At 58.1% G+C, this 50531-nt stretch overlaps 2 protein-coding genes across 11 annotated transcripts; one reads left to right on the top strand and one right to left on the bottom strand.

Annotated features, from left to right (window-relative positions):
- The first annotated feature begins 890 nt into the window (after window positions 1-890).
- Window positions 891-3033, top strand: SELENOM (selenoprotein M). The gene is made up of 6 exons (XM_080559626.1): window positions 891-1047; window positions 1157-1192; window positions 1269-1303; window positions 1963-2041; window positions 2268-2495; window positions 2576-3033. Exons 1-5 carry the CDS (start codon window positions 934-936, stop codon window positions 2478-2480), a joined length of 477 nt encoding a protein of 158 aa, XP_080415752.1. The 5' UTR covers window positions 891-933; the 3' UTR covers window positions 2481-2495; window positions 2576-3033.
- A 704-nt stretch (window positions 3034-3737) lies between these two features.
- SMTN (smoothelin) lies at window positions 3738-30858 on the bottom strand. 10 transcript variants are annotated; one of them, XM_080559612.1, is made up of 22 exons: window positions 30682-30858; window positions 23644-23804; window positions 23236-23395; window positions 22990-23068; window positions 22545-22882; window positions 20259-20361; window positions 19677-19990; window positions 19384-19447; window positions 17839-17931; window positions 17122-17508; window positions 15935-16026; window positions 13527-13643; window positions 12028-12186; window positions 11816-11891; window positions 11343-11507; window positions 10400-10462; window positions 10171-10234; window positions 9594-9764; window positions 9393-9516; window positions 9164-9315; window positions 7588-7757; window positions 3738-4780 (listed from the first exon to the last, which is right to left on the bottom strand). In XM_080559612.1, exons 1-21 carry the CDS (start codon window positions 30730-30732, stop codon window positions 7613-7615), a joined length of 3078 nt encoding a protein of 1025 aa, XP_080415738.1. In that variant the 5' UTR covers window positions 30733-30858; the 3' UTR covers window positions 3738-4780; window positions 7588-7612. The 10 variants fall into 10 exon arrangements, with proteins under 10 accessions (XP_080415738.1, XP_080415736.1, XP_080415739.1 ...); XM_080559610.1 differs by lacking the exon at window positions 7588-7757; XM_080559613.1 differs by lacking the exon at window positions 7588-7757 and having other exon boundaries at window positions 23236-23329; window positions 30682-30857.
- Window positions 30859-50531: the final 19673 nt, after the last annotated feature.

A 50531-nucleotide genomic window follows, 5' to 3' on the forward strand; every position in this document is an offset into this window, starting at 1 on the left:
CTCAAGCGGTTCCCTGTCCTTGAACTGAGGGGCCCGCAACTGGATGCACTATTCCAGATGTTCTGTCACCAGGGCAGTGTAGAGGAGGAGGAGAACCTCTCTCGACCTACTAACCACACCCCTTCTGATACACCCCAGGATGCCATCGGCCTTCTTGGTCACAAGGGCACAGTGCTGGCTCATGGTCATCCCGCTGTCCACCAGGACTCTAGGTCCCTCTCCCCTTCACTGCTCTCCAGCAGGGCAGTCCCCAACTTATGCTGGTGTCTGGGGTTGTTCTTGCCCTGATGCAGGACTCTACACTTGCCCTCGTTATATTTCAGTAGGTTTCTCCCCGCCCACCTCTCCAGCCTGCTGAGGTCCTGCTGGATGGCAGCACGGCCTTCCGGTGTGTCAGCCACTCCTCCCAGTTTTGTGTCATCAGCAAACTTGCTGACGGCGCGCTCCATTCCCTCATCCGAGTCACTGATGACTATATTAAACAACACTGGTCCCAGTCCCGACCCTTGAGGGACTCCACGAGATACAGGACTCCCACTCGACTCCATCCCATTGACCACAACTCTCTGGCTTCTTCCCTTCCGCACAGTACGTGAAGCCTGCACGCGGTGCACGTGTGCATGCAGAGCGCGTACCAACAGGGTGTTCACGGTGCGTGTTCGCAGGAGGTGTGCGCGAGCTGTGCGTGTGCGTGTGCCACGTGCACACGCGCCGTGTGTGTGCGCGCATCGGAGGTGCGTGCGAGCTGCGCGTGCAGCCTGCGCACGGGGTGCGCGCGGACGCAGGGCGCGTGCGTACCGCACGCGCGCACGTGCTCGCCGCCGTGAGCCACGAACGAACGCGCGTGCGCGCGGCACTTGCGGCCGGCGCGCGTCCCCGCCCGCGCGGCTCTGCGCACGCGCAGCGGGGCCGCGCGCGACCCGCGACGTGGCGATGCGGCGGGCGGCGGCGCTGCTGGCGCTGCTGGCGGTGGCGGCGGGGGGCGGCCCGCGGCCCCTCCGGCCTCCGGGGGCCGAGCTGCGGGGCCTGGCCCGGGGCAAGGTGGAGGTGGGTGCGCGTGGGGCGCGGCGGGGCCGGGCCGGGCCGGCGGCGGTGGCGGCGACGGGCTGAGCTGTGCTCTCTCTCTCTCTCTCTCTCTCTCTCTCTCTCCCCGCAGACCTGCGGCGGGTGACGGCTGAACCGCCTGCGGGAGGTAGGTGGCGCCGGGCGGGCGGCGCGGCCCGCGGCAGGCCCGGGCCCGCTCTGAGCCGGGCCCGCTCTGCCCCCAGGTGAAGGCCTTCGTCACCCAGGACATCCCCCTCTAGTACCCGCCCGGGGCTGCCGGGCGCTGCGGGGCACGGGGCTGGCCGGGGGGCTGTGTCGGGCCGGGGGCGGGACGGCATGGGGACGGACTGGGGGGGGATGGGGTGCGCTGGGGTGGGACAGGATGGAAGTGGGGTGGGGACGGGATGGAGATGGGATGGGGTTGGGGTGGGGACGGGATGGGGTACGCTGGGGTGGGACAGGATGGAAAGGGGATGGGGACGGGGTGGGGACGGGATGGGACAGGATGGAAATGGGATGGGGTGGGGACGGGATGGGGTACGCTGGGTGGGACAGGATGGAAAGGGGATGGGGATGGGGTGGGGATGGGATGGGGACGGGATGGGGATGGGATGGGATGGGGACAGGGCGGGACAGGACGGGAGGGGATGGGGATGAGATGGGGACGGGATGGGATGGGGAAGGGATGGGATGGGACAGGACAGGATGTGGACGGGGTGTGGACAAGATGTGACAGGGCAGGGGACAGAATGGGATGGGACAGGACGGGATGTGGGGCTGCAGCAGGACAGGATACGGGTCAAAACAGGACATGGGATGGGATGGGAATAGGACAGAGCACGGGATGGGGCGATGGGACAGGACAGGGGGGCCGCATAGTCCTGCTTGGTGCTGCCCACTCCTTAACACGCTTGCTAGCCATAACCTGGAGATGAAGCACCTGCCTGGCGCCGACCCCGAGCTTGTACTGCTCAGCTACAGATACGAGGAGCTGGAGGTGAGTGGGTCATGAGACACTCATCACTGCTGCGGAGTCTGGGGTGGACGGTGCTCTACTCATGCTGGTGCAGGTAGAGCCAACAGCAGCACCCTGTGGTACCGGCTGCTCAGTGGGGTGTTGTGGGAGAGTGGTGGCAGGGGCCTGCAACCACCAGAGCCCATGCCTCCCAGTGCAGGGCACCTGGGATGGGTCTGAAGAGGCTGCAATCCCTGTCTCTGTGCAGAGAATCCCCCTGAGTGACATGACCCGGGAGGAGATCAACCAGCTGGTGCAGGAGCTGGGCTTCTACCGCAAGGAGACGCCTGATGCCCCTGTTCCCGAGGAGTTCCAGTTTGCCCCTGCTAAGCCTCTGCCCACCCTGCAGCTCCCCAAAGCTCCTGCAACTGACAGCAAGACCCCATCTGAACATGACAACAAAGAACATCCAGACCTCTAGTGAGCGGTGCAAAGGGTGGGTAGAAGGGGTGGAAGGTCCTGCAGCCTTAGTGGGTGAGGATGAGGATGTTAGAACAGCTGCCTCTTCGTATGCAGCTGGGAACAGATCCATGGGGTGACAAGGGTTTGACCGCGATGCAGAGAAATCTTTCCAGCTCCCCCCACTGTTGCTCAGTGTTCCATAGCCTCTTCCCCGAGGATGCCCTGAGCAGCTCTAGACTTCAGCAGAGGCTGCCTGTGCACTTAGGACATCCAAGTGAGCCGTATCTGCCCGTTACTGCCTTCCCCCACCCCAGCCATTGTGACATGGCCAATCTGAAGGAGCAGTAATCTCATTGTTCCTTTACCGTGCCCCAAGGTTTAGTCAACTCCTGGTGCTGGACAGCGATATCCTACCTGCACAGGACAGGATGAAACCCTCAGCAGAAAGCCCCAGGTGCTGAGAGTAGATGTGCTGAGTCCTGGAGGTGGGAAAGCTGCCTCCTAGGAGGGTATGGCTTTACACCACCAGCAGGGTTGCCTCATATTGAGCACACAGTAAAACTTTTGCTTACAATCCGCTGCATATTGTCATCTTTCCAGGGTGGGCTCAGTGGGGCATGCATCAATGCCTGGAGGAGCTGGGTGCCACAGAGCAGCTGGCAGAGGTGGAGGGGGCCACAGGGTCACCCTGGGTGCCCGGTCACCACCGGCAGGCTGACATACCAACCCCCAGACCAGCTCTGCGGTTCCTGTGCTGCTGCGGGCAGACAGATCAGTCAATGCAGCTTCGGGCACAGCTGCTCACATGGGGGTCAGGCAGATGGTGTGTAAGCCCAGGTCTGGGTCCTGTGGTGTAGATCTGAAGCCCACCAGCTGTGTCGGCCCTGCTGAGATACCTGGATTTGACAGAGCAGGGAGCAGCTGTGCTGCCTGCAGACCTGGCTCTGTTTCGTTCTGTTGGGAGCATGGGCACTTCTCTGTGCCAGACCTGGCTGTGGGGGGCAGTAAGCCCTCAGCTGGGGTGGGACATGAATGGTTCCTCTCAGCTCTGGGTATTGTCCCTGTGCAGGAGCTGTGCTTGCCACGTGTCACCTCGGGGACAGGTGAGCAGGCCTGCATACAGATGCAGGCAGAGGGGTCTCCATGCAGGTGGGGCTGCAAATGCCCCCGGGCAGAGGGAGGCAGCCTTGCACGCTGCAGGCAGGTTGCTCCGGGGGCTCCATGCAGCCGTGTGGCTTGGAGGGGGTGGGGAGAAAGACTGGATGCAGAGGCATTGCCCTATAGAATAAACCTTTATTGTCTGGCTGGTGTTGGTACACGTGTCAACGCAGGTGTAGACGGTGATGAAGGGGTGAGTGGCACTGAGCACAACGTGCCCAGAGCTGGGGAGGAGCACGGGGGCTGCCTAGACCCTGGCCCTGGCCCTGGCCCCTCACGCCCTCCCTGCTCCCCTCCAGCTCCCCAGCACGTGGGTGCTGCAGGTCCCTGCCGTGGAAGTGCCCTGGGCACGTGAGTGCAGTGGGAAGCAGGGTGTCAGCATGGGGCCATCCCAGAGAGGTGGCACCAAGCAGGGACTGTGGTGGGCAGAGAGGCTGGCTTCCCTGTAGGGGGGCCAGGAAAACCGCTCTCGGGCTGCCTGGAGACCAAGGTGCTCTGCCTTATGGATGTACCAAAACCAGCAGTGCCCACCAGGGCCCTGGTTCTTGGGGGTCCGTGGGCTGAGCTGCACTAACGCGGACCCATGCTGGCTCAGGGCCCGAGGGCATGACCATGCCCCAGCCTCCCTCGGAAACAGGGGCACTGCCCACATACAAACAATTCCTTGAAAACAAATAACTTAATATGCTAGAGCATGGCGGGGGGGAGGAGAGCCAAGCTGGCTGCAGGGAGGGTGGTATCCTGGGCAGCATCCACTTGGCACTGTCCTGCCCTGCCCATGCGTTCAGCTGGCTGGCAGCCAGCCGGGGCCGAGGCTGACTGAGGAGCTCCAGCAAGGCCAAAGCAGGGGGTGACCCAAGTGACAGAGTCCCCCCTTCCCCAGTGCCAGCCCCACAGCCTCTCCAGGCCCTCCCGCCAGCCTCTCCGCGGAGCAGCAGCTCCTCCGCACACCAGCGTCCCTGCGGGGAGGGGGCAGTGAGGTGTCGGGCAGCTGCAGGCCAGGGCAGGCTCTAGCACTCTTTCTGCCGCATGCGCAACTCGTGGCGACGCAGGTGGTTGTAGAGGGACTGCACATAGGTGAAGACGCACTTGGGGTCTGGCTTCTTCCCCATGATCATCATGTCTTCCACCTCCACCAGGGGCACGCAGTCTGCCAGCATCCTGTGGAGACGCAGGCCTCAGCATGGCTGGGCGGGCTGACCCTTCCTGCAGGAGACTGGGATGGGGTCCGCCAGTGCTGGGTGCCTCTGCCCTTGGACTCACCCTGCCCTCGGTGCCCCTAGCCTACCGCTCCTGCTGCCTCCAAGGCCAGGCAGCCTGCAGGCACTGCTCACCCTACTGTCTCCATGCTCCCCTGCCACCCAAGTGAGTGCACCCTGCCCCAGCTCCTGCCCTGCTCTCAGTGCTTGCAGTCACCTCACAGCCCCTTTGGGCGTGCCTACCCTCCTCCGCCAGCTAATTCTGGTGCCTTTTTGGCAGAGACCTGCATGTGCCTGCACCGTGTCCCGCTGCCTTCACAGTGGCTCCAGGCAAAGGCTGCCTGGCTGCAGTGGAGCCGCTGGAGTGTCCCTGTCCCACACTGCCCTTTGCTCCTGCCCCTGTTCCCCAGCTCCCATCAGCTGTGCCAGCCCCGTTCTCACCCAGGTGCTGGATCACAGCCCAGTGAGGCTGGGTCAGGCCTGCGTGCAGGCCACAGCGCTGCTGGAACTGTGCAGCTCGGCCCTCGCCCCTGGCTACCATGGCCACATCTGCTGCATCAAGGGCTGTGCTGGGCCCTTCCCCAGCTGCTGCCAGCCTCAAGGTCATCGCTGCGATTAAAGCTGGCCCCTGGGCGATGCTGCTAGTCCCAGCTGCAGTGCTCAGGCTGCCCCTCTGCCGTGAACAGCACTCCAGCCAGCCCCTGCCCTCCCACAACCCTCCCAGGGCTGAGTGCCACCCCAAGCCCAGAGCTGGGGCTCCCGTCCTGCCAGGCCCCAGGCAGACCCTCAGCCTCGGGCTGCTGGCACAGCTGGGTCAGTCGCTGCTGCAGCCAGGTATGGTGGGAAGAGTAGGGCCAGCTCCCACCTCACCCCACCCCCAGGGCTGTTGAGAGCTTAGGGGTGGGCAGGGGGTTGCCCAGGAGCAGATCAGAGCTACTGCTGCCTGCCCAGGTCACAGCACCCCTCCCACCAGTCCCAGGTGGGCAGCAGTGCAGGCACCAGCACCCCCAGGGAGTGGTGCACAGGGCTGGTGCAGCTGCTGCTGATAGTGGCTGACAGGGCACAGGCTGTGATGGGCCCCCAAATAACAGCCCCATGCTGAGGCCAGAGCTGGGGATGAGCAGGCTGAAGCTCAGCCTAGGGCCGGGTACTGCAGCATGGAACACAGCCTCACTTGGGACCACCATGCAGTGATCAGGGCTGGAGATGGTATGATGCTTCTAGGGTCCCGCAGTGCCTACACAGGCCTGGCTTCATATCTGACTGGTCATGTAGGGTGACCCAAGAAGGGGGCTCATTGGGGCTGCTCTAACCCTACTGGGAGGATCAGACACCCCTGGCTGACACCTTCTGCAGCAACACCCTTCCCCCAGTCCTTTCTCCCCCGTGCCAAGCTGCAGAGTCCCACCTGGATTTGCTGCATGCTTCAGTACCCCCAGCACAGTACCTGGAGTGAGGGACTCCGGTCTGGCCCAGGCACAGCCTAGAGCAGAACCACTGCTGGTGCCAGTCCTTGAGCAGGGAGGGATGGGTAAAAGGAGCAGTGGGCTCAAGGAGAGTTCCCCAGCTCCTGGGCTCCTCACAAGTGCTGCAGCCATGCTGGGGGGGGGAGGGGGCGGGTTTCAGGCCAGCCCAGCAGCTGTGTTTGGGGACCTGCTTCTCCGCCTTGCTCCTTTGGTTAGCACTGCAGGGCCACTGCAGAGCTGGAACACAAAAGGCCATGGAAGCAGTGGGCCCTGAGCCCAGGGCCTGGCTAGCACCAACCCCACCACGTGATTCAGCAGCCCAGGGGGCCATGCTCAGGGCCTTGGAAAAGCACCCGCCTGGTCACAGGAGGCCCCTGTTACCGCCAGCCCAACCGTGGGCCCAGTCCCAAGGGTGATGGAAAAGCTAAGGCAGCGCAGGGAGACAGTCTCTGTCCTTATAAAGGCATTGTTTGGGCCTTGGTGTGCTCATGCAGTGTGGAGCCAGGGGAGAGGAGGCTCCAGCGCCAGCTGGGATGCCCCTGAGAACAGGCACAAACAGTGCAAGAAGAGGCAGGACTGGAGCCTTGAGTCACACTTTCCAGGCTCCCCTCTCTTTCCCATATATGAGCAGGCAGCACCTTGGCAGGGGGAGGGTAGAGAACATCCTCTGCCACGCCTGACCCCACAACACGGCACTGGCTGCAGCCCTCCTGGCCGGAGCTGGCAGCCTCCCCCCACCCAGGGCAGGCAGCCCTGATTTTGGGGGAGGAGGCAGCAGCAAATGCATGCAGTGGGGCCGGGGGGGAGGCTAGGGGGCAATGGGTGCTCACCCATCACCTGGGCAGAACTGCTCAGACCTGTGCTGCAGAGTACTTCAGAGTGACCTAAGTGGTGTTCCCTATTAGCCAACAGCTCAGCACCTGGATGGGGACTGGTGAGCAGGAGGCCAGGTAAGAGCCACAGCAGCACTGCTCCCACTGAGACCATCCCTGTGGCTGGAGAAGCATCGCCCCCCACCCCAGCTGACACACTCCCCTCCACAGCCACCATCTCAGCCCACTCCCCCCCTAGAGCTATTCTGAAAGCAGAGAGGAGGGCTATTTGCCTCCACCCTGCTCCTGGCAAGAGGGTCACAGCTCTGCCCCACAGGCCAACACCACCAAAACTCAACCCTCGCCCACCAGCATCCCCCATCCTCTCCCCCAGCCACAGCTCCCCGGGCCCTCCTGCCGAGCACATGGCCAAGCTGCAGGACACGGGCAGGTGGGTGTGGGGGGTGGTAATTTGACAGGAAGATTCTCACCATCGCTCCCGGGGGTGAAAATGGGCTACGACTTTTTGGTTTTTACCAGCCCCTTCTGGACCAGGCAGCGATAGAATTCCTGAATGTATGTGTACACACACTTCCAATCCGGCTCGCGCATCCGGACCATGTCCTCCACGTCCAGCAACTGCGGACAGTCTGCGTGCTTCCTGGGGGCAGGGAGAGAGAGGGGCAAGCCAGTGACCGCAGCCCAGTCGGGGAGGGGAGAAAGAGAGAAAACAAGAGACATATCAATGCAGTTCCCGTTCCCCGGGCAGATGTTGCTCTGCTCTCGCATGCTCTGGGGGTGCACGATGCAGGGCGGGACAGGTCCAGGCACCACCACGCTCCAAGGCCATTCAGTGAGATTTGGGGGCCAGGTCTCACAAGCGGGGGATGGGAGGGCAGGGGCGGGTGAGCAGTGTGGACAGGCGTGAGGTCCAGAGGGAACGACAGAACAAGACAGAGGAGGGAGGTAGTGAGGTGTTCTGGCGCGCCTGGTGCTCGGGGAGCAGGTTCCAGAGCGGAGCAGTGTTCTATATAGCTCGTATATAGACTGGCCGGGAGGGCCAGGCAAGCCCAGCCCTCCTGCCCAGCTCCGCTTGGAACTGTACGGTACAGCCCTGGTGCAGGAAGCTCAGGAAAAGATGCTCACAAGAGCTGGAGGAGGAGGAAGGATGAGAGGCCACCTGGCTTCCAGGCCGGAGAGATCGATGGCTCTCTCAGTCCACATACCGGTCCCCAATTAAGGCAAAAAGTCTATTAATAGGAGCGCCGAGACCCAGATAGACGGCCCCCTATTCCTGTTTGCTCCACCAAACAGCACCACAGCACCATGGGAGCTCCCAGGAGCTCCCAGCTCATGCTGCCGCACTGAGCACCAGCCGGCTGCCACCCGCCAGGGCAGGCGGGGACAGGACCCCCTCTGAAACCTGCCTGATCCTGCCCTGAGGCAGCTGCCAGCAGAGTGCTGGAGGGGAAGAGGAGTGGATGGGAGGAGAGACAGAAGGAAGGAGAGAGGGCCTGGCTTCCAGCCCTCCAGCTGGATGCACTCCCGTCTCTCAGCACCCAGGAAAACCAGAAGCAAAAGGGGAGGGAAGAGACTTGAGAAGCTGCGATGGTGTTTGAGCCCCTACAACTGTGAAGGAGGCACCTGCACGTACAAACCCAACTCCCCAGTCCCAGCTCCCCAGGTGCTGTAGTCCCTCACCCAGCACCCTGGAATAGGATGTACTATGCACAGCAGGGCAAGCTCAGAGCTGCTGCCATGCCTCGCAGAGCCTGCCCTGGCTTTGGGTCCTCTGCCCCATACCCAGGAAGCCCAGACCGCGTGCCCCCCAGCTCCACGCCACACTGGGCTGTACCAGCCTCTCGTGGCTCTCTGTACACCCAGGCACTGCTGTTCCCAGTGTCCCAACCTCATTGCATGGCACAGGAGAGCAATGCTGACGGGTGCTGAGCCTGGGGCACAGCCAGCTCCTCTAGAGCCATTGCTCTTGCCCTGTCTGCATCCTCCTTGCCCAGTCAGCAAGGAGAGCTGTCCTGAGCATGGGACACAGCACCACGAGTTACGTACTCTGCAGAGGAGAAGGCCACCTCGAAGTTGTGACGGCGATTCTGGGGTGTGAGCTGGCTGTAGTCAAAAGCCTCTGGAAAGAAGTTGTGGACCAAAGCACAGAAGGCCATGCCATCGCTCCAGCTGGATGAGAAGTTCTGGATGTCCACATGCTGTGGGGAGGAAGAGTTACCAAGGGGCACAGAGACTGGCCCAGCCTGGCCCTGGATGGGGACAAGACAGCACTGACCTCATAGCCCCGGGTCTTGGCTCTGCACCAGTCCAGCAACATCTGCTTGATGCTGCTGGCATTGGGAACACCAAAGCTGGAGGAGCGCTGCACAGCTGTGCGCGCCACCGCAGGGTTTGGAGAGCTGTGGGAGAAAACACAGAGGGTAACACACACGTGATGTTTACTGCTCCAGTTGTCCTGTGCCTGGCCTGTCCTCACCTTCCACCCTCCTTCTGCAGCTTCTCAATCATGGCCTTGCGAGCCTGTGAGGCAGATGTCTTGGGCAGGCTCTGAGCTTTCATCAGCTCCTTCTTCTTCTCAGCCTGGCGCCGCTCCAGCGCTGCCAGGCTGCTCTGCCTTGAGGCACTCTCATCTTCCCGGTCAAAGATGCTGGAAGCAACAGACAAAGCATCAGTGCAGAAGGTGATGCATGCAGCCCTGGGAAGTGCACACAATGTCCCCAGACCCTTGTCATCACTGGCAGCTCAAAGACCGTCCCACTGGTTCCGTCCCAGGAACGTGGAGGTGGCAGAACTCTGTGCTGTGAGTTTTCCTCGTGGGAGGGCTCACCACCCAGGCTCCTGCCCACAAAGGGAACCCCCAGGCTGCTGCTGTGAGGACCACTGGAGAAAGTGAATGTGCATCAAGGAACAGGAGGTGACTGCTGGCTTTGGGGACGTCCCCATATGGGGACAACATAAACTGGACAAAGAGTGTGCAGCCAGACAGCTGACAGACTGCTTTATCTGTCCTGTTGCTGGGCTGGTGAGAGCCCTGCAGAGGCACCACCACTCACCTGCCTGTCTTCTTGGAAGAGGAGCTGTAGGATGATTTGGTTTGAACAAACGTGCTGCTGCCATCTGCAAAGACAGAGAAAGAGGCCTCAGACAGGAGCCACAAAGAAACAGAACGGGGCAGGCTGAGGGGCTCTCCACCACATGCTCTGCAGTAGCAATGCCCCAGTGGTTATGCCCTGAGGATGCTGCGGAAAAAGGGCAGCACAAAGGGGCAGCAAAAGCTCTTACTGTCTGATCTCTTCACGTAACTCGACTCCATGGTTGTTGTACGGGAAGTCTTGGAGCCATCATCTGCGAGGGGGAAGGCAAAGTAGGATCAGCTGGGTCGGGGTGACAGCAACATCTACAGAAACTGACTGCCGCAAAGCACCCTTGTGTCCACATAACATGAAAGGGAGAAGTCCTGGACAGCCAGTGGGAGGAAGGGGCACAGCTATGTCCAGGACAGACAAGAAGGGCGAGACAGATGGCATGTGCCCTCCAGACAGCAGAGACCAGGCAGAGTGGAGAGGCCAGGTGAAGGAGCGGGGAGGCAGGAGGGCTGGAGCAGCCCTCAGCCACAGACAACAACTCTCAGCTTCAGTTGGCCAGCACATTCAGGGATGCTGACAGCAAGAGGTGTAGGTGACAGGAGTCCTGAGGTGCAGAGAGCAGACGAGGCCTATGCCAACACTGATTGGGAGTACAGATCAGGTAGGAAGGCACTAAAACTGAACCCTTAAAGCTCAGGTCCCAGGCAGGCTCTGGGAGAGCCAGGAGACACCCACGTCCTCCTGAAGCAGGAGGCTAACAGAGGGAAGGCAGCAAAACCTGGCCCTAAACCAAGGTTCTGCTCTCTCCAGGGTGCAGCTGACCCCATGCACCCACAGTGTCACCTCCCTGCACAGGGAGAGCAACAGAAGGTGCCTGGGTCTCTGTGCTGGTCCCTGCCCAGGGCTCTGCAAGGCCCAGTGCATGCCACAGGCTGGGCTGATGATGGAAATGCCGGAGGTCCTCAAAGATGGTAAGCTCAGGCCAGATCCAGGGCAAGTGGAGAGAGTGGCAGAGAGAGAAACAGTGGTGAGCCTTGGCAGCAGAGCACCAGGAAAGCTCTCGGCACAGCTTCCCAAATGGCCAACACGCCTGCAGAGCCAAGCAAGCAAGGCTCCTGCTCTGCCAGACCTGCCCTTACTAGACTGGATGAGGCGTTCTGTTTTGGTGACAGTGCTGCGGGCTGAGCCATCGGCCGACTGGGTGCTCTGCGTGGTAGTGGTCTCGGTGGTGTGGCCGGCCCTGCCTGCTGTAGCCTGGCTCTTCATCTCCTGCAGCCTCTGGTCCCGCTCCTTCTCCCGCTGGTCTGCAAATGCACACGTGAGATGGCATCAGCAGCAAGATGCAAGGTCCATGGGGTGACGGACGTGGTCCCAGCCATCCCAGGGTCTTGCCAGCCGCAGCCAGTCCAGAACCAGCCTGGCAAAGCCAGGGGTGTAGCAGAAGACAAAATGCCCTCATCTTTACTACCCAGATGCCCCTGCTCAGACACCCTCCTCCTGGCTCCACCTGCAACACCTCTGTGGCTAACAGCAGCCCCACACACCCCAGCCCTCCCTGCTGCCCCACGTCTACCATGGGTCACCATCCACCAGCCCAGCAGCTGCCAGCTACCTCGCTTGCGCTGACGCAGCTCCCGCATGGCATTACGGATCAGTCGTCGCTCCTCAAAGTCTGTTGTCTGATCCAGCTGCAGGAGGAAGGGGAGGTTAGCATCTCCCGTCTGCTCTTCTCTCCAGCCCAGTTCTGAGACCCCTTGCACCCAAGCTGAGTCCTGTTCCCAGGAGCCCACACCACCCTCAGGAGCACCACGGTGAAGGAAGTACCATCTTATCCAGAACATCCTCATCCTCAATCCTGTTCAGCTCCTCAATGTTTAGCTTGGTCCTTTTTTCCACCTCCTTCACTTGGACCTTCTCCATGCCATTGGGCAGCTCTGGCTCCAGCCTTGGTGCCTGGGGCTGCTCCACCAGCTCTGGTTCCATCTGCAAGGACAGCACCACATGCCTGAGCCTCGCCAGCTCTGCTGCCCACCGTGCTGCTCAGGGCCCAAGTTCCCCAAGAGCCTGTTTGCTTGCACAGTACCACAGGTGGCAGGGACCGTGGAGGAGATGTGCTGCGTGGTGTAAGAACTCACAGTTGGTGGGATTCTGTGAATGACAGCAGTGACCAAGGCAGGTAGGGGAGCGTAATGACCCCCAGCTCAGCACACCACAGCCCACCGTGCCCCAGGAGACTCCAGGCCTTCTGTTATCTGCTTCTACTCTGGCTGCTGAAATGTCCCCAGACATTTCCCACTGCAGCCTGTGGGTGCCCACGACCCACCAGAGCCACCAGAGCCTCCAACAAGGCAAGGGGGAACCCAGAGCGACCAGGCTGGGCCACACCACGCCTGGTGCCTCACAGCTGGCAAGGTGCTGGCAAGGCCAGTGCACACCATTAGCAGCAAAGGGATTTCCAGGGAATTAAGGGACTTAGTGTAAAGAAGAGCTTGTGGAGCAGATCAAGAGCCTTCCCGTCATCTCTGCTCAGGAACTAGGCCAGCTCAGCCCCCACAGGAGCACAGCCAGGATGCCAAGTCCCTTTCAGCGCGACCCCCAAGCAATGTGCCGCAGGCAGCTGTCCAGGCCCAGAATAGGGCCTGGAGGCAGTGGGCAGGAGGTGTCAGCAGGGGACCAAGGCTGCCCCACTGCACACCTGGCCCTGTCCCATGCCCCTGCCAGCCGTGGGGCAGGCAGGCACACACTTGCTGGCACCTGGCCCCCCACTCAACCCAGGCTGGAGCCAGCAATGCCCGCACCCCACAGCAAAGCCCCATGTGGCAGGAGCAGCACAGAGCCCAGCCCCACTGCAGGGTGAGCCGACTCCTGCAACTCGAGCCCGCAATATGAGCCCGCACGGGGGCTGGGACAGCTGCCCCACAGCCAGCACGCCCTGTGGCTGCCACGCCAGCAATGCAAAGCAGGCAGGCACCATTGGCTCCGGCTCAGGGCCCTGCCCAGTGCTAGCCTCCCACAGCAGCGGGCCATAATCACAGCTAATCCCGGTGACACTGCCTGCCTGTTCCAGACACCCACTCTCACAGGCCCTCCTTCTGCCATCCCTCGCCGAGGGCTTCTGCTTGTCCCCAGCTCTGCACCCGCTTGGCCTGGGGGCTCCAGCTTCAGCTGCCTGGCTGGCGCTGCTCAGCAGAGCCAGCAGCACCCTCAGCCCCACAGTCCAGAGAGATCCAGGTCAGGACAGTTCCACCCTCCTCCCCCATACCTCCCCCCGGTGGGAGCTGCCTGGGGCCAGCCTGCCCGGGACCAGCCCTGCTCACACTCACAAAGCTGTTGCTCCGGGAGAGGTGCACAGATGACTGCTGGCGAGTGCTGGAGAAAGTGGGTGGATGGGCCACGGGGCTGCCGGGCTCCTCGGTGCCCTCAAAGTGAGCGCAAGGGTCCTGTGCTTCCAGAAAGAGGGTGCTGAGGTCCTTCTCCGTGGGCTCCTGCGGCCCCAGCCACAAGGCCAGTACATCCAGCCGGCGGCCCAGGCGCGCCAGCTCTGCCCGTAGCACCAGGTGCTCTTCCTCCAGGTCATGCAGGGCACGGGCCAGGGGCTGCACCTGCCGCAGCGCCTGCTCCAGCTGCCCCTCCACCGCCCGCCCGAAAGCCTGCAGCTCCCACCGCAGCTCCTCCAGCTCAGCCGCCCCAGCCTGCGCCAGGCCCTCCAGGCTGGCCCCCGGCATGGTGCTGGTGGGCTCCAGGGCTGCGGGTGCTGCAGCAAGCCCCTCTCAGCTGTCTCCTGCTCTTTATACGAGCTCCAGGGGCACCACCCCCAGCTGGAGACCAGCCCGGCTCCACGCCGGCTCGGCTATTCTTGTCGCAGCAGCTGGGGGTCCTGTGCAGGGGTGCTTAGGCAGGCGCTGACACTTGGAAGGATTTCCAGGCCCTGGGGGACCAGGTGGCCCAGTAAGGGGGGGGTGGAAACAACACTGTGGGGCAGGGTGGGTGCCTGGCAGCTGCTGCAGGAAACAGGGTCCTGCCTCTGCCAGCCCATGGTACCCTTCCTGTCGGTAGGTGCCATCATGGCCAAGTGGCACTGGGGCTCTGTGGGATGAGCCCTGGGCTGTGAGGGGAGGCAGGCAAAGGCAACAGCCCTGTATGATCCACCCCAGCTGTGCTGCTCTGCTGCATGCAGACAGCCCCTCCTACACAGTCCTGGTAGCTCGAGGGACTGGGACCACCTTTTGCCTTCCTTTGTCCCTTCTGCCACTGCTGAGGACTCCGTCCCATGTCACGCACGAGACACAAACCTCTTTAGCCCCAGGCCAGTGAGGGTGCAGGGTCCTGTGCCACCAGCTGTGACCATGGGAACCCACGGGGGGACCCATCTCCCCTCACAGCACACAGCCGGATGGCACGCCAGGTCCCCATGCATCAAGCACGCACAGCACCCCCAGCATGCCAGCAAGAGGTGCACACTACAGTAGCTACTGCCCCCCAGCTCCACACACGCCACAGGTCCCCTCAGACTGACCCCTACCTGGCAGGGCTGAGGGCAGCACAGCCTCTTCCTCCTCCACCTCCCTGCCCGCTTGCAGCACACCTGGAAGCTGTGTCTGCCACTGGGCAGCTGATGTGTCCTGAGCCCCCTCCCGGCACGGCAGCACTGCTAATACCTTAATGAGAGCTGACGGGCCATTGGGGTGAAGCCTGCGCGAGCGCGTTAGCACAGGGAAGTCATCCTCCACAGGCAGTAAGCTGCCCCTGGGCAGCAGGAGCTGCATCCTGGTGCAGGCAACACTTGCAGCCAGCCCCACCAGGCTGCAGGTACTGCCTGCTTCCTGCTGGCAGAGGCAATGGCTGAGCTGAGCCTACAACGAGCAAGCAACGCTCTGGCCACCAGCACTGCCATGCTCACAGAAGCAGGCAGGCAGGCCTGGCATTCAGCCTTGAAGGGCCATGAGCTAGGCAGCACTGCTCTTGACATCCCAGCTTCTGCCAATGCCACTGCGTGCACGCATGCTTTGCATTGCCGTAGATGGCCAAGAGCAGATTAAAGCACTTGAAGAGCTGTACACACTGGACTGCCTCGTGGGCACCTCCAACCCATTACCCTGCACAAGCCCTGCTGCCCCGACACCCAGGGCTGCATTCAGATCTCCCCCCAGAGCTGAGCACGGGGGCAGAGGTGGTGGTTCCAGTTGTACCCAAGAATCCCTCTGTGCCAGGTAGGCACAGCTTGAGAGCACAGAGAGAGGAATAGGTGAGACCCCAGCCCACCGCCCCAGGGCAGATCTAGGAGCAGAACCCCTAGCGGTGTTTGCCAGAACAGGCTCTGATCCTTCATGGCCAAGCTCCATTCCCAGGATGGAAAACGCAGGGGTGGATGGCTGAGCTACCACCACCCTAAGAGGTATCTGAGATCAGAGGGAGAGACACACAAAAGCCTTCCACCTACCCCCACCCCAAGCATCTGTATATGCTGTGGCACAGACTGGAGCGCACGGGGCTCATCAGTCCAGGGACACAGGTCTACACACAGACCCCAGAAGCTCCCCCACCTGTAGAAAAATCAGCTGGAGCTTCCAGATCATCCTGCCATAGACAACAACACAGACAACTGCCTGCCCTGACACACAGAACAGCATGGCTGCTCCCCACCCCAAGCCCAGGACCCTGCACACCATGCCCAAGTTAGGCACAGCCCTGTGGCACACAGCCCCTTTAGATACCACCTGGGTACACTCACCTTGACGACATTGCTGCTGATGCTGCAGATGCTGCTGCTGCTGGGGATGGTGGTGATGCGGATGGGTGTGCTCCTAAGCCCCAGGGTAAGCTCTGCAAAGGAAGCCACAGGTACTCGGGGCTTGCTCCAGCCTGGCAGGCTCAGCCCTGCATTCACAGCTGGGGAGAGGCTCCGGCTCCGGCCAGGCTGTCTGCCTGCTGTATGCATCCTGCCTCAGCAGTAGGGCGCTGAGCTCTGGTGCACAGAAAGGGCTCTGGGGACAGCTGATAAATGTGGGAGCTCTTGCATGATGAGGGAGGCAGGCCCCCCTCACCATCCCAGCACGCCCTCCCCCCTAAGAAGGACAATTTCCACAGCTCTCCATCTGTGGCCAAGACTCCCTGGTGTGAGGGACAGCCCCGGGAGAACATGCGGAAGCATCCTGAGCCAGCAATGTCCTTGTGCAGGCAGGCAGGGCTGGACTGGGCATTGCACAGCGGTGGGAATGGGACGTTGCATGGACGCTCAGGCCAGTGGGAGAAGGCAGGTCTATGGGGATGTGGCACGAATATGGGGCAGAGGACTGAGCTGGATGCAAGGATAGGGTAGTGTTTTGGGGCCAGATGGGTCAGGGCAGCCCGTAGGGACAAGAGGAAAGAAGACTGCGGGGACAGGGCAAGGGGTAGGTGAGGACCATGGGCATGGAAGGGACTGTGGCAGAACGGCAGGGACAGGGACGGACCTTGGGGACAGATGGCCTACGAGCACAGAGATGTGCTGAGCAGGCTGAGCGTTCCCTGCCAGCAGGTGAGGGCTGCCAGGCACATTCCTGCCCACAGTCTGCTCTTTTGGCAGAGCCCACGCTCAGCCTTCTGGCCGCCAGCACCCAAATCCCACCCCTGCTGCTCACCTGCCTGCTGCTGCCCACATATCCTACCGGTGCCTGCCTATCCCGACAGCACCAACCTCCCAGCAGCTGCCCACACGCCCGTCGCCGCCCTCCTGCTTACCGGCTTCCACCCGCTCGCCGGTGCCCACCTGCCCCTGGCACCTGCCCGACCGCGCACGTCACCCCTCCAGGCGTCAACCCTCCCGGCACAGCCTGCGGCCCCCGCGGCCGCTCCCCGCCGTCCCCCCAGCGCCCACCTCCCCAGCGGGTGCCCAGCTGCCCGTCGCTTCCCGCTGCCCCCATCCCGCCCGGTGCCCACCTGCCCGCTGCTGGCTGCCGGGGGCGGCCACGACGCGGGGCGTGAGGGACTGCGTGAGGGGCTGCACGCGCCCATCCTTGATCTCGATGGTGAAGTAGGTCTTCATGCCGTCGTGGGCGCCGGGGCCGGGGCCGGGGCCGGCGGGGCGGGGGCCGGCGGGCGGCTGGGCCGGGCTCTGCTCTGCGCCTCCGCCGCCGCCCCGCGCGTTTTGAGCGGGCCCCGGCGGGGCCGAGCGCGGCCCCCGCTGCCATTGGCCGGGCCCGGCCCGCCCCCCCGCGCCGCCCGCCCCCTCGGGGCCGCCCGCCGGGGCCGGGGCCGCAGGGGCGAAGCGCTGGGCACGCTCCCGCACCGAGGAGGAGCGCCGGACGGGGCCGTCGGGGCTCGGCTCTGTGAGGGACAGCGCAGCCGGGTCAGCCTGGGGCTCGCCGAGCGCGCCGTCGAGCGCCCCGCCGTGCACGCGGCCCCTGGGGCGCCCCGCCACACGCTGCCCCCGAGACACCCGCACCGCCGCGCGTGCTGCCCTCGAGCCGCCCCCACCTCGCGTTCCGTCCCCCCCGAAGGAAACACGCGGGCAGCCGGAGGCTGGCCCCGCTCGGTCAGCGGCGGCTGCCACGCGGCATCCCGCCGCGACGAAGCTCCTCGCTTCCCCGGGCTCTGCTGCTGGGAGACCTTCCCCCGGGAAGCACAGAGAGAAAAGAGCCACCACGGGAACCTCACCCACGCGGCCAGCCGGGCACAGGGAGGACGGTGTTTGCTCCCAGCGGTGAGTGTTCAGGCGAGCCGGGGTCCTCGCTACGTCCTGGGTGGGCGCTGCCATTCGAGAAGAGAGAGGCCGTTTCCAGATATGCAAAGAACAAGACAAAGGGAGCAGAGGGTGAGCGCAGCACGGGGCAGCGTTCTCGACTGCCACCAAGGGGCACAGCACCCCTGTCACCCCACGCTCCCCCACAGTGCAGCACCAAAACCCACTGGCACCTGCAGGCCACCCTGCAGTGCAAACTTACAGCACAGAAAGGTAAGAGAAAGACAGAGGCATCCACACCCAGGTGGGCACCAAGGGCCTGGGGTCTGTGCTGAGAAGCTGGGATCATCCCTGCCCCTGTGGGACCCTGTCAGAGCTGGGCCAGCCCAGCATCGCCTTCACGGGGAAGAGGAGGGAGCACAGTGGCTCAGCTCCCCTCCAGCAAGCCCTGAGGTGCAGGCACAAGGCCCTGTGCTGGGAGCTTGGCCTGGCCCCACTGCAGGTCAGGTGAGCCAAGCTGCTAGCTTGAGAGGCTGCAGAGGCTGAGAATCACCCATGCTGCTGCCTGCTCCAGAGCCCCGTCAGGAACAGCCGTCTTGTGGTAGGGCAGGGCTGGGTGCAGAGGGGGCAGCTCCTGGCCAGGGCCAGCAGCACTGAGCAGGCACCTGCTCTGGCCTGGGTCTCTGACACCCAAGAAGTGGGGCTCAGCCGTTACCCAGCAGCTAGGCCTGGGCCCTACTTGCCAGGCTACCTCCAAGCAGGAACTTGACCTTCAGGGTGCCTGGGGCTGCAAGCTCATTTTCAGTCTTTATTTCCTCCTGGCACAGCAGAAGGGAAGGATTTTCCCAGCAGCAGGACAGGGCATCTATTGCCCAATGCGATCTCTCAAGGCTGCCAAGAGGACTCAGCCAGGCAAGGAGGTCCTGGAGCGGTGCTCAGCTCCCGGACAGGCCAGCAAGCACAGTCCCGGGGGGGGGGAGCTGGGGCCAGACGGGTGCTCAGCTCCCAGCCTTATTGGGACAAAGAATGCAAAAGGCCGGGGTTTACTGCACGCGCAGATTCCCTTTCATGGCCCTGCAGCTGCCCGGCCAGTAGCTGGGGGACTTGTAAACACTGTGCCTGGCACCCCACTGCCAGGACTGAGGCCTGGGCCGGCCCCACAGCAGCTGGAAGAGGGTCAGCCCCACAGCCAGGTGGCAAACAGTCACCAGCCACGATGTCCTTTGACCTGGCCAGTTCCAGCTGCTGCATTCCTACCCCGAGTCATGTTCCCAGGGATCATGACCTGCGGACTCCATGCTGGCTCTGGGGAGGCTCAGCCCCCAGGCTGGGCAGTGCATCCTCCCAGGCATCCTCCCAGCACGGGGCTGCACCGTCTGGCCAGCGGCTGCTTGGAAGGGCAGGGCTGGGGCAGCGAGGCCTGGCGCTGTGCAGGGCGCTCGCACCCGGTGGTGCTGCCAGGGCTGGGTGAACCTCCAGCCCAAGCTGCTCTGTGTTGCCCTGTTGAGGGCTGCCCTTACCCGCTCGCTTCTCCTCCAGCTTCACAGCCTTCCCTGGTGCCTGGCTTCGCACACAGATGACAAACTGCAGGAGGGAAAAGGGGCAGTGCAGTGAGCTAGGGAACTACCCAACACACCCCACCGCTCCCAAAACCCCTGACAAATCACAGCCCACAGGGGCAAGCGCTGGGACCAGCGTTGTGACAGGTCCCTGAGCTGCCTCCATGTGCGGCACCTCCAGCCCCTGCTAAGGGGACCTGGGGGCGTATGGTCTCAGTGGTTTCTAGCCCCTGCTTTTGCCAGCATTCCTGTACCTGGTTGCCCTGGTTGACAGCACAGGGCTGATGCTGGGGATGCTGCTCTGCCTGGCGGCTTTGCCCTGTGCTGCATGTGGTCTCTAGCTGCTCAGTGTGGGGCTCCTGCATGGCAGAGGGGCTGCTGGGGCTCTTGTCTTTCCAGGAGGCCTGGTACTGCAGTTCACACTCGGCCACATGCTTGGTGCATGGCTGGACCTGCTCCAGCTCCGTGGCATGGTCTTCAGGTTTTAGGGCTGGAGCAGGCTCTGGTGCTGGAGCAGGCTCCAGTGCTGGGTGCAGGTCTAGGATCACCAGGGTTCCCGAGGCTGTGCCTACAAGAGAGAGAATGGGCTCCATGCAGGGGGAGCCTCAAGCTGCCTGTGCAGCATCGCCACTACCAAAGACCCAAGCAGGCAACTAGCTTTTCTGACCCAGCCTGGGCTTTTGAGGGGATTTCCCCCACCTCCCCCCCATACCTCTCCATCCTCTTACTCCCCTCAACACCCCAGTTTCCCCCACGCTCCCAAACTTTGCTCCATACTCCAAGCAGGAGCCTGGGTAGGGCTGGGCCTATGGTAAATGGCATTTACATGGACTCACCCTGGGCACTGGGTTTCTGGGGCCCTCTCAGCTGCTGGCTGTTCAGCTCCCGCGTCTCAGTTTGGGCATGCTCCTGCTCCACTGATGCATCTTGCTCATGGGCCTGGGGAGAGTCAAGGTAAGAGCCCAGCCGTGCCTGCAGCTGCCCCCACCCCAGTTGGGGGGGTCAGGAGTGGGAGGGGAGGCAGGTCAGAAGTGCCGTCTCCAGCAGCTCTGTCCCCTCCCTGCCACCTGGCCAGGGACATGCTGCAAACTGTGGCCTCTCCCTGTGCCACCCAGATGCAGCAGGGCAGGGGACAGCACATCCTTGTGGACACAGACCATCCTGCGCCCTGCACTAGGGTTACTGCAGAAGGCTTGTCGGGGACAAGTGTCCCTGCACCTTGCTGCTTCCACTGCCTCCCCCAGACTACCCTTGGCCACTGGCAACCTGCTGCAGTACTGCCTGGGGTCAGAGGGCAGGGCAGTCAGGCAGCACTGGCCAGGCTGGAGGGATGCTGTGTGTCCACTGAAATGTGATCAGACCCCTCCCTCCTACCATCCCTGGGGCTCCCAGCACTCTTCTGTGGAGGGCAGAGAAAGGAGCTCCTCTTGGGTCCCTCTGTGCCTTCTGCTACCTGTTCACGACAGAGAAGCAGACCAGCCTTGTCCAGCATTGATTGCAGGAGGTGGGAGGAGAGGACAGTTCTTGCCCTGTGCCCCTGTCCTGCTTCCTCATCTCCAGGCATCCAGAGAGCCCCACAGCACAGGGGAGCACCCAGCTCCAACTTGCCTCACGGTGTCATGTCAGCCTGTCTCTGCAAGTGTCTCCAGCACCTCCACTCAAATGGGGATGGTCAGGATCACACACTGATGTCTAAGCACAACAGCAAGGGTATGTGGGTGACAGGCCTGCTTCCCTGACATTCTTGAGCAGAGTCAGTGCATCCTGGCAGTATTTGCCTCATCAGCCAGGGCACAAGTCCTGGCTGGACAGACACGGCTGGGAACAATGGGGCCATCTTGGTTCCCAGTGGCTGCAAGGGCTTGGAGCAGCAACATAGAGTCAGGAGGAGATGAAGGATCGCAGTGGAGAAGTAGAGCAGAACGAATCTAGCGTGACATGGGCTCAGATCCTGGTGTAACTCCGGGATGGGGGGAGGCAGAAAGGGGACCATGCTCCAAAGTTTCACAGGAGAAACCAGTGCTCAAACCTGTACCCCACTGTGGACTCTGTTTAAAGGAGATGCCTCAGATTTTGGAGAAGCTGGACAGATAAAGTGGTACAGCCCCACTGGCTGCTCAGGAAATGCCCCTGCACAGACAGGGCTGCATGCGGCAGTGCTCTGGGGGCTATGGTGCCAGCAGATCCTGACAGGGAAGGACTACAAGTCCTGAAAGGTGATGCTGGGCACCTTCCCCTCCCACCAGCCTCTTTCCAGGGTCTTGGGGAAAGCAGAGGATGAAGCTAGGGTAAAAAGAAGCAGATGCAAGGTCTGACTTGGCTGTGGTTAAAACCACTGCTTCTCCCTTTCCCACCCTCTCCGCCAAATGGAATCCCTGCACTGTGTCTCTGCAGGGACCTGCAATCAACACGAAAGCTGCCATGCCCTGCAGGGTCATCACTGCCAGACAGGAAATTTGGGTTTGCACCCATTCCTTCTGGCCCTGGCCCTCTGACTGCACCACCGGCTCAACCTTTCCCCACATGAAGAGTCATCACTGGTGGGCTCCAGCCTAGCTCCAGACCAAGCCTGGGCCCCTTGAAGGTGAGGAGGGACAGCCAGTGTGGGGAAAGGGTGGCTCAGATTTTTTGCCTGTGTAAGGCAACTGCTACTGGCAGCTGCTGCAGGCAGGACAAGCAGCCATCAAAGCCTGGCATGGAGCAGACATCTCCCCCCCAGAGAACACCATCCCTCTAGTGCTGCAGCAGGGAAGGATGCACCAAACTCATTGAAGCACCCTGCAGCCTCCTTGCGTTTGCGCCCAGGCTGTGTCTCCAGGACAGCTGCAGCAGCGACTGCTGAACAGGCCCAGGTGAACCTGGTCCAAGGCAACGTCCGACACTGGTCACGGCTTGCACTGGTGTCCTGGGTGCTCCTGTGACCAGGCACAGTCACATCCCCAGTGTTCCCAGGCCCCCACAGACCCCTGCTTCACCACCAGTGGCACCTGCTCCAGTCCCCTAAGGCAAGTAAGTCACATATGTGTAGGGGTTTTTGCCCCCAGAAGACTAGCACCGGAGCCCAAGGAAAGGGCAAGGAGATGTTCAGCAGTTCCCCCGCTAGCAGCACCCTGCACACTCACCACAGAATGTTCAGGCTCCTCAGCAGGCAGCTGGTCTGCATCACTACCATGGCTGCTCTCCTCTGTCCCAGCCAGCACCGGCTGCTCAGCGTCACCCCTCTGTCTGTTCTCCACACTCCCAGCTACAGCCAGGGACTCAGCGCTGCCCTGACAGCTGCTGTCCACACTCCTCACTGCAGCTGGAAGCTCGGAGTCTCCTCTCTGGCTGCTCTTCCCATTCCCAGACAGAGCTGGCGCTTCAGCATCATCCCTCTGGCTGCCTTCTGCACCTGCAGGGATGGCTGGGGACTCAGTGCCATCCCTCCGGTTGCTCTGCACATTACCAGCCAGGGCTGCAGCTGGATGAAAGCAAAGAAGGTGTTTAGGAAGGAGCTGGCCACGTCCCAGCACCTCTCGGGTAGGTGTACCAGCCTGCCCTGGCAGAGACACAGGGAGAACACCTCACCTTCGATTTCCTCAGCCCGCAGCTTGCGGATGGCAGCCCGGATGAGCTTGCGCTCCTCGTATTCACTGGCTGCCCGCAGCTGCGGAGGGGAAGACCCAGGAGTGAGGCACAGGGAGGACCTTCCCACCACAGGTTCTCCAGGGTGGGGAGCAGGGAAGCCTTGATGACACACGGCTCCCCACACCACCCCAGCCTTGAGGTATGGGCCAGGCAGGGCCAGCCCAAGCCCCAGCAGCAGCTACTCACCAGCTTTGTCAGCTCTTCCACATCGGTGATTGATTCAAGTTCCCGGGACAGGGAAGCCAGAGCCTTCTGCTGCTCTTCCTCCAGCTGCTGGGACCTGCACCAGGGCTGGGGCATCAGAGCAGCCAGCCGGCAGCCACGGTGGATACTTGGGAGCAAAGCACTGCACAGCCAACGACACCCCACCAGCAGCGCAGGCAAACTCAGGCAACGGGGTCCCCATGCACACAGCTACCCGGTGCCGGGCTGCTCCCACCCCCGCACCCATCAGCGTACGGCCAAGCTACAGCAGGGCAGGCGTTATTAAAGCCCCCACCCAGGGGGAGCGGGGCGCAGCCAAGCGAGGACGTGGTCCTCTCAGGCTGAGGCGGGGGAGAGCGGGAGCCGTGCCCTGCCCCGGGCTGTACTCACCGCAGCCAGTTCTCCTTGTTGTCCTGCCGGTGGCTGCCACGCTCGGCGCGGAAGCGCTTGGATGCCAGTGCCTCCTCGTCCCTCTCCAGCTCCTGTCGCTGCAGCTCCCTGATGGCCGAGCGGATGCGGCGCCGCTCAGCAAGGTCCAGCGTTGCCTCCAGCTGCGAGAACAGGGCAGGGCTCAGTGCTGTGCTCTCCGGGCTGCCCACGCGCCGCACAATGGGGCTGTCTGTCCTGCTCTGCCCACGCGCATGGCACACACTGCCTGGCACTGTTTGCCCTACAGAGTGGAGCAGGGCACCCCTGCCCCCACTGCCAAGGGACAGAGAGAGCTTGGCCTTGGCATGGGACAGGACACACGAGGCTGACAGAGCAGGAAGGGAGCTGGGCACCATGGCTGGGACCATGCACAGCAAGGAGATGGGGCACATGGTACGAACACCCATCGGCGGCCTGTGTGGCAGCCAGGGGCACAGGGGCGAGCCCTCCTGCCCCCTGCAGCAGTGCAGAGACTGCCCAGGCCCCTCTCGCATAACCACCCATCTCACTGGGAGATGCTGGCACAGTGGATCCTAGCACCCCCCCGGGAAAGGGTCACCCCAGCACAGCCAGCACCAGGCGGGCTCGTCACTCCCATCCAGCAGCACTGAGGGATGGCAGGTGGCTCTTGGAGCCAAATCCAAGAACAGGATCTACCCCAAAGCAAAGCCCATGTCCATGCATGTACAGGATGCCAGACGTGGGGAAAGGGCAGCCGTGGCAGACACAGCCTCACTGCCTTCCCTCTGTGCGACATCGGGACCAGTGCAGGGTGCTGGCTCCCAGCGAGGGAACTGAGGAGGTGATTTCCCACGGAGCTTGTTAAAAATAAACCCTGTGACCCACAGCAGCTGCTGTCAGCATCAAGCCCCAGCATGCTGGGAGTAACAGCATCCACATCACAGAACGAGAGCATGAGTCCCCTTCCTTACAGTCCCACAGGACACCACCAGACTACCAAGCCAAGCACTGAGGCTTTGGGTCACAGCTGAGCAAGAAAACCAGCTTTTGTCCCTAAGCTGAGCCCATCCACTCTCAAGCCAGGTTTGCGAGCAGCACAGCAAGCTTGGAGCAAGCCGTGGGAGAGCCTCAAGCCACTGCAGGTCTGCTGCACACACTGCGTCTCCCAGCACAGACTCTCCTAGCAGAGCCATCGCTCTCCAGCTTCTCCTCCCTGCACTGGGCTGGGGCAGGGCTGGAGGGAATATTTCCATCCAGGCTGAGGACAGCAGGTGCAGGGAGCCTGGAACAGAGCTGCCTTGCACTGCCCCAGCGGCAGCTGGAAATGCGGTACCTTGACAGCTCGGATGCCGAGCTGGGAGTAGCGTCTCGCCCGATGCTGGGAATACCCCAGATGGCTGCACCTCAGGACCACTAACCCGCAGGGCCACCCTCCAAAGCCAGGCAGCGCCCACCAGCCAGCACAGGACACATGGTATTAGAGATGAGGAACCCCACTGCCTCGTAACCTCAGAGGCAGCAGCTCAAAGCATGAGCGCTCCCTCCCACTTCCCTCCCGGCACCCCCTGCTGGGCCACCAGGCAGCAGGCCAAGATCGGCACGCTGCAGCCGGTTGTCACATCCTGCACGGCGCAAGCATCCACCCCCTGGGCAAAGCCAGGGCCTTGCAGCCCTGCACCATGCCCCCCCAACCCACAGGGTGGAGGCTCTCATCTGGAGGTTGCACCTCTGCAGGCACAGGAGCAGGGAAATAGATGAGAAGCGCCAGAGCTGCCGTGCTCCCAGGACACAGGGAATGCCAGGGCAGGACACCCAGGGAGGAAGTCGGCCCCTCCATCCAGAGGGCCTCCCACTTCCCATCAGTACTGCGCAACTGTGCTCGCCTGCCCGGGCTGCTGCCAGCACCCCTTGGGAAGCTGCTGCAACATGGGGCTGCGAGGACAAAGACACCAGCGGTGGGGCCTTTCCCTATGTGGATAATGGGCAGGTCACCCTAGAAACAGGAAAAATTTAGTGGGGACTCCTCCAAGCAACTTCTTGGCACTTTTCTGCACAGAAGAAAGCGCCCAGAAAAGCTGCAGACCCTTTGGCCAGCTCGCACTGTGCATGTTCCCCAGCAGCAGCTCTACCCCAAGCCTGAATGGAGGAGAGCTGTGTCCCTTGCAAAGGAGACACCTCTTTTTCTGCTGGCTCCATGTGCAGCAGAGAAGTAGGGTCTTGGAACAGAGCGGCCAGTGCAAGTGAGCTGTGCACCACGCAGAGCCGTAACAGCGTCAGGCCAGGCAGCAGGGCCAGCCCCAGCCACGGGGGCTTCCCTGCTGCCTGCACTGGGGTGGGAGAAGCCTCTGCCCCAGCAGACAAGATAGCCTGATGCCACAGCAGGAGAGACCCTGGGGCCACCCTGTGCTGCCCAGCCAGGCAGGAACCCCAGCTCCAGTGTGCACAAGGTGATGCCAAGGGTCCAGGGAAACAGATGGCGCCTGCACAGCTCAGACCCAAACACGGAGACAGGTGGAGCAACAAGCCAAAAAAACAGGGACCCACAGACTCTCTGAGGTACGTTCACGGACCTGAGGCAGGGGGTTGGAGGAGAATGGGGAGGAACAGTGGCAAGCGAAGCTCTCTGCAGCTGTGCAAAGGCCATAAGGACAGAAAAACTCTCTTCCACCCCATGCTGGGAGGTGGAGGCCCAGACCATTTGCTAAATAAACTGCTGGCTGCACGCTGTTGGGCCCTGGCACCCAGCACAGGAGGCTCAGAACCTCCCAGCTGTGGTGCGGAGGCAGCAGCATGGCTACAGGAGCCGGGAGCGCCCAATCTGGTTCACATCCCAGAGCAGAGGATGCCCTGCTGACCCTCAAGCATGCCTGACAGCCTCCCCCCAGTTCTTTCACTGTTACCCAGCTTCGCTCTCCTCAGAGCAGCCTTGGCTTCTCTTGGGGGCAAACCCACAGCAAGGTAGGGGTGAAAAGCAAAGAAAAATCTGGCAGCAGCACTTCTAGAGGTGTCCTGCCTCCAGCACCCCAGCTGCCACTTAGAAATATGAAGTCAAGAGAGAACTCACTGCTGGACAGAAAGGAGGGAAGGAGAACGACCAGGCAGGGTCTGCCCTGCCCAGGAGGCTCTGGATGGGATCTGACCTGCACCTGGGTCCTGGTGGGTTCAGCAAGCCTTTCCTCTGCAGGAGAGATGGCAGCAGAGCAGGAGAAGGAGCCTCATCCCAAGCCCACGTCAGCACAGAGCCAGGACAAGGCAAACAAATGGCTCTGGAGGCTTCGTGGCCAGCGACAGGGGGGAAAGTGCCGGAAACCACAGCTGGAGCCAGGGGTGGGAAGGGGCCTAGGGGCCCAGCCCAGCCTGCAATAGCAAGCCCAGAGCTCAGGACATGCCAGGGCCCCACGGGCCCTGCCCAGCCAGCAGCAAATTAACGGTTGCAAGCAAACGCCCTCCTCGTCACACACACAAAGTGGCTTTGTGAGAAGGGTGCTGGCAAGCCATCCATGGGCTGCTTTCCTGATGATGCCCAAGTGCGGCAGCATTCAGAGCCTTGCCTCAGCCCCAGCCGCACCAGGGCTCGCCCGCCAGCAGAGGGCTGCAATTAGCCCTGCAATTAGCCCTGCATCCACCCACCTCCGGGAAGAGGCTGAGCACAGAGGGGCACTGAACAGGCTGGAGCCCAGCCACGGGGAAGCTCAGTTCTGGGGACAGGAGCCAGACACATCCTCAGAGCAGCCGCGAATCCTCAAAGGAGCCACTCGCCTGTAAAGTGTCTCCTTAGCCCCCTGTTGTCACTTTTGGAAGGAGATGTGGAGAGCACGACTGCCTCCCACACAGAGGAAGCAGGAAGGACAGCTGGGTGGCCGGGACACAGCAGGGATGCAAAAGCTCCTTGGGGCTGTTGAAGCAGCAGCTTTTCCTAACGGCCATCAGATGTAAAAAGAAGGGCAACTCATGCCTGTGACTCTCCTAGCTCAAGCCTGCCCTACCCCTGCTTCTGCCTGATAAGGGATTTGCATCCTGCCTGTCTAGTTAACCAGCCTGAGATCTGGAGAGGCTATGAGAGGCGGCTGTCCCCTAGTCCAGGGCCAGCAGCACACAGCCTGGTGCTTAGCACAGCTCCAACAACTCCAATATCCTCACTGCTTCCAGCCACGCATCCAAAGACCAGCCCTACAGCCGGCCTGCCCTGGCCCCCACAGCTGCCTTGCCAGCCAGCATCTGCTCCAGGCTCCTCCAAGCCCTCAGTGCCCTCCATGCTGCGTGATGGGTTCCTCCTCACCAGCCTCCCTGGGATCAGGCTGCCAGCCTGGCTTGGAGCCTGCACAGGCTACAGCGCAGCACCTCCAAGCCCGCTGGCCGCAGGGCCCACTGGCATCTGTCGGAAACGATGTGCGTGGGAGCCCATGGGAGCCAGGTGGGTGGCAGAGGCTCCCCTGGTCACTCCTGGCCCAGCCTGCTCAGCCCCCACACAGTTGCACCCCCAGGGACATCAGGCTGCTGCTGGGAGCTCATTTGCTGGGAGAAAGGAGGAGGAGAACAAGACAGAAGCTGAGGGATAGGGAGAGTGAAGGAAGCAGTGGGAGAGGCAGGCAGTTTTCCCTTATATGGGCTAATCCTCTTCCAGCTGAGTGGAGCCAAAACCTAACCAAAAAAAAAAAATCCTTCCCCGCCTCACATGAGCTTGGAACAGGCTTTCCCCAGCCCGCTCTGCAGAGGCACAGGGAGACCTGCACAACAGCCACTTCAAAGCTGGGTGAAGCCAGGGCAGGAGGCAACCTGAGGGCATAGGTGCAACTGCCATCCTCCAGAGTCCCCCACAGCCACAGGGAGGAGCGGACAAGCCACAGCAACCAGGAACGAAGGGGTAGCTTCATAGCCTGCAGCGGGATGGAGAAGAGCACTCTCCTCATGGACCTGTCCAGCTGACCCAGCAATGCTGCCCACAGCTCCAGGAGCCCCGTGCTCTGCCTGCGTGCAGCAGAATCACAGGGTAAGGTGGGGGCAGCTTCTACCTTGGACGCCTGCCTGGCCAGGGAGCAGCATGCACAAACAGTCTACTGCAGAGGGAAGGCACCAGTCCCCACCACGGGCTGCAAAGCCCCGTCTGGTTCAAAAGAAGAGAGCCCCAGGGAGAAGCACTGCTTGCTGCTTGGGTAAAATCTGCCTCACTAGGCAGGCCAGAGACCCAGCTACATCTGGACACTCAACCCACCTCCCTGCCACCATTCCTGGGGCCTTGCATCAGTCCAAAGAGTTCAGCAAGTCTCAGGTGAGAAGCGGCAGAGCCAGGGCACCGGCAGGATGGGCAGAAACCCAGACCACCCATTCCCGCATCTCTAGGGTCACCCTCTGACCCCTGCTTCATCTCAAGGACAGCAGTGGGCTCTTTAACTGAAGCACAACTCAGCCCGTGAGCAACATTGCTATCCAGCCAGCTTTGTCCTCAAGGATGCTGCTGGCTACAGCAGCTCCTCCGGTGCACAGGGAGCGAGCAGTAGGAGTCACAAAACCCTGAGTGGCTAGCACAGGCATGATCTTAGCACAGAGCAAGACTCAGGGATCGCTGTTGGCCCTGCGCTGCCTGCATCGACTGCCTTGTACAACAGCTCCCTCAAAGTCCTTACGCCCCTCTTTCCTTCTCTCCCCCCCCTTGGTGAGTATAGGGGACAGGTCTGCAAGTTGTCAGCCAGAGCAGGCTGAGGAAGGCAGATTGGGAAGCTCCCTGCAGTACAGCCCCCATGCCGATCCCCTGCCCCCAGAGGTGCTGTTCCCAGTTCCCTAGCACTGTCCCAGCACCCCGACCTTTTCCTGTTCCCTGCAGACGTTCTTTCCAAGCTGACTCAGCTTCCTGCCGCTCACCAGTCCCCAGTGCTGCTCCAGCGCTTGCTCCTGGCTACCCCGTGTTCAGCCACGGCACAAAGTAAGCCCCCCAGCCCTGAGCCCGCAGAGCCGGAGCAGGGGATTAGCTTTGGGGAGGCTGAGTCAGCAGGAAGGTATTGGCCTGTCCCAAGCAGTGCAGCATCCTGCTGGGGTGTCTGGCTTGGGCTCCAAAGTGGATGTGGCTGGCCGGCAGCATGCTGCTGCCAGAAGCACACGGCTTCCCGACACAGCCCTGTCTGAGCAAGTCAGAACCCCGCTCCTGCCTTTGGGCCAGGCAAGTGTTAATTGCCCATGAGCACACCCAGCCCAGGGCTCAGCTCCAGCTTGGGGGACTTGAACCGAGCAGGGAAGCAATTCCGCAGGGACTCTTGGGAAGTTGCTCCAGCAGCTGCTGGGATGCTCAGCAGCTCAGGCACAGCACTGCCAGCAGGAGGCAAGTAGCCGGGACTGGGAAGGGTTCAGCTCTTGGGGCTGAGCCAGCCCCGGGCAGAGACGAAGCAGAGACCTAAGCCAGATAAGGCAGACAGCAGCTTCCCCACCTGGCACTGAGCAGGTAATTGAGGAGGTAGCAGGAAACATCTTGGTCTGGAGCTGCCGGCCACGGTGACAGAGACAACGGGCAGATGTTACAGCCCGAGCATGGGTGTGAGCGGAGGGCCAACTCTGGCCAAAGCATGAGGGCTGGAGTCTCCGAAGGCCAACACCGAGGCAAGAAGCGGGCTTGGTACCAGAGCTCACTCGTGCCCAGACCTCCCCTCTGCCAGGTAGGGCCCAATCCTTCCAGCCCTCGCTGTCTGGGGCCAAGGCTTCCCTCTGAGGTACAGCAGCTCCTTGCGAGCAGCCCCGCTCACTTCCCGGGCTGCGGAGGCCCGAGGACTCCGGCTCAGCGATGCTGCAGCAGGAGCTCTCCCACCTGCGGACGCGCAGACACGCTCCTGCCGGGCGGGAGGCCCCCGGCCTCTACAGCCAGCCCGACCTGCCTGCGCCTCCAGCCCCCCGTCCCCCCCCGTCCCTCTCCTCCCTTGCCGGAGCCCCAGGGCTCGGGCACACGCGGCCGCAGCGCCCCCGGGCACGCGCCGGCCCCCTCGAGGCGCTCGGACGGCAGCGGGACGGCCGCGGGCAGCGGGACCCGGCCGCGCGGTCGCGGCGGGGACTCACCAGCTTCCTCAGCGCCCCCTCGTCCATGCCCAGCAGGCTCTCCTGGGCCATCCCGCCCGACCCGCCGACGGCTCCCGGGGCGACCGCGGAGCTCGGGGGGCCGCGCTGCCGCCGAGGCTCAGCGCTGCCCGGCCGCGCCCGAGACAACAAAGGGCGGCGCGACCCCGCGCCCCGCCCCGCCCCGCTCCTCCGGCCCCGCTCCCGCTCCCGGCCCCGCGCTGCACCGCGGCCCCGCCCGCGCCCGCCGCCTCCATTGGCTTCTCCGCGCCGGGCGGGACGGCCCGGACCGGTCCCGCCGCAATTCGGGGGCGGGGGCGGCGCAGGGTGGGGCCCGGGGCCGGGCCTGCGGAGCCGCGCGGGACCGGGGCTGCTCTGGGCTTCCTCCCGCCCGCCCAGCCCCGACTTCGGCTTCCCGGTGGCTGCGGGGCTCCGGCCCGGCCCGGGGCGGTTCGGCTGGCGCGGGTGCCCGGCCGGGGCGGCGCTCGGAGCCCCCGGGGGGAGGCCTGGGGCCCGCCTTGCTGCCCGGGCCCACGCCGAGCGTGCCTCCTCCGTGCCCCGCTGCACCCTGCCTCCTCGCCGGGAGACGGGAGGCCCCGCACCCGTGCGGCTCGGTGCCGACCCCCGGGGAGCGGGGCCCCCACGTGGGCCCCCTCGGGCACTGCTCAGGGAGCCTGAGGGGACCGCGGGCCCCGCTCCAGCAGGCACGGGGCAGCCCTGCTGTGGGAAACCCCCCCCCAGCCCAACCCCGGGGCAGCTTGGGGGAGCAGCTGAAAGCCCAGCTCGGCCCGGAGCACGGCTTGGGTTCGTCAGACACCATCTTCGCTGGCGGTCAGCAAGGATGGGCTCGGGGGGCTGGTGCGGGGATCAGCGTCCCGCGGTGCCGAGGGAGCGGGGCTGGGCGCTGCCCGCGTGCCCTGCTGCGGCCCTGCGCACGGCCTCCGTCTCCTGCAGCCATGGTGCAAGGCCCCGTGTGGGTCCGGGGCCACAGTCAGCGTGCTCTGCCCAGCAGTGCTACCCAGCGCCTGCCCGCTGCTGCCGCAGCACGGCAAAGTTTGTTTGTGTAAAAGGAAACTGTTTCGTTTGGAATTAGAAGCGAGCAGGGTACATCATGGAAATATTTCTGTCCAGTCAGCCTTTTGTGACAGCTTTTAGCAAAACCCCAAATTTGGGTGTAAATCTGCCCAGAGAGTGCCCCTCTGGGCTGCAGCTCTTAACTCTTTCTTTCTTCCCTGAGGTCTGCCTGGGCCAGCTCATGTAGAGGTGCTGAGTGTAGGACAGGGCAATTCACTTCTCCAGGCCCCCACCTTCCTTCCGAGTACAGCTAAACCCCCAGCCCAGGCTGGACTACTTCCAGGAGTGCTCTCCCCATCCAGGCCATAGCTAGGGCAGGAGAGCTGCTTCTGCAGCAAACAGAGCAAACTGCTGCATGCCCAGGTGGGGGAGAGCTGCTTGGCGCCTGCCCAGGGCACTGTCCTGCTGCACTCAGGGGGTAGGCCATAGCATGAGGGGTGCATGCCAGCATTCTTTCTGGGGCTCATTTTAGCCTCTTCCTGCCACCTCTCCGAGCTTAATTTACAGCCCTGCTGCTGCCCTCCTCCCAACAGTGGCTCTCCAAGGATGCAGATGCATTGCCCTGTGTGGTCCCAGCACTCGATTGCACTCAAGAATTCTCGCAGTGTCCCCTTGGCCCTTGAAGAAGGCATCCTGGCCCTACGCCACCCCCACATTCCTGCAGGAGTCTGTTTTGCCCCCTGGCCCAGTCTTCTGCTCTCCTGGGTACAGCATACAAATATTACTGTGCTGCTCACCAAATGCCGCTTCTCCCAGACGGGTGTGAGAGCAACCAGAGATGCATGGGCTTAAGGAGCCGCATGTTTCTCTGTATCACCCCCTTGTTTTCTGCAGTGCCTGCATCAGCCCCAGTTAGATGTGTAGTGCCTCGGTACCACAGAAGACCAGACCCTGGTGTCACAGTGGGGAGAACCCCCCTGGAGACCCCAAGCTCCTCACCTGTGAAGCTGCAGCCCTGGGTCTCCATTGTTTCTGGACAAGGCCTCCTGGAGTACTCCCTGGAGGGAATTAAGCCTGGCCTGCTGTTGCCCAGAAGTGCTGTGGGCTCCCAGCTGCCTCAGCTCTGCAGTTGACTCCTGCTTTCAGCTCCTGGAAGGAGAGGATGTGCTGGCCTACAGCCCTACCTGGCAGCCCAGAGACCAAAGGGCTTCCCAAGATCAGATCTTCTGTGAGCTTCCAGCTCTCTGGGAAGGCTTCTGGGTGTGGAGCGGGACCACAGGAAAAGCAGACACCACTGCAGGCCACAAAAATGGGATGCAATGGAAGTGCCTGATTGTTACAGCAATTTTCAGGTTGGGAGTGCTCTTGGTTCAAAATTCCTACCCGAGGGACCATTTGATGGTGGGGATCTCCAGCTGGCCTGGCACCCCAGAGCTCTGTTCTTCCTGAACCCTGGAGCTCCCTGGCAGCTCCCGCTGCCTGGCTCTGAGCAGCATTGGGTCCTGCTGGGGCACAACCATCCCTTCCCTTGCAACTGCCCTACAGCAGTTCTCCTGCACATGGGGTGTACAAGGGGCCCTGTTGGTGGAGTTGGGCTGGTGGGATCAGTACTGGTTTGTTCCCCAGCACCTCTGCAGCAGCAGCACTGGCTACTGCTGCATGGTTGGTTGTATTGCTGTTGCAAGGGGAAGCATGCAGGTAAGACTTCAGTCCTGCACACAGCACCCAGATGCAGAAGCATGCTGAGCTATACTGATAAAGCAGCCTTCGGCATGCAAGTCTCAGCATATGCAGAGGACTCCTCTTGCACTTCCTGTCCATCGGTTGTTACTGTACAGTGGCATTTAAAAAGAGACTGCTTTCCTGTACCCCTCAGCTCCTTGTTCTCTGCTTTGCTGTGCAGCTTCTGCCAGCTTGACATCTGGAAAGAGCAGAAACAACTCCAGTCTGATCCAATTAGTCTTTTCACCCCAGTTCTCATTAGATATGTACCAAATATTGCTGTAATCCCATCCCTGCCTCTGCTCCTGCAAGTCTATGCCTCTCTGAATTTCGTTTATCCAAGGTAATGACCCTGCTGCATTCTTACAAGCCCAGTGCCAATGGGCAGCACAGCTCTGCTCTGCACAGCATCCCCCAGGCTCCCCATGGCAGTAAGCTCAGGGAACTCCTGCGTGTGCATCCAGCTGAACACAGCCTTGCAGAAGAAGACCTTGTTGTTCATGTAAAAGTGAGGCAAGGAGAGATTTACAAACCTCTGGGTGAGTGCAAGGAATTTGACAGCAGAACTGGCTCTGGGGAACACAGGAAAGGCTGAGGCTGCTACTGAGCGCATCAGTAGTAGGCACGTGAGGGCATGATCTCACCTGTGCACAGAAGTCTCAGGGCAGCTGCCAGGTACTGGCATGGGCGGATTCCCCAGCAGATGGGACAAAACCCTGTCATGGAGGGCAAGCACACAGGGGCTGGTCTCTGGGGGCTCTCCCAGGCAGGGGACAAGCACAGCAGGGGAGGAGGTTCAGGAGTCCTTTGGATTCCTTTTGCTGCTGTAGGTGATGAAATGTTAAATAACAGCAATGTAATTATATTGTGCCGGTGTGCATCTGTGACTCTTCTGGCTCTGCCTGGGTCTGGAGACGCCTGCCTGACTCAAGGGCAGGATGATGGAGGCCAGGTGTCAGTGCCACTGTGTAGGCACCCTGCTGCAGCATCAGGGAAGGAGAATTCAGTCTCTTTCTAGCCCTCGGCCCTTCCTCTGGGTGTTGCAGCAGAGGAGAGGAGCACAGGAGCAGGCATTGGTCCTGATATTCTGCCAGCACTGTCCTGCCAGCACGGACCTGCAGGGCTTTCAGGGCTGCTGGTGCCCTGAGCATACCCACAGGCGGGACCCCATAGCAGGTGGATGAGGAGGACACAGGCAAAGCTCCTAACCCCCTGGCAGGGCATGACAGAGGTGATCTCCTCTTCCCCTCTGGAAGCAGATCCCACCCTTCCCTTCTGCTGTGGCCAGTGCTCCCGTACCACCACCTTGGCTCAGATGGAACCGCTGGCAGCAGGGAGAGGAGGGTGCTGAGACCCCTCTGTCCTCCCTCCTTCAGAGACACATGATGACTGGAGCTTGCAGAGACCCGTCCCTCCTCCTCTGGGAACACCTGACATCCACAGACTGTGTGTCACTCCACATGCAATTTTTCATAGTAGAGCCCAGATTTCAGAGCCAATGTCACAAATCTCCTGGACTTGGCTGGCCCCATCTCACAGACAAAGCCACATCTCACAGGCAAAGAGGGGGAGGACCTGCTACCGCAGTGGGATGCTGGGCCAGGCACCCCCCATTCCCTGCCCCCATGCTGCCAAAAGCCACTGCATGTGCTCAGGGACGAGGAGGAGAAGGACAGCTCTTGGCTTTGCGGCACTGCACTGTTTGCCCACAGCAGGCACATGTGTAGCCTGACGTCGTCACTCCCCTGTGAGCCAATATCCAGGGCAGCTCCCACAGAGCACAGTGCTATTACAAACAGTGACATCATGCTGGATGAGTTTCAGGATTCTCAGACCCAGCTCCCAGGGCAACCCATGCCTGATGGCCCCCAAGGTGTCCAGGCAAGAGAGAGGCTCCTCCAGCTGCCTGTGACTATTGAGGGGAGCACGGTGGCTGCACCCATCTGCCTAGCTGAAGGAGGGAGTTGAGCAGCTGGGCTTTGTGTCTCCTCCTCTCTCTCCTGAGGACTGCAGGGGAGAGAGCTCTCTGAGGTCTGGGAGGTCCTGGGCTGCCTTTGCCTGACATCTTATGCCTGACATGGGTTAGTCCACCCTATTTCAGGGCACCACAGGGACCTGCCTCAGCTGCCCAGGTTATTCCCTGATCATGTGCCTTGTGCAGCCCTACAAGCAGAAGTGCAGTGTGGCTCTGCAGGGCACAGAGCAGCACGTGGGGCTAGGTGCCGGTGGAAGAAGCTCTCTGCATTGGCTTTGTCACCTAAGGAAAAGCAACTCATGAGTCTGTGCCAGCCAGGGGAAGTTTATCACTGAGGGGGGAGTAGATATGAGGATGTGACAAGACCTTCCCAGACAGTGGTCCCTGGGCACCACATAGCTGGAGCATGAGTTAGTGTGGAGATTGGCATGGGCTCTGTGGAGGAATGCTTCAGGCTCTCAGGTTGCATCTCCTCTGGCTCACAGCACCTTGGGAAGCGTGTCACTCCCTCCAGGGCCATATTGGGGCAGTGTCTGCTCCACTTGTCCCTTCCCTGATACTCCCCTTGGGCAAGGAGCTGGAGCTGCTGATGTGCAGCTTTCCATCCCCCCCCACCCCCCTGCCCCAGCCTGTCAGCATGTGCCCAGGCATATCCCTGTCTATATATCTATATCGATATCAATGTCAATATAGATATAGATATCCCTATCCTGCACTATCCCTGTCGCCCAGCACTCCAGGCTGAGAGGGCTGCTGCAGGGTGGAGAGCAGCCTGACGGGGGGTTGCTCCCAGTTGCATTACCCTCCAGCTCCCCCAAGGGTGCTGCTGTGCACCCTTCCTGGGCTCTCTGTAAGGCACAAGCAACAGCCAGCTCCTAAGGGAACCAAAATTCCCCTCCTGTCCCCTCGGGAAAAGAAGCTAAGCGAAGTACATCAGTACTGCGATGCTGCCACCCTTTCAGCACAAGCTCTTCTGCGGCACAGTCCCTGGACAAGACCAGCCACGGTGACCATATGCCTGACAGGACTGGTGCCATTTGCTCAGGACAGGGCATTCGTACCTAAACACACGTGCCCATTTCTCAGGTGTGACTCACGTCCTGCTTAGGGCCAGGGCAGGATCATGTGTGATTAATTCCTCACGTCCTGCTCTGGCATGGGCACTGTGCAGCCTCATACCAGCCCTGGGGATGCTGCATCACCAAGATGTGAAGGAACCATGTGATAAGGAAGGTCACACTCCTGCCTGAGGAGGAGCAACGCTCTTACAGGCACTGAGGACTCCACTTCTCACGACCTGCTGGCAAATATGAGAACAGAAAGCATGCAGCACTTCTCTTTGTGTAAAAAGTGATTTACAGCAAGCATGAATCTCCAGGGCTGAACATCTCTTGTGTCTGTCACTCTGCACACAAGAAAGCCATCAACTTTGTATGTCTCCAAGATCTGGTCTGCCTGCTCATGCTGCTCACAGAGGTGCTGGCGCACCAGCCAAGGTGGTGTGTGCAGCAGGTGACACATGAAGCATTGCACAGGGTCCAGCGGTGCATGGAGGAGTTGTTCCGCTGAGCAAGATGCTCCTGGTGCGTCTCATATCTTGCTGCACTGGGCACCTGACCATGCCAGTACCATGCTGAAGGAGCAGCTGCTGATGAGTGACTGGGGCACAGCCTGTGTGGGTGCACCCTGCACCCCTCAGCAGGAGCTGCTTGCAGAGGGCAGCTCCTGCACTGCATGTGCAGGGCTGCTGGGTCAGAAGGCGTGCTGTCTCTGCCTGCAGCGTGTCCATCCTGGCCAGGCTTGTGTCCTGCAGCAGTGAGGCATAGGGGTCCTACCTGCCACAGCCTCAGCTAGCAGGAGCTAGCAGGCTGACGGTTCAGTGAATCCACCGCCTGGATTCTTCTCTCTGCTTACTGCTGGCCCCTGTCCTGCACCGAGTCCCGGAGGATGCTGTGAAGCCTGTCCTGCTGCCCAACGCCATGAGCAAGGGCCCAGCAAGATGGTGTGGACACCTCTGCCAGGGTCTCTGCTGGGCCACCATAGAAGCCTGGAGCCTCTCCCACAGCAGCTTCCCCAGCACTACCTGAGGGCTGCCTAGCCATGAGACCCTGCCTGTACCCCAGGATGTAGAGAGAAGCACCACCAGCTACTTATCAGCCCAGAGCCAGGCTGCAGTGCCACACAGCACCTAGCAATTCACGGTGTGGCTGCAGGCAGGAGGCTGGCAAGAGCACTGTGTCTGCTGGGAGAAGAGGGAGATGGGATGTGGAGGCAGGAACAGGGCTGGCATCTGCTCAGGACACAGCTCAGCCTATTGCCTGGCAGTGGGCTGGGGAGTGTGATGGACTGAGCATGGTCAGAGCTTTGATCCGTCACTTCCAAGGGGTCATAACACTCCCACAGCACAGGGGCACTGACCACAGTGTCTCATCCTGCTGTGCTTTGCACCCAGAGCTGCTCAGGGAACCCACAGCTCCGCCAGGTCTGCAGTCACTTTCTCAGTCCTACAGCACTACATACGGAGGGCTGGGATGAGTTCTGTGTGTGACTCGGTGCATGAGTGGGCCCACAGGCAGCCACCATGATGGAGACCTGAGCAGAGGTGCTGCTCCACAGCCGACAGCCAGGAAACTCTTAATCCTGATTGTTTTAAAGCTCGTAAATGGCTGTGTGGGGCTTGCAGGCAGAATCGCATGCAGGGCTGTGTCCTAGCTCCTGGCCATCTCAAAAGCCACACCTGGAGATGAAGAGGTCTGTCTGGCCGACCAGAGGGAGGTCATGCACGTGCTGTAGTTCCAGCTCATCTCCAGGAACTTGCACAAGGCCCTGGCCATGTGTGAAAGGGAGGAAGGCTGCTCCAGCCTTCCCACAGGCAGGACATTCCTAAGAGGTGACCCGTCCTTCCCCAGCACCGCCGCCGCACCACCCCCCCTCAAATGTCTTTGTCACACTGACTGAACATAGCTATTTTTTCCCTTTTTGGGACACCTCTAAAGCCCATAAATTACAATGCTGAGATCTGCTGTAGCCAAGAAAGGAAGGGTTTGGAATAAGGACAAGGGGTACAGGGAAGCTACCAATCCTGGTAATTTAATAACCAAGTTTCAGACACTCTCAAACATGATGGTCCTTCTTAAGAGCTTCCCAGAAGATTTTCCTGCTCAGGGCAGCCATCATCCTCTCCAAGGGCCTGGCCTTTCAAACAGAGCTTTTTGGACATCGGGATGTTAAGGGAGAGACAAGGAATCCATTTTTCAAACTGCCTTAAAAATTGGCTTCATTCAGCACTACTACTCTTCTTACAGAAATGGGTTTGGGGAAGGTCCTCAGGGTCACGAGGGCTACAGGAGAAACACAAAGTGGCACCACGGTGCCACAAACAAAGCTGAAGAGTCCCAGAGGTGGCCAACCCCTCCGGATACCTGACTTTCTTCTCGCAGCCTCGTGACAAGGCAGGCAGACCGCCTGGATCAGAGCGGAGGAAGCTGCATTACCGAGCCCAGGGCTACCCCAGGCCCCACTCTCCACAGGGAGGGTGGCTGCATGCATTTCTCCTCCAGGGCTGGGCAGGGGGGCAAACCTGTTTCCTCTACAGTTAACGAGGCAGGGCAGGGCCCCATGCACCCCATTTCCCAGCAGCTGATCTCTCATGGGCCCTGGCAGCAAGAAACGGCATCACAGGCACTCATGACACACTGCTCCAAAAAGTCTGGAAGCCTGTAGTGTTGTGGACAACCTATAAGAGACTGGTTCTGGTATTCCTTAACGGGACAAATTACGCAGCGACAAAGTGCTCTTGGGTATGCTGCACCCAGTGGTCATGTCCTGCCCCATGGCACACAGCACACAGCTGGCTTCCCTCAATCTGCAGGCTGCCAATGGCTAATCCACACTCCAGCTAGGGGTGTCCTGTCCTTATGGACCAACAGGATGAACCTTCCTCTGCTGCTCCCTGGTGACAGCTCTGGTTGTTTTTACTCCCTTGTGGCTGCACTTGTCCCAGCCACAGGCCCTTCTGTCTCATTTGCCATGTGAAATATTTCAAGACCAGCCTCTTTTCTGATCACATTCTCTCTTTAAATTAACTTGATTCTTCACTGAAACAGTCACAGGGAAACTTGGGTGAAACATTTCATAGAATCATAGAATCATACAATATCCTGAGTTGGAAGGGACCCATAAGGGTCATCAAGTCCAACTCCTGGCACCGCACAGGTCTGCCCAAAACTTCAGACCACGTGACTAAGTGCACAGTCCAAAGCTTCTTAAATTCAGACAGGCTTGGTGCAGTGACTACTTCACTAGGGAGCCTGTTCCAGTGTGCAACCACCCTCTCGGTGAAGAACCTCTTCCTGATGTCCAGCCTAAACTTCCCCTGCCTCGGCTTAACACTGTTCCCATGGGTCCTATCACTGGTGATAACAGAGAATAGGTCACCTGCCTCTCCACTCCCCCTCGCGAGGAAGCTGTAGACTGCGATGAGGTCTCCCCTCAGCCTCCTCTTCTCCAGGCTGAACAGGCCAAGTGACCTCAGCCGCTCCTCATACGTCTTCCCCTCTAGGCCCTTCACCATCTTCATCGCCTTCCTCTGGACACTCTGCAACAGTTTAATGTCCTTTTTGTACTGTGGTGCCCAGCACTGCACACAGTACTCGAGGTGAGGCCGCACCAGCACAGAGTAGAGCGGGACAGTCGCTTCCCTCGACCGACTAGCGATTTCTGAGTTTGCACCTTCTCTTCTGGGCCACTTCTCCCTAGGAGCATCCTCCCCTCTCCTGCAGCTTGAGCTGTGTCCCCTAGCATTTGCAGGCTCACTGTAAGAAGACAGTTCTTGGCAACACAGTACCTTCTGTGTGCAAAACATCAAATGTTTTTCTAGTTGTAATAAATCTCACTAGTTACTGTTCTTTTCCATTATTTTTGTAGTTGCTCACAGACTTTTCTCTGATGCAGAGCTGGCTTGACTACTAACATACTTCTGCTTCCCTCTTGCTTTGCACAAGCTCAGATATGAAAGCTGGAGGTTGGAAACCGTCTGTGCAGGAGCAGTAGTCTTATGCCAGGGTTGGCTTCGTTTCTTCTTGTCTGGTCTAGACAGCTTATATAAGAAAGAACCAAACAGCTGCCTGGTTAGGAGTCCTTCCTGCCCAGCTGTGACTCTGCCAAGTCTTGCACTGGACTCTTAATCCTTGTTGGTATGTCTAGTCTGCTGCAGGCAGGCTGAGCTATATTGCATTTGAATGCCCTGTCTACACACAAAAAGATTGCTAGCACGCTGTTTTCCATTGCATATGTTGTCTCAAATTCCCTTTGTAGATGGGAGATAAATTTATCTACAGCAAAACTGGCATGAATAGGTCCTTGTCACACAGCAAATGTATGCAGTGCTCCAACCAGCACCCCAGGCAGCTCTGCTGGCTCCCTGGTCCCTGTGAGGTACTTTTCTACCCTTTCTTTGTCCAGAGGTCATTCTTGTAAGTCACTTCAGTCACTGAATTGGGTCATCTGTGGCTTCCACCTGCATGGGTGTCACAAGACAGCGCTGTACTCCTTGTGACTCAGTTACTGCTCTGACCACTGCACCCCACTCTGAATGGAAGTCCTACGTGTCAGTGACGGCTGAGCTCCTGCTCTGCTTACTTGGGCTGCAAACAGCTCAAACTCCACGCAAGCACCTGAGGTCTCTACTGCCACTATGCTGGATGTGGCTGTGGGCAGCTGCCAGTGTCCCTGTGGCACTGCAGCTGGCTGTGTGCCCTCCAGCTGCGCTGGAGCCTCAGATGCTGGCTGCAGAGGGTATCAGTGGCCCTGAGCCTGGCAGTGCAGCGGGGCTAAGACACCATCCTGGCCAGACCCTGCCTGCAGTCCTTCCTTCCCACTCTTCTGCATCTTAGTGGCTCTTCACTCTCTTTCCCAGCACTCGGGATAAAGGCTGTGCCCAGACAGGTCCAGTTCTCTGCTCTTTTTCAACATACCATGGGGATGGGAGAGAGCAGCTGCTTCCAGTTAATGTTGCTCTGCCATCTCTCTTGCTTTCCACCTCTGCCACCATCCCACCACGCTACAGAAAAACAGCGTTGAGAGCCTCAGTGAGGGGGAAGGATGCAATAGGCTGAAATAAACCTTGTTTGAAGAAGTTGCTGGTGGTGACTTTGAAGTAATTTTATTTTATTTTTTCTTCCATCCAAAGTGGAAGGAGTGAAAAGGGTTTCTTAGGCTACTGGGCAAAGGAGCACTGAGTTCCTCACTGCAGGAACACCAGCACAGGATGACTCACAGCACCCTCCAAAGCTGAAAGACTTCTCCACATCCTTCTGGTTCTACTTGTGAAAGCCACTGGAAATTTTAAGAGTTTTCACAGTTCTGAATGCTGCAGCTTGATCTCTCTTGATGAGTTTTCCTATCTTGACATCCCCACAGACAGCCCCTGAACATCAGCCATGCTACATTTCACAAAAACATGGACGTTTCTCACAATCTGTTCCCACATTTGCATACCCCTTGTGCCGTGTTGAGTCTCTCAGGGAAACTGTTCTGCCAGCCACCCAAAACGTGCCTCATTCCTGTCCCACTCTGGACACTGTGGTGCAGGACACAAAAACCACCTGTCAGAAAACGAAGCTGTTTCTGATCCACTTACAGTGTTTACTTTTCATTCTCACACATGTACATTCCTTTGCCATTCTGCAAATCAACAAGTTGTTGTGACAAGCTTCCTTCTCTTAATCTCCTATCTGTTAAAATGTTTCCTGGACCCAGGTACAGATGGTAAACTGAGCCTAGCAGAATGATGGATGACAGCAGTGTTCACTGAGAATATATAATGGATCAAAGCCTCCAGCTGATGTTACAAAACAAACAAACAAAAACTTACAATTTTTAAGATACTCACACCATGGATTTTTCTACCTACCCCACATAAATACAGTGGATACTTCCAGACCAGTTGCTTAGGAGACAGCAGCACTGAACAAGTAGTGCCCTACTTTGGGTCCTGCTGGAAGCAAAAAATGTAGGCAGCAAGTCCCACCAACTACCACATACAATTAAGGACACCATCTGCCCAGGTCCCCTTAACAGCCACACACCATGCCTAGCCTGGTCTCCCTCTGAAGGACATACCCTCTTGATGGCAGCATGGTCGTCCAGCTGACACTAAACTCATTAGCTACACCTCAATAGCAAACTGGGGTGGTGAACTTCCAGCTGAGCATGCTTCTCTGTGCTGGGCAGAGGTTACATCAACATGCTGTGCACCACTGCTCCCAACCCTGAGTCATCCGACCTCCAGTTCCTGCATCTTTCTTCTTCTCATTTCAGGGAAATGCTTGTTGAAAAGCTTCAACAAGCTCAACAGCTCCTGTCTCCCAGATGTTGGCACTCTGAAGGCAAGCCACCCAGGCTGCTGCCTGCTCGCTCCTATAGCTGCAGCCCTGTAGTCTGATCACAGCTCTGCCACAGGCTTGGGAGAAGTGAGAGTAGAGCCAGCTCCTCATGCTCCAACGGGAGTCCTGCAAGGGTGGGACCCTGAGCATCCTCAGCACTGGCCTGCACTGCCTGGTGGGTCTCTGGACTATGAAATCAGCACACAGAGAAGCCCTGAGTATAGGGTAGGACATTGATCCACAGGAGGAACCATCCAGCATGCTAGCAACTCTTCAAGTGCTAAAAAAACAGCGACACCAGAGAGAAGGCAAGTCCCTCCACCAACTTTGTTAAGGAGGAGCTCGTAGGGACAAGCCCAAGACATGCCACACACTCCACACTGCCTGCTCCCCAGCACCCCTTGTGTTGCACGAGTGGCCTCTCTTGCATGGCTCCTGTTCCTGACAAGTGTCCCCCCTTCTCTGCACAGCCATTGCAGGTGTTACAGGGGTGTCTGTCTTTTCCGCTCAATTTTCCTAGCCTGTTCCCACACGCAAATTTTCTCAGCGGAAAAGACTGTCAGATGAAAAGCTATTTTTGAAGATTAACCAAGGATAAATCCTTTTTTCTCCCCCTTGCTATTACAGTGCTTGGATTAAGACTTCATCCACATGTAAACAGACTGTAGCATGGGGAAAAGCCCTTGTCATGCACAGAGCTTGAACTGTATAATCAGCAAAGAACAAAATCTCTGCAAGCAGGGGAAGGAAGTACTGTTTTAGAGCAAAATATTTATATTTTGTGGAATATTGGCCAATTACAGTATTTTTCTTCAAATAAAACATTTATAAGATCACTGAAATAAATATTTAAGAATGCAATATACCAAAGTCCTGAGTCATTCCTGATGCAAAAGTTTTCTCCCATTTTTCATGCAGCTTTCCCATGTAGGGTTTGGAGTTGGGATGACTGCTGGTGGCACGGAGATGCACTGAGAGGTCTAGTGGCATGCATCTGGGAATGGCGGTGCTCCTCCTGGCAAGGCATACCTCCACATTTGAGCCGAATACCTGCATGTGCTGCAGAAACACAGTTCCATAAACCTGGAAGACTGGCTATCGCATTGTCCATGTGCAGACAAGCAACGGGGATCTGACCAGCCCTGTATCAGTTGTGTAGTGCAGCCTGCATATCGACACCACAATAAGGTGGTTGCATGTATTTGACCATAGCTTCTCCCGGCTCTTGGCTACACCACTGACTCTGCTCCAGTGCAGATAGGAGCCCTGGGCATCCTTGTGGGCCTATGGCAGCACCACTAACTACAGCTCCAATGGTCATGAATGTGTAGAGAGAGTGAGAAAAGGCCTCTTCTCCTTACCTGATCCCCCCAGCCCTTAATTAGTAATTAGCCCTTAATTAGTAATAGCTTTGCTGAATGATCCCTAAGCCAGCACCCACTCTCACTCTCCACCCAGGGGAGGCCTGACACTACCTCTCACGCTTCTGTCTGGTTGTTGCTCCCTCCATCATCTTAGCTCCAGGTCAGGGCTGGCCCCACATTAGCCTCTCCACTTTCTGCAGTTCCTGGTGGTTTCTTTCACTGCTATCCCTCCAGTTAATCTGAGCCCAGGGCTGTCTGCCTGCCCACAACGTCACACTTAATGTCATTAACACTATGTTTCAACTGCTGACATGGCTGCTGCAGCATCTGAGTTAACTTTCAGTTCAGATCAGAGACATTGTCTTTCCATTGGCTTTTCACATACCCACTGCCCTCTCATGACTGTAGGAAACACGTCACTACCACGCTCCTTGTGAGCCCATGGATATTTTGCTCTTCCCAGTCAGGTCAGGTTAGGTGGAGATATGGCAGAGAAATCATTTGGGAGAGGCACACAGGCAAAGCTGCCTTTACAGAGCAAAGGCAGGATTTTTGAAATATTTAGGCTCATGTCAGGAAAGAACATCTACTATCTCAATCATTAGCTCAGACTAAAGACAGACAGACTTCAAGAAGAACAAGAGCTCAGGATGTACTGAACAAGCATGGCAACATCTCCACACAGCCTCCAGATTAGACACTGATGGGATTACAGGACTACTGAGGACTGGTCAAGTTGTCACATGAGATGATCACGCTATGCTGGTGCAACCTTTACTGAGCTGCTTTCTTTTAATTAAAATAACCACGTCTGGATGGCAGATCTGAGTGACAAGAACAAATAACTTCATGGTGAAGTTGCTGAAAAAAATGTCACACCACACAGCTTCCATTTTCTTTCGTCTCATGAGAACCTCCAGCTTCCCCAACAGCCCCTGCTCAGGTTAGGGAGTGTCTTTGGAGGTGTGCACTGACAGCAGGACTGTCTGCTTTTCGCTACAAGTCTGTTAGCTGCTACAGTGCTTTTGCTCCATATACCATCTCTTGCCAACGTGCTTGTAATTGTCACATTGATCGGCTTCCTGCAGCCGCATTATGCAGTTGTACAGCAGGCAAGATGCTATGCATCTGTGTAGCTCCTCTCATCCTCTGCCACCAAAGCAGATGGGCCTGTTCTCTTTGATGTCAACTTCACATGATGCAGAAAGGCATTTTAGAGTTCTGGGGTACTGTATCTGCCTGCATCTAAAGTTACGGTAGATGAATGCCTTCGGAGATGATAAAAGACGTTTAACACATGGTAGTATTCACAGGACAGAGGAGCAGTTCTCTGTTGACAGTCACTGAGAGATGTTTTTATAGGAAGAGCCTATGGAGCCTTCCTCCCTCGCTAGAATTTCCCAGCTGTGTTCTCTTCCAGATGTGATCATTTGGCTGTTCAGCTTTTCATTTGTATCACAGCCCCATCCACCTGGTTGATACTTTTAAGAGGCACCTACATCTGAGATTTCCCTAAGCTACAAGATCACTAGTAGCTTTGTGATCACTACAAGATCATGGTTTCAGTTGCTTGCAAGTTTGCCAAACTGAAATAATTTGAGCTGCGCTGATGTTAGACAAGTCCATTGGGCTGGTTTAAGAAAATGCTGAACTGAACAGATAACACAGTCCACACTTTTCAAATAATGAGATAGGAAAAAATATTTATTCATGAACAAAATAAATTCTGCTCATTAGTCATGTTGTTAAGAAGCCTGCAAGCCTTCTCATCTAGGTAGAGGCCACTAAAATGTCATGCAATCAGTTTAGAAGGAAAGAAGCCTTCAGGCTTGGATCCTTCTCATCATTCCTGGGGGAAACCATGCAACTTGGCCAAACTGTAAATCTCTGATCAGTTCATGCCATTCATAACCCTTCCAAGTTTGTCAGCTAAATTCTTTTAAGACTCCACTACTGTTCCACATCTACTAGCTTCTTGTGGGCTCTTCTGTACATCATTCTCAAAAAGGCACAGAACATTTTCTGTTTTAAGCCCAAAGTGGTGAAGAAGTGGTATACTGCCATTTTGTAATTTTTTTTTTCTCGTCTGTTAATTCCTTCCTTTGCTTAGTTCATTAGGGAAAGATAGACTCAGGATGGGGGAATCCTGACTGGTGCAGAAGGAGGATCCTCAACATCCAGACATTCTGCTGACAATTTCCTGGTTCTTCCTTCAGGATGTCTCCTTGTTCTCATCTATTCCTTCCCTTTCCAGTCTTCTGCAAGCTAATTTACAAAGTCACTTCTGACAGCCAGTGTCTTATTGAGAATAGTATCTAGATTGAAATAATTAATTTAAATCCATGGTGTGACTTTCCCATGAGACATGCAAGCACAAGGCTGACATTTGGCACTATGGAAAAGGATGTTGGACTTTCAGGTCAGCGCCTCCCATACACGTTTAGGTAGATGCATCTGAACATTTTGGTCTGCATGTCTTATAAGGACTGACTCGCTGACTGCTCATTAAATGACTGTTCCAGAAAGTAGAAAGCCAGGAGCTATGTCTCCCCACAAATGAGAAAAAGAGACATCCATGAAGAGAGGTCTCATTCCATGTCTACTTTGAATTAGTCAGCCAATTGTTCTGCTACTTGACTCGAACAACAGAGAGACAGGACGAATGTTATCATGAATACAAGAAGTGTGTCTACTCCAGATCACATAAGGCAGAACTCCTTGCTAAGAAAAAAAAACTAGAGGTAAGACACTTGTTTTTATCTAAATTCCTGACTTCATGGCTTGTGCTCTTGCATTGTCTTAGGTTGATCCTGAGATTCAACTCATGCCCAGGAAAAGTCAGAATGGTTTGAATAATGTAGCTCCTCTCTTTGAGTGAAACAATCATGCTCCATTTAATGAAGAATATCTCATCCTGTTTTGAGAGTAGCATAGTTCATGGCAGGGAGAATTTCCATCTGTAACAGAAGGTAATCAGGGTGGATCATGGAGCAGAGCCAGTGTTGTCACAACACAAAAGAACAAAAAGCTGCGAGTCCACAAGATGTTTCACAGCCCGTTAAGGTAAGATACTTCGAAATTCCTTTTAGAAATTCAGGGCAATAGAAAAGGGATCCATGCAAGTTAGGTTATTGGGTCCTGTAATGGCAGAAGAACTTCTTGAGAAGTACACTGAAAGTGAACACTCAGTGCAAAAACAACATGGATGAGAACTTCAGCAGCTTTTGTCACAATGTATACAGAGGACTTTGCACACAGAGACAGTGTTAGATGCTATTTTTTCTTTCCAGAGAAAGGAAAGATAAAGGAAGGACTGGTAAGTCACTGAGGATCATTGGTGAGGTTCCCAGGTTTATTTTCCAGTACAATCACTGCAGGTACTACTCCAACAGGGAAAAACACATTTATTTAGTGCAAAAGTTTATGTTTCTTTGTGTCCATATGCACAGAATAAAGCCACTAACTAGCTTTGGAAACTTCAAGTAAGTGTGGAAAAGATACTTTGTTGCACTCATGGCACTTGTCTGGTGCAGGCCACAGTGCTCACCACTATGGCAACTCACTCCTGGGGTACTGGCTTGTAAGTAAAGTTTCTCAAAAACTAGAGAAGACAAAGAATAACTGTTGATTCAAGGCCTATGCAGGTATTACAAGCAGTTACCTCCACTTTTCAGAACAGGGGCCACACAACTGAACTGTTGTTGAACATGGCCAAGTACCTCTGGCTATGACCCAGACTAGCGGGAAGAGGCTTTGCAAATCCTACACCAGACTACGGAACAAACACTATGCAGGACTCCACGAGAACTCTCACTGAACCCAGGAACACAAATCTTGACCAGTGTGGATTCAAAGACTAGTTTTCCAAGGGGATTTGGGGATTACTTCAGAGTAGGAAAGCTGTACAGACTGAGATGTTCAAATTCAGCTCTGTGTGAGAAACTCAAATACAGGTTAAAGAAGAGCAGGACGGTTTGCCTCAAGCCCCAGCCTGCACTGGCTGGCTGAACCACCATTCCGCAGGTCATTTATCAGGATAGTCGTGTGCATCATTGCAAGCTGTTGCTTTCTACTGCAACTGAATAGCCCCTCAAAAGTGAGGGGGTGTATGACTTTGTCACATCTGTGGAAAAGAAAGTGATGGAAGATGCCAGATTCATTCTGCCTTTTGGTGTAAGATGTCTGCAGACACACCCATGTGCTGAACAGGAACTCAAGAAAATGGCGCTGATGGCAGATGGAAAAAAAAGGAAAACCGTTTGTCAAAACTAATGTAACAGAGAGACCTAGAACTACTAAAAGTTTGGAGAGGCAGTTCCTGAGATAAAAGTCACGCCCAGAAAAGGATATAAGTGAATTTGCAATGGGAAGACTTCCATTTCACAAGCAAAGGAAATGAACAGTTTGCAGCACTGGTGCACAGGCAAAAAGAGCGCATCATCTCTCCATTCACTGGCAGAAAGGCTGCCCATCAAAGAATAGCTAAGTTGTGGCCAAATCGGAGCTGTGGTGCAACCCAGTATTGTTTTGCCAAAGGTAATTTCATTCTTCCTTGGATGTCTGGCAGCTCAGAGGGCTAGCAAACAACAATATAATCCTTTATAGACTTTGGCAAGAGAAGCCGAAGAGCAGAAGACAGAAACATATCTGAAATCTACTTCAGAGCAGCTACAGAAAAAGTAAAAATGAATTTTTGATTTCTTTTTTGTCGGAGAAAATGAAAATGACTTGGAAGTCAACACCACCAATCGGTGGGATGGAAAAGAGTAATTTCCTGCTGAGGACTGACGAAATAAAATGGAACTGCAATGTGCTGGTCTTCTCCCATGGGCCAGGTGGAAAGGACTAGCATCCAACCCAGTCCTGGGATTCCACAGCAGCATCAATTAAGGCATCCAACCGCGCTGTTGCAGACTGACACAATACTCTCTTGAAGCTGCTAAACTCTCTGTTGTCAGGAAAGGAATGTTGTTCTTCCCCAAACCTAAGATGATGAGACTACCACAAAGATCCTGTTAGGAAAAGAGGGGATATCCTGAGTACCAAAGAGGGCAAGGCTGACGGGACACACAAGTTTTAGATTCATGTTCCTTAGTGACATGTATTTGGATATCTACTTTGCCCTTATGTTGATTGGGTTTGCATTGCTTTTGACTATCTGGTTCTCATTTTGAGTGCAATATGATGAAATGAAAGCTGACTACGACAGATAGTGCTACAATCTTTAGAAGACCCAAGCAGATACTTCCTGTCATAAACTTACGGACACCTAAACACTGTTATTGCCAATAATTTTCCTAATGCATTCATGTGGCTCTGATGTTCTGCCACGCACAGCTTTTCAAAGAGAAGGCCTAAAAGAATCACTGCACATATGTATGCAGTCATCAAAAAGTCACTATACACGTGCATACAGAGAGCAATCCGCCTCAGCAGTAATAACAGGACTCATGGACTTGAAGGAGTATTTAGATTTGAACTGATTGAGTTGAGGATGAACAGAACTAAATCCTATGCTGGGAAGCAAAGTTCTCAAGTAAAAGCTGCAGAATCGTCAGCTCTGGACTGGAGACGTGTCAGGGGACACATTGCACACAAACACACAGACCAGAAGGTGTTGCAAACAAAATGGGAGACAAGCAACTCAAACATTTTAGCCATTCATCTTTTAAGCTTAATAGATAATTAGATCTAACTTTTCAGTGTCTCGCTCCAATGCAGTTTGCTTCACCTCAGTTTCTGTAGACTGAATTCCTTCAAGTTTTGGACCTTTGGATTGTCCAGATTCCTATTATCCAAGACACAGATGCAGTCATCCCATTTCAAAGATCATTTCAGAAGAATTCGATATGTTTTTCCATTGGGCAACCCAAGTATTCAGCAATGTAATTCAGGCCTTCAGGATTCTTGGCTTCTGCCTGTGATTTAGAGAGGAACAACATGTCCGTAGGACACAAGGAAGGCAGCACAACTTTGCTCTGTCGCTTTAGGTTTCAAGACGAACCAAAGGCACAGGAATGCAACAAGAACATTTATGAGTTTACATACCCTCTCTATTAAGGTATTTTAAGAAGCACGGAGAAATTTAGCTGCTTCTCCTTCATGTCTTTCCAGAGCTTTCAGCAGCAGCGAGCAGCCACCGGCAGGAAAACCAAGTCGCGGCGTTAGTCTAAGCAACGGCCGTGCAGGAAGCCGGCGGTCTCCAGGCCCGGTTTCGGCTGTGGTGTGGCTCCGTCCTGCCGCGCGGCTCTGCCGGGGGCCCCGCTGCCCCCCGCCGCCGCGCCCGTGACACCGGGGGAGGCTCCTCCTGCTGCGTGCCGGTGCCCTCGCCCATGCGCGCCGTCCGCCGAGGCTGGCGGCCGCAGCGCCTTGCCCGGGGACGACAGAGGCGCC

Source organism: Anser brachyrhynchus, assembly GCF_964034855.1.
Source record: "Anser brachyrhynchus genome assembly, chromosome: 17".
Taxonomy (NCBI): domain Eukaryota; kingdom Metazoa; phylum Chordata; class Aves; order Anseriformes; family Anatidae; genus Anser; species Anser brachyrhynchus.

Coding starts and splice junctions, on each gene's coding strand:
- SMTN (XM_080559610.1), bottom strand. CDS start 30,732: ATGGCCCAGGAGAGCCTGCTGGGCATGGACGAGGGGGCGCTGAGGAAG. Junction 11,508..11,815: donor GCTGCGTCAGCGCAAGCGAG/GTAGCTGGCAGC, acceptor GTGCATTTGCAG/ACCAGCGGGAGAAGGAGCGG. Junction 9,517..9,593: donor CTGCAGAAGGAGGGTGGAAG/GTGAGGACAGGC, acceptor TTTCTCCCACAG/CTCTCCAAACCCTGCGGTGG.